At 44.7% G+C, this 72089-nt stretch overlaps 1 protein-coding gene across 1 annotated transcript; it reads left to right on the forward strand.

The window, feature by feature from the left end:
* The first annotated feature begins 25053 nt into the window (after positions 1 to 25053).
* On the forward strand, positions 25054 to 46337 carry FIBIN (fin bud initiation factor homolog). The gene is made up of 2 exons (XM_032948819.2): positions 25054 to 25865; positions 40780 to 46337. The coding sequence occupies exons 1-2, from the start codon at positions 25554 to 25556 to the stop codon at positions 41119 to 41121; spliced, it is 654 nt and encodes a 217-aa protein (XP_032804710.1). The 5' UTR covers positions 25054 to 25553; the 3' UTR covers positions 41122 to 46337.
* The last annotated feature ends 25752 nt before the right edge of the window (positions 46338 to 72089 follow it).

Genomic DNA, 72089 nt, shown 5'->3' on the forward strand with positions numbered 1-72089 from the left:
GCCAGCGGCAAAGTGTCAAAAATGAAAAAAAAAGCCCCACAGCGGGCTGAAAAACGACGCGCGTTTATGATGTGTCAGTACGCGGCGCGTTGGTATGTGCGCCTGTGGTATCTCAGGACGAGAGAGGAGGTTTTTTTTTTGTTTTGCGAGGAGACTGCTGGGAAATGTAATAATAATAATAATGTAAGAGCGATGTAACGTGAACATAAGTGATGTGACTCAGCGATGCCTGCATTGGAGTGTAGATCTCTGAGCCTTGGGGATGGAGAAGACGTGGCCTTCACCTACGCCACAGCCCCAGCTCCAACACCGACCCTACCCATAAACGTAAACAGACGCCCAAGGCCAACTCCGGCTTTAGCTCCTCTCAAAAGAGTCTACATTCAAAGTATCATCCTGCTCATTGCAAAAGTGGGGGTGGTGCTCATCTTCTTTTAACCCGTGGTATAGTAATTCCACATTACCATGGCAGAAGGCCGATTCTCTATAGGAGTTCCAATTTTGATTTGAAGCTTTTGTGACGGCAGGAATCCATACTCAATCGTCCTCGCGCTCGTGTGGTGATCGAAACGTCGCGATCTATTATTATTATTTTTCAACGTGACTTTACCGAAGGAACCAAAGAGTAAGGAATTCCAATGTTGACTTCCCACAGAGTGGTAGTTGTTTTAAACTCTCTGGATGGATGAGTATCGACGTCGACCCCTGACCAGGATTTTAATTCAAAGTCTTCGAAGTGGAAGTTGAGCATTAATGCCACATTGGCATCACACCAACTAACTGAAACCTTAGCCATAACGGTAACTCCAGTGCTAGCTGTTACCCCTGTCAGAAATGTAGACATAGCCAAAACCCTACCCAGTAGGGAAGGAATCGATGGATATCTCTGATTAAGCTAACGATGTGAGTATCGAATGTCATTTTAATAATGAATTATTGTTTTATCCATATATGTTGAAGGCACTGGATTCAAATGCAATGGATTCTTGAATAGAATCGTCACCCTGAATCATGACAATGCATCACATTCGCTGGGGGTGGTGAACCGCTCCATCTAAAATTCGCTCTAACGATGACTAATGTGAACCCTGACACTGAGTGTAACCAACAATGGGCATGGCCACCAGCAGGAAACCCGGCGAGGAAGCAGCAGCTGCACCGTGGTTTGAGCACTCAACTCACAATTGATTGATGATTCAATTGAATTCAGCATATCCCACACTTCGGCGGTTGATAAAGTGAGGACCTCTCCATGCCACTGCATTGGGAGTTATCCTTTCGAGAGAAAGGACACTACCATGGGAATGTGGAATTTCCCCCACTATTGTGGTTTAGTGGCCACCAATGCAGACGTGCACTGACACGCTGTCTTTTTTTTAAACATCTAAGCAAACAGAAAACAATCGTTACAATTTTTTTTTCCAAATACAATTGTTCCGAGTAATATACTGAGCGTAGGCGGCACTTTGACTTGACTTCATTTTTCAACCCGAACGCAAATGTGAAGTGTCCACGAGCCAATGGAAAGTGATAAGTGCCCGACTTGCATTGGAGGGCATTTTGACCGCCGTTCCATTAAAAAAAACACACTGTCACTCTCAGTGCCACGTGCCAGGGCTGTGAGCGCTGTGGGGTTCGGCTGGGATGTGGCTACCGAAATGAGCCCTTTCGCAAACGGAGGCTTCCAACTCGCAGCACGGCCACAGACATTAATTACCAATGTGTGCGTCGTCCGTCGAAACTTTGGGGCGCATGGACCTGGGAAGAGAAGACGGCAAACCGTAAATCTGCTCTCGAAAATAAAGATAAATGCACCGAGAATCCGAAATTCTCTATTTGATGTTTGCCACTGCTCGTCCTTAGGTTGCGCATGAGTTGCGGTGTTTTCATTCATTTATTTGCACTTCGGAGTGTTATTGTGAAGAGTGAAACTAAGAAAAAAAAACTCACTTGTAGTTAATACGAGAAAATATTAATGTATGAACGCGTTTGTTTGGAAACCAGCTAAATGCACATCGGGGTGGTGCAGTGAATGCAGTGCTGAGTGGACTGAGAAATCAAACTGGTGAACTAAGTTTGATTCCCAGCCATGGCTAACTACTAGTGGTGAATGATTCACGAACTGGTCTTGACACTCCCCGCCCCGCCTCCAGCCCCAACATTATAAATTACTAACACGAACTACTATTTTTATTTTACCAGGTAAGGCCCACTGAGCCTTTCGGGAGCGACCTGGCTATCACAAATGACAGCTCAACGAAGTGGCTTATTACGTGGAAGTTTTGCGCAGCCAAATACTCTAAATGTTTATTAATATACAACAGGCGTAAGGGTTGGGATCATACCCACGACCTCCTGCATACCAGGCGAGGGACATGACATCTCGCCACTACTGCGCTTCGAATATTCCCCACCCTCCGCCCACCCACTCTCCCCACTTCACCAACACACACTGAGCATTGTGTGTGATGTACATCATGCGCTCTGAAATGTGCAAGAGCACATTGACAGTAATTTTATTATTTGATTCCCCATTCAAATGAGGAATTGATGTGTTTATACATATACAAGGTGGCCCACAAAACCAGGACACATTGTTATTTCTGTTATTTTACCACGGACATTAACTAATTTTAATCGTTTATTTTCAAGCTATCATTTGTTTTAATGTACATTTGTCTTTTTGCTGCGGGACCACCTCGAATCCATATTGACCAAGGTCAACCAAGAGCCCCGAATCAATTAAGACAAAGCATCGTAGTCCAATCAGTGTACCTGTAATCTTAGCAAAAATACATACATTCACTTCAAAAGATAATTAATACAGACATTCATATTATTGCAAGCCAGCGTGAATGTGTTAATATAATTGAAACAACCCTGTGATTTGTTAAAAGCAATATGATAACCCGATGTATCCTGACCTGTGGGTTGCCGTGTATACAAAACATTACTGGTCGTGAGCAAATTAACCTTATGGCGGGACTCCGGGGTCACGAATAAACGCAAGTGAAAATCGTAATAATTTTATTTTTTATTCTTGGCGACTCCGTCCCACCGCGCACATGAACGCCGCGACCCGCCTGGCGCGGATCGTTCCGTTGTCGCGTCGTGTCCAAGCGCAGCGGCGAGAGCGAATGCGCAGAAGAAACAAAACTTTGAAACTTTGATTAGCGCATCGTGCAGAGCTCGTCGAGAGGAACAGATCCACAACGCAGTTTATGCGAGGGCCGGGGGGGTGGGGAGGGGTGGGGAGGGGTGGGGGCTTATGGGACCCCGCGGTCCCGCCATAAGGTTCGAACGGTGAACATTCTATACATCACGATTGGGGTCCGGTCTCTCCGCAACACAACCGGGGGGTTGTGAACGTTCTCAGGGTGCTGCCTGCTCCAGCCGCCTGAGCCACCTTGGCCAGACAAACGGGGCTGCACGCCTGCAGGGCCAACATGGAAGTGAGCCGGTGGCCACTGCACGCGGATTCGAACCCGAGAGACTCGAACAAAGACGCCCGCGGCATCGCTGTGGCCGTCTGGAGGCGCTCTCCCTCACGATATTAGGAAACCGCTGGAGCTGTGTGCACTTTTAAATCTCGATTAAAAAAAAAAAAAACTCATTCCTTTACAACTGCTTTTCTTGCGCGTCGAGTTCATTGCCCTTCACCCCGCGCCTCCGACGAGCACGGTTTGTCTACGTGCGGTGTGGAAGGAGTTAACCGTGCGTGCGCACCGGCCCCCGCGCTGGGGGATCGGCTGAGTGAAGGAGCTAACGGACGAGGTTTTGGCGAGAAGACGTGGACATCGGCTCCCTCGCGGGACTGCGGGCGGAGTGACGGCAACGGCGCTCGCGGTGACCCCGGCGAAACCGCGGTGCGGCCGTTGCTGTCAGCGCGGTGATTCCGACCGTAACCCCCCTCCCCCCCGGCCCCCCCCCCCCCAGTCTCTCTCTCCCCTCTCCTGCACGCAACGCGGCCGCTGGTGTCAGCGTCAGATTGGCTACGTCGGGTTACGGTACAGCCCGGGGGGGTCACGGCACATCCGTTCGGCTCGTGGAAAAGGAATAAGGAACGGGCACGCCCTGTAATTATTTTCACGGATGAACATCCATTCTTTCGCTCGTGCTGCACGGATCGAATCCCAGCTGCAGTACCAATGTCGGCTACAGGCATTTTACGATTCGTGCCGATGATGCACTCACGTTATCATTTTGGCTGTGAGTGAACAAAAAATTGGGGTAGAGGTGCAGCCCTGAAATTGCTTGCTCACGCCACTGCTGTCGGATGGACCTGCACTTAGGGAGCGTTCAAGGGGAGCCCCGATTAGAGCAGCGTTATTTCACGAATGTTCAGAGGGGGGCACTTTCGCCGACAAGACATCTCAGTGTGAGAGTCGCCACACATTTGAAACCATTGTGAGTGTGCCAGCACGATGTGGTCACTCGTTGTGTATCGTCGGGGGCCGCGGGTCAAAGGCCACCAGGGGCGGCCAGTGGCCCGCGGGCCTTGCAATGACGAACACTTCTATGGAGGGTATTAGAGCCAGTCCGTCATGTTGGCCAAGGTGTGTATTGGAGTGCGGGAGAAGCCACACGTTACCCCACAAACCCGCGAGAGGACGGGCAGATTGACTGACGGCTTCGTATCCAAAACACACTGCTGGATGGACAGAGGCGGGCGAGCAGAGGGGTTTTTTAAAAAAATAAAACGCAACTCGCGTGTCAAAGTTTTAACCGCCGCGCTCGAGGATCGAATCGAACCGGCTTGCAAGTCTGGTGCACCGACGATTACACCTACACCACGGCTGCAAACCATGCAGACGAACAGGAAACTATGCAGGAAACGAGGAATGAAAACAAGACCAAGAATAATTATTCTTATTCTTGGTCTTGTTTTCATCCAATTCAAGCATAATCGATGCTGGAATTGTCTCATGGCAATTCATGGGATTGCTGGGAGGGTGACTCGTTGCACGATATGAACAGAAAAAGACAAGAGTCATTTTCTTTCCACATTAAATAAATGTATATTTAACTCCATCAGCCTGTGATCTTTCTGGACAAGTGGTTTCCATCAGCATGTGTTTAGCGATACTCTGGATTGCCTTTAACATCTTTGAAGTGAACAGCACCTCCCTCCTGTAACGCATAAGGGAGCATGTTCTGTTATACACCGATTAATTTATTTATATGCACAATTACTACCAACAAAGCTTTTACCCGGATGGAAATTTGGTGGTAAATCTATTTCTGTCATTCCAACAAAAGTCTGCCCAAAGGAGGGGCTATGCTCACATCGGACGTGAGTTATGAACCAGTGGTGTAAATTCCACATTTTTATGGCATAGGCCGGTCCTCCCATAAGACAAGAAACATTAACGACTTGATTTCTATATTTTATAGTCAGTGACAACACTCGACGAACAATCAGAGCAGTGAGTTCTAATCCCGGTTCGGGGGTGGATTCATCCTATAATCCTCCGGTGCTGATAAATGATGTACCATTTTGTAGGATGGTACATGTTACCCTCTGGACAGCCTGGCCACTGTGACATCAATATCATTGTTTTACTTCTAGCTCTGGGTCGCCAACTGAAATGAGGCCAGCCAAACCCAGACTGCAGCACGTTTTTTTTTTTCAATTGATTGGTCTTAAACTGGTTAAGTATCTGCCAATCACTCACTGGTATGATAGCAAATGGTTCTGTTTTTCATTTGATTCGCTCAAATGAGGTGCACAGAGGGAGAGAGCAGTCTCAGGCACAGTTTAGAGTTTCACATTTGTCCATGTTCATTTGTTGTGCATATTGTCTCAACTGTACTCATTGGAAAGATTTGATAAACCATTTCAGGTCTTAATTGATTGTTCAAGCTTACAGTGGCTTTCAGACAGCATACATTAATTTTTCGTCTCCCCCCTCCTCTTTTCAGAACATAGATGGACTAGTCCTTCTAAATAAACTGCCAAATCACTGCACGTGGCGCTGACGTTTTTTAAAAATAAATACACCGTTTAAAAATAAATAAATTTATGCAAACCAACACACCTGATGACGACCGTTTGTGTTATGGTCGAAACGTCGTGACAATTTTTATTGTTTTATATATATATTATTATTTTATTGTTTCCCTTCAACGTGACTTTACCGAAAGAGCTAAGAATATGTACTCTATTGTAATTGTGCACTGCATTTGGTCGGCAATGCCTTCTTTGCTGAGTAATTATCTCAAATACATCTTTGCTATGGCGCCTCCAGATGGGGTGCATTGGCCACGCCATGTAATAAATAATGATGATGACAAGAGAAATTATTACACGTGAGATTTCACAATTGTCATATAAAGCAGGGACGCACCAAGACCAACGCGTTTAATCTCACTCACAAAATGTGTTTGGTCTTCTCTCTCTCTCTCTCTTTTGCCCATGGGTTCCCAGAGAGAAGGAAGATTATTACCAAACAAAACTCAGCCAATGCTGCTTGTGGCTCCAATTAGCCGGCTAAACCTAACCCAGGGTGCTAATTCTCACTAACACTCTAAGCTGGCTTAGGCTCCCTAACCCAACTCAGATGGGAGACGGAACTAGCTAATGCTGGCTCGGTCAATCCAGCCAGGGCCCATCCATCGCTCTCCACCCCAGGAGGGGAGAGCTTGAGACAGATAAACCTTCGAGGTTTACATTCCCGATAAGCTCCCCCCGCTTAAGGCGTCACTGCCGATCGGCCACTCACGATGATTTCACGACACCCCCTGCTGTACCGCTGCTTCGATTCCACCCCCCCCCACCCCCCCCCACCCCCCCCCTCCGTTCCGTCCTTTTTTTTTGTTTTGCCTTGGCTTCGGTTTTCGCTCCCAGTGGCCGAGCAACACAGCTGGAGAGTCAGACCCCCGCGGAGGAGATGCGGTCTAAATTGGGAATGATGTCGAGGCGCCCTCGGTTCCGACCTCCTCCTCCTCCTCCTCCTCAATAATTTCGGGAGGAGTCCTGCACGTGTTTTCCAGTTGCAAAGCAGATAACTGTGTGTACTTAGCGCCCTTCGCTTAAGCGACCGCTTCCAATTGCTCGTGACCACGTGAGGGTGCGACGCGTGTCAGGCTGCCACGCGTGCTGTCGATTGTGTCCGAGTCTGTGAGAGTTGCGGAATTTGCGTTAAAAAAGTCGCAACACACCTTGGGGATTCATATTGCGTCTCATGCGACCACTTCTAAAGAAAGCCGTACAGGATCCGTGGGGGATTTGTATTTTCTAGAGGGAGAGAGAGAGAGAGAAAAAAAAGGCAGCCGCAATCATAGACAGAGCTCAAATAGTAGGGTCTTGATGCCACACTTGAACAGGGGAAGAGTCAACAGCACAGGAGGCTGGGGGTAAGGACGTTCTAGACTGTGGGGACAGCAGAGGAGAATGAATGTCCTCCCACTGGGAGTGAATTTGTTTGTTAATCCATCGGGTTCACAATGTACGATGAGCCATTGAAAAGTCTGTGCTCTGACACAGGAGTGGTTCTACAATACATGCCGGGAGTTCTGATCACAAACCATTATTTTAAATAGGTATCAAATTTGGTTTCCCATAGATTAACCACAAAATGTGTCTATGTTGTTGGAAATCATCTTGTTTGTTTACTGAAATATTGAGAGAACTGAATAATCCAAAATAAGTCATTGGTAGTGAAAATGACATATAACCCATAGACATGTGGACAAAAGCAACACAGTGCTCATTAAACATTATTTTTCCAGTGACTGCGCATTTTATACACTGAAAAATAATAGTTTGTGGGGAACACTTTTTTTCGAGTGATAATGAAAGATTTTTGCCAGCGAATACAACCACGTCTAATCTGGTGGGCGCCACCAACCACGCCTGGTCTACAGAAGGTCGTGGGTTCAATCCCGACCTTGACGCCTGCTGTACATTTAGAGTTTGCGTGTCTCTCTCCCTGTGGTCGCGTGGACTTTTCTCCGGGTCTTCCGATTTTCCCCTCCACATTTAGAAACGTGCGCTTAGATTAATTTGGCTTGCTGTACATTTCTACCTGATGAGCCGCCACGTTGCGCTATCATTTGTGGCCAGGTCGCTTCTGAAAAAGAGCTTTACAGCTGGGTTGACCTTACCTGGTAAAATAAACAAAAAATAGTTAATAGTTTTTTTATATATATAGTTTGCAATGTCGCAGTGCCACTGCTATCGCATTTTGTGATGGACAGTGCAACAACACTTGAGGAGCGTGGGCTGGAAGCGCCCAGGTGCTGGGGCTACGAAGGGGTTGTGTGTAAGTTAAACGGGGAGGCCGCGTTTCATGCCAGTTCATTGTCCATCTGCTGATGGATGAAAGCCTCCCCACGTGTCGCCACCCCTCACCGACCTGTGGTACCACACTCCATCTAACTCCTGCACAGGAAGTGACCTCATCGCTCCATCTCCACGGTGGTCGTCCTGTCGGGAACTCCCTCTCATTTGGCCGCCGTTCTACCACTACACTTTTGTCCAAATGACTCGTAATTGATTCGTTGAGTCAGAGCGCGTGAGTGCAATGTGTGTTGTAAACCCTCCACCACCTGGCACAGCCGATTAATACAGTTGTCAGGTGAACGCGCGTTGAACAATTTGAAAAATGTTGTGGATTGCCCTCCAACACACCACTCTTAGGTAAAGGTGCACACTTGCAATGGATTACTTAGTCCACTGCTGGTGGAAGGACCTCCACTTGGAGGCAGCTCTGGAGAGCTACTCCACAGACAATCACCGGTCACTCCTCACAAATCACTACTCCACAATTAAACTAAACAATTTTTTTTCTGTTTTACCAGTTAAGACAACTGAACTATCTCTTTTTCAGAAGCAACCTGGCCACAAATGACAGCTCAACGAACTGCCTTATAAAGTGGCAATGTAAGGCAAATGCTCAAAACCCGTTGATTCTAAATGTACGTAGCCAACCGTGCTAATCGGAGGTGCGCGGGGGGGGGGGAGGAGACAACCAACTAAACTAAACTAAACGCTATTCTAAAGAAATGAGTTTTCAATCTAGATTTAAAAGTGCATAGCTCCAGTGGCTTCCTAATATCGCACGAGCAGCGGTGTGCATGGCGAACGTGCGCCGTGTGAAGAATGCCCTAATGGAGTTTGGTGACACCGCAGAGGATAAATGACTTCTCACAGATGCCAGGATTTTCAGCTACGAACGGCGGCGCTGGGTGCAGATTAATAACGTGGAGACAGCTCTTTATTTACTCTCCTCCCTCTTGCAGGTGTTCAATAATAAATCAAACTTTTTTAAAACATTTACATTTTTTTGTTATACATTTATTACGGGATCTACGATTCCCACATTTGCGCAGAAGCCATCTACTCATCTGCAGCTATGATATTGCTTACATGGAACATGGTGAAATAAGGTAAAGGAGCAGCCCTATAATTGCTTGCTCACTCCACTGCTGAAGAAAGGGTCTCTACTAGAGGCATCTCCGATTCGCACGGTTGGCTACGTACGGTGCGAAAGAAGTTCAACATACATACATACATAAATACATTATCTGGTGCTATTGCTGCAGCAGCAGCTGCGTTGGTTGTGGTGCACAATGGCAAACAACTAAAAACTCAAAAACATGTGTCCGTAACTGTTTAAATATATATGTACCTGCTGACGTTTTGGGCATTGGCCCTTCTTCATAGCACTTAAATAGAGTGGCTAAGTGGATTATACAAATTAGAGACTGCCATTACACCATGGAGCTTCATGAGAATAAATAAAGCCAATGCTTTCTGATGTCGTATAAATAGTTACCTAATAGTGGCTGCATAGTTACGTAGGAGGCAACATTCAATATCGATGCCGGCACGCGTTTTTATTTTGCCATAGCCAAGTGGTGAGAGTACAAAACGTGGCATTGGCCACACACAGAAAAACACAGCTGCCTACGCAGGGAAACAGCACCATCAACTGGGCAGGTAAAGCAGAGGGAAGCGGACGACGATGCGCGTGTGTCGTGGTCTGCGTTCACATGCACATGTAAGGCCCATTTGTGAATTCCACTCCTGGATGAGGGCTTTGCTATGCCAGAGTGGCGAGATGTTACCTACCTCGCCTGGTATACAGGCGGCCGTGGGTTCGATTCCGACCCTGACACCTGTATTTTTAGAGTTTGCTTGTTCTCCCCATGGCCATATTTATTTTTCTTCGAGTCTTGTTTTTCCTTCCACATTAAGGAAAATGCGTTTTGAGTATGCATGTAGAACTTTCGCACCGTATATAGCGAACCATGCTAATCGGAGGTGGCTGCTTTAAATATCCACGTAATAAGCCACTTCTGCTATCATTCGTGGCCAGGGCACTTCTGAAAAAAGCTATATAGCTCAGTGAGCATTACCTGGTAAAAAACAAATCGTCAACAAAAATTGTTTACTCTGCAGTTTTTGTCATGGGGATTTTACCACACTTCACCATGCTGCACCATACTTCACCATACTTCACCATGCTGCACCATACTTCGCCATACTTCACCTTGCTGATCAATGGGGGTGGGTTGTAGAAAGGAGGACCCAGGACCGGTTGGGATATGTTAGTCCTGGTCGGTAATTGTTACTCGGGTTGTTAGATTCACAAACGCAGCATGCTAACAACTGCGCCACTGTTCAGGCTGAGTAATTTCCCATAAGAAAATGCTGTCTTGAGTATCAAACAAGCCCTTGACACTGCCAGTGAATTTCCATTAGTTTAATTTTGGCAAAAAATGTGGTTATAAAACTACCAACACGTCAATGTATTTATTGGCACGAAACAAAGTAAAACCCACGCAGGTTAGAGATGCATGAACACAGAGGTATTGACTTTCACAGTCCCTGTTTGAAGGTCCAAGCCCTCAAGTTGCATGAGCCAATCAAGCCCAAAGCAGACCCAATGAATCCAAACTTCTGCTGGCTAACGTAATGCCCAGTGTTCTTGGTTCTTTCGGTAAAGTCACCACGTAGAAGGGAAACAATAAATAATAAAAAATATAAAACAATCAAATTCTCACGACGTTTAGACTGCAACACAAACAACCATCATCAGGTTATGATTGCTTGTGTTGCAGTCGAAACGTCGTGATAATTTTATTGTTTTATATTTTTATTTATTTTATTGTTTCCCTTCTACGTGGTGACTTTACCGAAAGAACCAAGAATATGAATCCCTGCGGTCACGAAAGCTTTAAATCAAAAATGTAATGGCCAGTGTTCAAAAAACAACCCTAAGTGCGTGGGCGTGCTTCCGCAGCATAATGATTAGCACACTGGACTCATTCGCGACATAAATCTACATGAGATGTGATGAGAAAGTAGCTGGCTTGATCTTCCAGCGCATTGGCAGTTGAATCGGTGGACAAGTTTACAAAATGATCACGCCTCATTCTGCCTAGCAGTATAAGTGGGTGCGACGGTAATTAAATCGACAAGTCCCTTGTTGGTGGAGTAAAGTGTGGGTACTCCCATCTTTTACTAAGATCAGGTGAGCACGTAGGCTTTCGCAACTAATTGTGGCCATAATAAAGGTATTTTTGGGGTGAGATCGCGTAAATATAAAAGTTGTCTGATCAGCTTGGAAGAGTAGGCCAAATGCCCTCTTAACGGGGACTCAGGAGCCCGGTCTAATGGAGGCCCTTCTGCCAGCAGTGGTGAGAGCAAGAAATTGCAGGGCTGCACCTTGAGTGTACACGGTGTTGATTTTGCCCCCACACTCACACGCATGCCACGGACTTTAGAATGCGTTCCTGTAGAAGTCTTTTCATTCTCAAGGTGACATGGATCGGGGTATTATTATTATATCCATTTGCCCACGTTGTGTTTTTCTGACCCACTTTCCATGCGCCGATGACCTAAGTCCTCGTGGTATTTGAATTACATGGGCCACTTCAACACATATTCTTTATAGCGCAGATGGTCGAGTCCGAATAGTACTTAAGTATAGTAAAATGTTAGGAAAGCAGTAAAACACTAAATACAGCTCGTAAATGTAAAATGATACGCAACACAGCATGTAAATGGCAAGATCATTGGGACCGCAATGGCGTTCTGTTTTGAATGTTCCATTCTCTAGTTGTGTACATGTCGGTCAACATTTTAAGAACAATGACTACAACATGTACCATCGGACTGGTATTTGAAAGCATTTCTCTGAGTGTGCCATAAATTAGGCACTGTGAAGGAAAATTATTTAAATAAAGCTAACGTTTAGACATTTAACAAGTGTGCGCACGACTCACTGGGGATGGTGTATCGCTTTTGTCGATATTGCGAGAACATTGGGTGTTAAGTCGGAGTCGACAGATTTTCACTCTGTCATTTAGGCGCTTGGAACATGCCATTGCGCTCATTATAACGCGAGCAAATCTCTTCGGGGCTTCAACGGGGAAACACGAGACGTCGTTTTTTGTCCTGACCGCTCTCGTGCATGCGATGGACATGTCATTAACGGCTTCGTGGGGAATCGTGCACGTGAAGTCTGCGTGTGGGACAGGCGGCAGAACAACAATGGCGTTGCTTCACGCCCCTGAAGGTGGAAGAACGCCCCACTATATTCCTTACCTGTAAACGGCATTATCGGGCTTTGCCAACTTTTACGTCGGTTTTAGTGGCACATTCTTACAAAAAGGTACCCGCGAAATAAAAATGTAGCTACTGGAAAGTACGACATCACAGTTGCTCTCAGCACTTTCAAAAAAATCGTCTGAAGGTCAACCTTAAAAAACCAAAGTAGTAAATAACTGAACATAAAATGGGCCTTCAACGTTTGTGCGGTGTGAGGAGGGAGGTGTGGACGGTGCGGCAAATTTGAAAATCAGGCTCTTTTTTTAAAATCACGTTTTGATTCAATCGCCTTACAAACCTCCAGATGCAACCTTCTGTCGGGCTAGGTCACGAAAATGTGCAATCAATGTTTAGGGGCCAAATAATCGGGGAATTGTTCGTCAAACTTCAATACCCGATGTCATCTTGGTTCAGTACCTTTGCAACCTCCACCGGCATATGTTCACAAAGCACCGACAAACCGGGGTTGTGCGTAAATATTCTCTCTGCAGATTTTCCCTTACCATCGAAAAAATACGGTGGTCACCACATCACGCGCTTTCAGATGCGCTTCTGCGGCCGTCTGGAACGCTCTTCCTTCCGATATCAGGAAGCCACTGGAACTATGCAAGTTTTAAATCTAGATTGAAAACTGATTAATTTAGAACTGCTTTTTGTGTTTAGTTTGTTGTCCTTCTCCCGCACCTCCAATTAGCACGGTTGGCTACGTGGCTACGTACGGTGTGAAATAAAGTCAATATACATATAACAAACGCACCAACATCCGCTCGCGTAACACAGCTGATGCATCGACACCGAGTGGAACTTTTGCAAGTGCACAAGTTGCGATATCTTGTCCTCGCAAGCATGGCCCATGGTCCATCTCACGCGTGTAATAAAAATATCAGCGCGTCTCCTTGCTCGAGTCTCTTGACCTTGGGGGGTGGTGATCATCTCACTTTCTGGCACAGACATTTGGCATTCCCATGTAAGGAGATAGTCTTTGCATCAGAATTTTTTTTTTAAGTTGACTTCACGCAGTATGGTGCTCATTTTCTAAACTCTGGTGGGATGATGGGAAAAGTATAAACGCACAACATTCCGATTCGAACACCACATGGCTGGATTGACATTGCAGTGCAGTGCCTCTCATCTGAACAGCTGTTTGTTATGCGCCTCCTATCACAGTACCTATACCCCCAAATAGTGCTCTTGGCAATAGCATCTGATAAGCCAGCAGCATGTCTAACAAATCGGATTCGACTGACCGGTACCAAGATGCACGAAACTGGTGCAGGATTTACTTGCGTAAAACCAATGCAGCGTGTTCATATTGGTCCAGAAAGCCAAGAGGACACTGGGCGAAACGTGCTCCTGTTTATATGTACGTACAGTATGTTGAACTTCTTCTTTCGTGCATAGCCAACCTTGCTAATCGGAGGCGTGTAGCCAACCGTGCTAATATGTGTAAACAAAGCGACGTACTCCTCACATTTGGTTTTTGCCCACAAAACCTTATTATCTGTGCCTCAATTCTTCCCATTGCCCACGTTTAACCGCGGATAGGTCATCTGACAAATAAAAGGACGGTCCACTTTTAGCAATCACACTAAAATTAGAGGAATAAATTAGATAAATCTCTCTCACATTTCAAATCCTCTATGTCGATCTACATGTCGCGCTACACATATGCCACACGAGGACCAGTCGGTGTTACCGAGATTGCGTGAGGAATGGTCCACTCAATACATTAGGAACCACTTGCTCATCGCCGACCCCACTGTTCATATACCGGGCTAGGTCCTGCCGCACCAGCCACGGGCCCTGCTCAAGAGGTTCCATACCGGCCTGCAGGGACCGTGTGCAGCCAACCTCCATGCCCAGGGCACGCGTGACCACAGCCCACTGTGGATGTGGTCAAGCCTGGACTGGCCATAGGGCAGACCGGGCAAATTCACCAGTGGGCCGGTCCATTCCGAGGGCTGGTGGGCCGGTCTGTGTAAGTAAAAAAAAGTATCTTATTAGTATTAAAATATTTTACTACCTCTTAAGTGCACGCTTCATTGCTTATTTACGCTCTCAGTTGGCATTACGTCCCATATTCGGCAATCCCAAAGATTCTACCTGACCGGCCCATTTGTTTTTCTGGACTCGACCGAATTGGCCAATGAGATCGCAAGACAATTCGGGCCGGTTTGTTTACAAATGCCTGAGCCGATTTTTAGTTACCGGTCCGTCCACTAGATGTGGTCAGCGACAGGCCGTGTCACACATTGTCAACGAGTGGCCCCTGATTGGGCATGATGGTGGACCCCTCAGGTGGACCCCTCAGGTGGACTCCTCAGGTGGACTCCTCAGGTGGACGACTCAGTTGTTGTTTCCTCCGCACTGCTGATGAAGCGCCGTGTCATCTGGCTCCGAAAGCCACGCTTAAATATTCAAATTCTCTCCTCCCTCTGCAAGATATGGAGCCATCGATGTATTTATAACTGCATTCAATTGTCTGTTGTGGAGAGGGAAATCAGAAATCAGTGGGGAAATATAACCAAATAAGCACGTTGAGATATCTTGTTTTTCAAAAAGCCCAACATACAGTACTAAACATAGGCTCACTAAAACATCAACGAGTCGCGAATACTTTGAAGCGTTTTCCCGGGTACATTGGTGACAAAGAATGTTTAATAAAGTATTAAAGCTTTCGTGACTGCATAAAATGACTCATTGGTTTTTTCGGTAAAGTCACGTATGTAGAATTATCGCTTGGGTTGTGATCGAAACGTCGTGATTTTTTTGATTTAATATAATTTCATTGTAGTTCTACATACGTGACTTTACCGAAAAAAACAATGAGTAAAGAATGTTTAGTGTCATTCGCTTATCAATGCGTTTGATGGATAATGCTCACTGTCGACAATTTTACTACCCTTGCTAGTTCAATTTAGGATAACCCCCCCCCCCCCCCCATTGCAACAGAAGGCATGCAGGCTGACACTTATTTGCACACTGCAGAACAAAGTCCGTAATATTTGTTACCGAAATGCCACGGCGTGAGTGGAGTGCCCCCCTTTGGCCACAATTACGCTCCACCGAACCGCACGTGGAGAAGCCACTGTGCGCGCATTAATCTTGTGGACGGTTGGGACCCATGAGGCCATGACCATGGGTGGGCAACCAAACTAACAAGTAGAGAAAAAAAAATCGAATTCGGTACGAACAAAAAAAAGCAGCGTGCTTCAAAAAAGTGTTAACGCTTCAGGGAAGAATTTGCAACAATGCCCACGTGAAATGTGTTGCTGCCTCCGGGCTCTGGAGAGCACCTGTAGATGATCCCAGGCACGCGTTGACAATGATGGCGAACAAGTGGGAGACTATAGTAATAGGTTTTTACCCTTTTAACTGGCACAAAAACTGACACCTTTATTCAAGGCATCATGTTTGCAATAACCACAACACAAGCAGTCAAAATGCAAACAAAAGAGACAACTCTGATAATAATATGCACTGTCCTTGAATTTGATTGGTCCACACCCGAGACGGCTTTTCTTAGAGCCTAGTCTCCACTGGTGTTGGACCAGATAACGCCAAAAGGCGTACAACTCAAAAACACATAGTGGAGACTAGGCTCTAAGAAAAGCCTTCTCGGGTGTGGACCAATCAAATTCAAGGACAGTGCATATTATTATCAGAGTTGTCTCTTTTGTTTGCATTTTGACTGCTTGTGTTGTGGTTATTGCAAACATGATGCCTTGAATAAAGGTGTCAGTTTTTGTGCCAGTTAAAAGGGTAAAACCTATTACTATATCTTGTTACTGGCAAAGGAGGTCTCATAAGTGGGAGACTCTTTGACTTTTTAAAGCTATTAACATTACATTTGTTATCATGTTACAGTGTATTATCCGTTCTTTTTGCATTAAAAACGATAGTCCCATGTAAGTGTCAACATTTTTTGAAGCACCCTGTATATGTTTCAAAAGGCACCAATCAGCCTGAATACGAAACGGTGTTCCTTAATAAATAACGGAACGACGTGGTCCTTAAGGAGCCGGATGCAGACGCCCGATGCCGCAGGTTGCGTGAGTCCATTGCAATCAGTGAGGGCCCACGATTCGGGATTTTTATTCAACATGTCATGATTTTGCCCCACTGCGATTCGATGAGTCTGTTACGAATCTGGGTCCCAATTCGATTGAAAAAAAATCATGCTTGTTAACAGAAAGTCGCATTCGTCAAGAACGCTGTAACCAACAAATAAATATATGTATATATTTACTTGGTGACGTTTCAGGCACTAGCCCTTGTTCACGGCATATAAAATCAAATGCTTGTGTATATTGCGGTGAACATAGCGCCTCCAGTGGCTGCAGCGATCACGCGACCCAATGTACACGCAAATCAAACACATTTGGACCATTGATTCTCACGTAATCCAGTGAACGTACAGTATCATGAATATTAGACTTTTTTACGTATTAATCTCTGCATGTCTGATTACGTGTCCACAGTTAAAGTAATGAAAGCAAACCTCAACAGCACCGCCAGCGTACGTTCGTCAATATTTACCCCACAAACGCCTCGGAATTCAACGCATTCAAAGACTATAAAGAGGAGAAGAAAATGGAGACACGGGTAATCGTAATTTTTAAAGTGCACCTCTTTCTTTCATGTTAACAAAGCGCACATGTGCCGTGATAGACAACGCTGATGAATAATGCCACCTCACTCACCGGCACCACTGTGGTTAATAATGCACGGCCCTTGTAACATTCCACCTGTTTTCAAGTATTCTTTAATATCGCATTTTTTTAAATATATATATAATATCCAGACCATCCCCCGTGGTGATGAATTGTAAGCATGTGTGGCTCGCACAGTCTAGGTCCATGTGAATTTCATGATAAATGTAAGACTTGAGTATTCAGACTTTTAAAGTTTTAGCAACATTAAAAAAAAATCCCATTTTCCCTTACATCTTGTTTTAAATCTTTAGATTCTTATTTTAATTCCGCGATTAGCATCACGTCATGAGATCGAATATCGATCTGGGACTCTCGCATTGACTCGATTTGGTGAACGACCCGCAGGACGAGAGATTACTGAATAACTTTCGAAACCTCTTCCAGTGACCTCTAGTGCACACTAGGGGTGATGCACTTACCCACGTCTTACTACGGATATTGTTTGGTGAGGACATTCACACACACACATTGATGACTGTACTGCACTGATGAGTCTTCATGAGGATGAAACCGGTCCGGTTGTATTTCTCTGTCTCACTGCTGCCTGTGTTGATGGCGTTTGCACAATGCACGAATGCCGCCTGTTTTCGTACACGCTTTTGATTTGTTTGAAACGTGTACAGATTTTTGTAGTTAAATTGTTTTTTATTTCTCTATTCTCAGCCACCTCTCACGATTCTGTGACGTAATAAAATACCTGCACATAACCTGGTGGTGGCGTGGCATCTCCTCGGTGCATGTCCCCTCGGGAGCCTTCAAATACTTTGGTTGCCACCAACCATCATTCCGTCGAACTAGCCACGTTTTCTGTCCATGCTGTGAAATATACACACACACACTGCTTCGTCAATCCTCTCTTGGCTCAAAGCCTGCCCGTGAAGTGTCAGTCGTGCAGCTTGCTTGTGCATACTTCACCACGATGACCATCCATTATTTTCGTCTCCCCCTCCTCTTTTCCGAACATAGATGGACTCGCCCATCTGAAAAACTGCCAAATCACTCTCCGTGGTGCTAATGTAAAAAAAAGCCGCCACTTTTTTCACATTTTCTTGCTGTGGTTTTCACACCTGATGATGATTGCTTGTGTTGCAGTCGAAACGTCGTGAGAATATTATTGTTTTATATTTTTATTATTTTATTGTTTCCCTTCTACGTGACTTTAACGAAAGAATCAAGAATATGACTTTACACTGTTCGTTTTCCAAGATCAACACCATCAACTGCATGGAACCCATTTACAATGTCGTGTCTGCTGACAGTTATTACTTTACTTGGCAGCTTAGTCGTGGCCTCATGAAATAATTTACGGTTTGGTGGCCCTGCGGTTGTGGCATTTGGCTCACGGCTGGTGGCATGCAAGTTCATTCCCGGGTTAGAATTGAACTTGTTTCATCCCTCAAAACTCATCTCTTCTACCTAGCCCATCCGACTGTCCCCTCACCCAGCTAGGACCAGGCCTACCCCTATCACTACCTCTAACCCTGCACCCTTCCCTAACTCTACCCCGATCTAGTCTCAAACGGTGTTAGACCAGAGGACGCCAAAAGGAGACTAGGCTCGAAAGAAAGCTGTCTCTGGTGTGGACCAATCAGTTTCAAAGACAATGCCACATATATTATCAGAGGATGTTTTTTGTTTGCATTCTGACTACAAGCATCGTGGTTAATGCAGACATGATTCCTTGTAAAAGGTTTCAGTTTGGTGTTTAAACATCTTAACATCTGTTTTGTTGCCAGAAAAAAGGGGAAAACCCTATTCGCATATAATAATTCACTTTGCCATTTGTTGGGGCTCGTCTCTCACCATGGAAAGACCACTACCTATATACAATGACGTGGTAGCAGTTTTATTGAACCCGAGGAAGGATGATATGATGAGTCAACATCCAAGCAATATTTACTTTTCTCATTGTGAGGCGAACGATGTGGAGACATATTTCACCATTAACGTTTTTGATTTGTCGCAATTCAAATTGCCATTCCTTCCATGGACACTTGGCGGCACTGGTAGCTATCACAGCAGAATGACTTGCATACGACTAATGTCCGACACTGTGATGGCAGAATAGCTCATGGGAAATAATTATCACGTCAGAACAATGGGCAGACACCACTGAGAGAATTTGGTTACCATAACCTAGGGTTAAAACAGGGTTCACGAGGGCAGCGAGGTGATAGTTTCGGCCCAGTAGAAATAAAATCAACGACAATTTGCTTTTCAGTCAATCGTCCATTTCCCAGCATTGAATTTTAAATAAGCATATGTAATTATAGTGCGCAAAATTCCTTTGCAATGCGTTTCAGGGTGCAGTTAATGATATTTAAGGGAATAAAGAGATTAAAGACATGATGGCGTTTCTGGTTATGATAAAAAAAGGCAATGATGATTATTATGAAAATGAAGGCAATATTGATGCATGTGTGTTGAATGTATATTTGGGGAATTGGGTGTTCGTTTTCATACGTTGAGTAGATATTACGCACTTGCACCCACGACTGTTGGCTCATTTCAGTACGTATATAACAGAGTAAAATATCCCCCGTATAGCATTTAATAGACTATTGGGGTAAGTCCTGTTAGCGAGCACCTATGAAGGCCGGAACTGCACACGAAGGGGTGGGTGGCCAGCACCACGCGATGTTTAAACTTCGCACCAGGTACTCATTTGAGGATGAGTCACACATCGGGAAGGCCCATGACCTGCTCTGATAAGCGTCACTGGTGTTGTCGCATTCGGAAATCGAACCAGGGTTGCCGGGTTCATAGCCCTGCACGCTAACCACAACACCACCGCTCCACCACGGCATATATATACACATACCTACGAATTAAAATGAGAATCACAGAAGGTGTAAATACGCTTGGATATATTTCGCCACAGGGTGGCAGAGTGTACGTACTGATAGCGGCAAGACAGGTCCCATGCTGTACGGAGTGCGTACGCAGCCTGCACCACCACGCGCTCTCTGCTGCCGCCGCTGGGTGCTCGAACCCCAACGACACTCCATCACGCAGGCCGCGGCGTGGCACGATGTGGTGTGCCGCGAGTGGACGCCGCAGCTTCGTGAAACGCAAACGGTGGAATCCGGATTTACCCCGTGAACTTCCTGGAATTAGCCAAACATTTGAATGAAGTTTTTTTTTCAAATATCACAGGTCAAATAATATTTTCTATATAAATCACGTCAAATTAGGTGTCATGTTTACACGTTTACCAAATAATTAATATATTACTCGGAATAATGTTTTCCCACGAAATAACCAATGGCTTACATAAACCTCAAACTCGAGCACCTTTTTGGCCCACACCAATCAAAAATTACCAGCTCATCCCAAAACCTTTAGACATCTGCCCGAAGAGCATCATCTCCAGATGACGACAGCGCACAGAGAGCACCCCCGACCCCGTAAGCTGCTTTGATTTCAGTCGATTCGATATCTGTCGTGCCTTTCAGAACGCATCCCCCGATGTATTCACTCCGTCTGTCTTCTCGTCATATTGCTGTCTGCATCAACACAAAAATATATATTTTCTTGGTTCTTTCGATAAAGTCACGTAGATTCAATTTTTTTTAAGTTTAAATAAAAATTATAAATTGAAAATAATAAAAGCTTTTATTATTTTCTATTTATTATTTCAAATGTTAATTTTATAATATTTTATAATTTATTTATGTATTTCATATCTACGTGACTTTACCGAAAGAACCATGAATATGAACCCCTGCAGTCACGAAAGTTTTAAGACGAAAATATATACAAGCTTCGAAATTCACTCCCATTCAAGTGTCAAACATGCACGTCATCATCCCCAATCAGTACGCGTGCTTCACAACGCATGTGTGCCTAATGCGCGCGCGAGTGTTTGCGTGCGGAGCGTTTGTCCTTGCCAAGTCGAAATACCCGGACGAAATGGATCCTTGCTTAAGAGACCGAGTTTGCCAGCTTATTTATAGGTTAATAAAACAAAAGGTTTGCGTGGCAAAGAAAGACTCACGGATGTTAAAAGACGAGTGAACAAATGCTGGAGGGAATTCAAAGGATAATCAAAGCTGCATGGAGCAGGGAGCGGTTGCCACAAGAATGAAAAATGTTGTCATCCCATTACATAAGTAGTATAGTGGTATATAAAAAAAAAACCTTTACTTTTTTTAGCAGTTCCCTGGAATGTTATGTTGCCCCATTCCATTTGAGTGTTTGGCTTGTTGGGTGCTGCAGTGGCGATATGTTAACTACCTTGCCTGATATACAGGAAGTCGTGGGTATACAGGAAATCAATCCCAACCCTGACGCCTGTTATACTTGAAGTTTGCATGTTTTCCCCAAGGGCGCGTGGATTTTCATCCGGTTCCTCAGTTTTTCCCTCCACCTTTAGAAACTTGCGCTTAGTTTTAATAATTTAGTTTAGTACCACAGAAAAATGTTCACATTACAGGATAACACTGACAGTTCTGCAGAGATAGATTTAATCAATTTATGCCCGTTCATGCTATCCTACTCCACATCTACAGTACATGGTAGACATGTAATGATGCATCTATTCAGAATGAAAAACAATAATTGTCTGCAGGATGTATTCGTCCATCGTTAAAATTAACACTCCGGTAAAACTTCGTATTCGCACCTATATGAAGGGAATATCGACCCTGCATCCATCACATGTCCCTTCCTTAGCACAATAAAAACCGCATGTAGTTTTGGAAATTGGATGCTTATTTCGGTAATGTCTTCATTATACACACATGTTGCCCACCACGACCTTATGATTGCATTCACACTTGCCATGTGTGTGTGCGTTTCGATCAGCGCATATTGATTTTGGTGTTTGTAAGGTGAACAAAACCACTGCTGACGTCTCTCAAAATGTTGCTGCTTTTATTGTCATAACGGACGAATTTTCAGCATTCTAATCGCATCTAAAAGATCAAGCCTCCCGCAATTCACGTGACAATGTAGCGATCCCCCCCCCTCTCCTTCCCCATGAAAACAAGCTCCTTGCAGCTCACGTCTGCTTGCTCATCCTCTCTCCCTCTCATCACCCTCTCATCCCCGACTTCTTGGCCGAGTCATTCCTTCACCACCTCCGCCCCTTCCTGCACGGCGCTCCTCATGTATTCCCGCAGCCCGTCTTGTGAGCCGTGCCCTCGGAATCTTGTCTTGAACTTTCGTCTTCAGTCCCTTGAGTTTTCCGCTTCTCTTGCCCGGTCCACCCATTCATTCGTTTCCATAATTTATATATCCTTCACTTCCCGTGGTGTGCCTTGGGTAAGCGTTTCACATCTTCGCTAATTTTAAAAGTAACAAAATGTGAACGCAATGACACGCCATTTGTCCTCGTAATATGAAGAGGACCTCAATCTTCACACCCCTGCATGACACCATTGTGCTTATGGAGCTGGTATCTCGTACCTCGTATGCCTAATCATGCGCGTATTCACAGCAATATTATCAAGTCATATTGCACGCCTTAGATTCTCACTTCCTATATATTTTTTCCTGACAATAAAAAAATGTCCTCTCCATGTCTAAAGCCATAACGGTTTTCCCAAAATCACACTTCTGCCTGCGTGTCTATCTCATTCATCAAATCTCTGGCAAGATTAGGTCAAATAATCCCCGTATAATTGTGTTTATTACTTGGTTACCTCTGACCAAACCACTCTGAATATGCCGAATCATGTCAGATCTTGAAAACTCAGCTGCATTAAGCCTCAGCAGTGCCTGATTGGGTGACTGTTGGAAGAATTAAATGAAATAAAATACAAAATGTAGCCTGTTTTTACTGCCTCGATCACAGTATATTCCTATTTGTACGCGCGTTTAGCCTACATTGTGTTGGCATATCATTTTAATGTAATTGTAAGTAATTTACAGAAAACAACGTAATCATAACAATGTTGTCAAATTACATTCACACTTCAACATAGTGATTTTAATAGTCAGACTAAATTCGGACAAAGATTGCATAATGGAGATCTTAAGAGATGAAAATAGGTTATTCCATAACTTTGGAACTACATTAAATGCTTTTGATCCAAATTGTGCTAAATTTGGAACTATTGATAGATAATCGGACGCGCATCGCAGATATTTAGGATTGACAAAACATGCCCAGTGAAAATGTCTTCTCTCGCCCAAGAACAATTGTCCGGCCATGGAAAAGAAGTCACAGCGATGTGTCTTATTTGGAGCATCTATTGCTTTTGCAAAACCAGACAATTGTTAGTGTAAAATCAATGTATAATGCAGTGTAGCTGAAATGTATAATACAGTGTAGAATGTTGACTTGAGCCAGGATAGTCGTGCGACCTCTTGTGGCAATTATTCCGGAACTGCGTGGTAACAACCCTAAAAAAACCTCAGAATTTATGTGAATACTGTATTTGAGCTTTTTAATGTACGTCTCGAAATAGTTTTTTTTAATATACATGGCTGGAGCTATTTTATGATTATGAATAAATCTAGTTATGATCGAGTTATGGTGCATTTGAAGAACAAGACACATTTTGGAGCAAGGGGAGGATTTGAGCGGAGAGAAATTCATTCATTCATTAATGGTGACTTTGAAGGCCGTCGTGGGGACTTGATTGAGCCTGGAACAGCATGCCCCTTGGTAGTGATGGTTCTAGCGATACTGGTGGCAGTGGTGTGTTGTTTTCTTAATTTTTTTTAAATCGATGGTCACTTCACATGGCCTCAACAAAAAGTTTATCTAGCCCAGGGGTCGGCAATCCTGCGGCTGTGTGGCTTCCCTCTTGGCGAGCTTCGGCTGGCCCCCTTGCGGGCAGCCGTTTAAAAAGGAACGTAAATCTTCAATGTAGTTTTACGTCAAGATAATTTATTAAAAATCGTAGAGAATGTGTCACCAGTATGGGTTGTCTTGGTGACAACACAATGTACAAACTGTAGTGTTAAAGAATATCTACGGGGGGGGGGGGTTGGGGACGACGACGACTAAATAGACGCAGTTTATCCCATCACCGATTTTGTTTAAGTCAGAATTTGTCATCTGCTGCTGAGTTTGTGTACAAGTAGCTATGCGTGATGATGCTGCTCTGGAACTATTTTGGTCAAAATAAATGATTTATCTTCTTCTTTGAAAGGTTCCCGATCCCTGGTACAGCCTGTGTCCAGGCCTGTTGCCAGGCTCGATGCACTTATCCAACCGCAACGCCGAGGTCAAAAGGAACACACAGCCCATAGAGCGGTCTGCCAAGCAGGGCCTGCGTGAGAATGGTTCTGGGGTGGGCCTCAAATCACTGACGCAGCTGCCCTTACTGGGCATGAAGGTCCATTGTGAAGAAGGGCCATTGACTGAAACGTCGTCTTCCTATATATTTGTTTTCCTTTTGAGGCCACAGTGACATTGACGTTTATGTTGAGTTTGTGGGACCTCAAATCACTGACGCAACTGCCCTTACTGGGCATGAAGGTCAATTATGAAGAAGGGCCATTGACTGAAACGTCGTCTTCCTATATATTTGTTTTCCTTTTGAGGCCACAGTGACATTGACGTTTATGTTGAGTTTGTGGGACCTCAAATCACTGACGCAACTGCCCTTACTGGGCATGAAGGTCCATTGTGAAGAAGGGCCATTGACTGAAACGTCGTCTTCCTATATATTTGTTTTCCTTTTGCGGCCACAGTGATATTGACGTTTATGTTGAGTTTGTTTTAATAAATGTAATTCACCGATTTTAAATATAAAAAAGCAAACATGTAATAGCGCGTAATTACCACGTGGTGGCACACTAAGCTGCTAAATGAACGTTTGCAAAAGCGTGGAGGCCACACGCGAGGAGGGCAATAATAAAAAAATAAATGTAGAAATTACAGCAACAGATGGATGATTTACGGATGCGAGTGTGTGGGGAGTGGGCGTTTACACATCCCAATGGTCCCACAATAAAAAAAGGACCAGAGCACTGACCACCCCAGTAACGCGCCCGACAACACGCAGACAAAAAAACGCTTCGCAAACGACGCCTCGCCCGTGGGCTTCAGATTGGAAAAGCAAATAGCACGGCGAACGTAACCGGCAGCCGATGCCCTCCCTACATTACCATACACACCATCAGGAGGTTCAAGGGCAGCAAGGGAGTCCCACACACTTGGAACCAAGGTGATAAACATTAGGGGCGCGCGCGGTCGCATCTGGCGCCGGGTGGGACACCCGTCACAGCACAGAGGAAATCAGCGATCGTTCGTCTCCGCGACAGGAGCTGATATCGGCAGGCGGCAGGCAGGCGGCGGCAGTAGACGCCGACAGACGCCGACAATGAGCGTGTACACGGTGACTGGGGCGCTTCTTTTCCTGTGCACCCTCGGGTCCTCTCCGGCCGCGGTGGATGCCGGCGTCTTCAACAACATCTACCCGGAGGTGATCAACAACACGCTGCACTACTACTTCGTGCCGGACGGCGTCTACGACGACGAGGACGGCCTCGACAAGTGCCTCGTCGAGTTCGACCTCAGCGGCCGCAGGCTGGACCTCGACGATCGGCGGAAAAATTCGTGGAGTGGCTCCGACTTGGACGGCTTCAGGCGTGAGACGAAGGACGACTCGCGCGTCCTTGAGAGCCTGCTCAAGGCAAGAGGGGGGATGACGACCTGGTGGTGGTGGGGGGAGATGTTAACTACCTCGCCCGGTTCGATTACCTGAGCCCTGACGCTTGTTGTGTATTTGTTCATAGAGTTGACACTTATTCACGTTTTTTTTTGGATAATCGCCCGATGAAGCTGGCTGTGGTCGCCAGCGGAACGTCGTACTCGAATTGTTAAGTTGTTGTGTGTTTACTCTCCAACACGCGCGCGTGCTGAAGTGGTAACTAATCGGCACGTTTTGCTTCCGTGACAAAGTTTACTAAATGGCTGTGTCGGGCGGTTGCGGGTTTAACAACACATTTATTTTACCGCGGTCTAACAAAACAAAAATCTTATTATGTATTTATATTAATTTGCATCTCTCTCTCTCTCTCTTTCTCCGTGTCCTCCGGTTTAGAATCAACATCACGCGTTTCGTGCTTGGCTGCTATACATCTCCGCATGATAAGCGACTTCGCTGAGCAATCATTTGTGGCCAGGTCGCTTCTGAAAAAAATAACTATACAGTTCAGTTGGTCCTACCTGCTAAAATATAGCAGATTTAGTTTAGTTTCATTTAGAGCACAGCATTGAGCAAGGCTAGAGGCCACCATGAGGATATCATTCAGGGGTCGGAAATAAGGACTGTCTCGTTATTCCCATAAGGACTGTCTCGTTATTCCCATGCAGCATTGTGGATCATGAAATATTGTTTTTTTTTACAGATTTCGAAATAAAATCTCTTCTTTTGGTAGCCGAACCCTGGTGTCTATACAGCACTGTGTATCTTCAGTTTATTTAGAGTACAGTATATCTCAAGGCAAGCGAATGAGCAGTAACATTGACCAATCTTCTTGTGTGTAGACTGTTTTGCAGGGTGGCTCAACCCTGCTTAGCTTCCGAGATCTCAGAAGATCGTGATCGCACGCCATGTCCTTACATCACCTCTTCTGAGACGTCTGGCGAAGGTGGAAGAGTAGGCCAAATGCCCTCTAGACAGGCTCCCTAGAGCTCCCCCTACCGGAGGCCCTTCCGACAGCAGTGGCGTGAGGAGGGAATTGCAGGGCTGCCCCTTGTTAACATTTCTATACAGAATTCACCCACACGCATACATCATCACGCAAACTCCGGTCATCCTCGCAGCGGCTTTTGGCTAAGCATCGAACAAAGACGGTCACGGCATCGCGTGCTTTCAGATGCGCTTCTGCGGCCGTCTGGAACGCTCTTCCTTCCGATATTAGAAAACCACTGGAGCTATGCATTTTTAATAATCTCGATTGACAAAGTAGAACTCCTTTTTTTGTGTTTAGTTTGCTGTCCTTCCCCACACCTCCGATTAGCACGGTTGGCTTCGTACGGTGCAAAATAAGTTCAACATTCATACACGTGATATAGCGATGTGTGTCGCAAGGCTAGGGGCCACACTAGTGGGATGGACGCCTCGGGTGCACTTTGTACATCTGAACCGGTGTTTTAGTCGGTTTCTGATGACCATGTGAATTGCCCTTTAACGTCCACGGTTTTATGTCAACGAGACTCTGTCGAGATATCGATTCATGATTGCGACACGCGTTCCATCCGTATGAAAGAAGACGACAGACTAGACGAAGACTAAACATATTTGAATCCTGACTAAATAAACACCAATCTCAAGCCACCAACAACACCACATGGACCTCCGTGTCTCAGAGGTGCATGCGGTTCTGTCCCAGTAAACATGGAACGTTGGGACAACGTTGGCGTTGGTCCAGCTCTAACCACATGCCAATGTTGGCCCCACGTTGCATGCGAATTGGGTTTGTCCTTGTGGTTCTGTATAAGACAAGGGGCCATCAATGAGGTGGACATCTTTGCTGTGTTGTCTAAAGTATGATTGATGGCACCAACGAATTCTTATATATATAAAAAAACTATTGTCACGGCACTTTGTCATTCCACTGCTGTATGAAGCCCGCTTTCCATGCCGTGCCATTTCTTGGGGACGGGTTTCTTGCCAGAATTGGTTCACATATCACCTGTGCCACTGATGTGAGCCGTGGCCGGGAATCCACATCAGGTGGCCGAGCTTGTATTTCGTCATAGTCCAGCGCACTCACTGTTGTATGTGTAGTGGTTGAACTTTACACGAACAACTTTCGTCTTTCTTCAACCACTTATTTATTTTCATCGTTTAACCACGTCCTCCACACTCCGCCGTGTCCTGGATACCGCGGCTCGCTCGCCGTGCTTGGCCCATCTCGCCTACCACCTTGGTTCCCAGTATCACATCGCTTTGCTCCGCACACACACACCACACACACACACACGTACGTCTTCAACTCTATTCCTACGCTCTCTCCACTGCTGGCTATCCTCCTCGGCTCCTCCGCTATACAGCGTCGTCGCACACACAGCGAAACCCAATCTCACTTCTCTGTCTCCGCACGCCTCGTCTCCAGCTCCTCTATCACTACGCTCTCTCCACTGCTAACTGCTCCGTCTTGCTTCAGCTTCGCTATCACTATGCTCACTCCACTGCTAACTGCTTCGTCTTGCTTCGGCTTCGCTATCACTTTGCTCCAACTCTCTTCTAAACTCTGTTTCCGAACTCCACGTCTTCACCGCACAGCTCCCAACTCCAATCTCCCCCTCTCTCTCTGTCTCCCCCCAATTTATCTCCATTCTCATTATCGCTAATTAATTGGTCCGCGTGCCTCCGCACGCCTTGCGTCTTCAACCACCTGCCTTTTTCCAGACACCTCGACGCCTCCTCGGCCCCAGCAACAGCACCAACCAATCACAGCCCTTCTGGCTTAATTAGCCCGACCGTTACCTCATCACCCCAGCCTCTTCACCTGGCTTTCCTAACACGACCCCACTGTTTTCGCCGTCTCCTCAGGCTGACCCCAGATAAACCCCGCACTGTCCGTGTGATCAATACAATCGCGCAGTTTCCCCAGCACACCTTCCTACTCCACTACATCACCCCCCCCCCGTGATAAAAAAAATCTAGCCATCCCAGCTACGACGATATTTTGAACCTGGAGTAGTGGAGTACCGCCGACATAACAATGAACAACACAACAACTTTGTACAAGAACCGCAACATGCAAACCAACACAACAACTTTGTACAAGAACCGCGACACGCAAAGTCAATGGAAGGTCCGTCCTCGGGAGCGAGTTCCAGCTGCCGGCCCATTTCCCCTACAAGGGATACCATGGGGCAAGGGCGGGCCTCGTTCCTCCGTTAAGTGAGGGCCGCTCCTGGTCCCCGACACACACCCGTCCCTGTCCCAGCGACCATCCGCTGGCGGGACTGTCCGTCGTCCATGCTCGGGCCGGACAGCATTTCGAAGTTGCGGCCGCTCAACCGGCGTTCGGCCTGCAAACCTGCCCGAACCCCCTCGTCGAATCAATAGGGATGGTCCCGGAATCCTCGGTCCTGGGGAAATCTCCGGTCGTAGCTGGTCGGCGCCCTTGGAGGGCCGCCCCTGCGCCGCCAGCAGTCGCGGGCGAGATGTCCTCTCCGTCCGCACTCGTAGCACGTTCGCGGCGTGCCACCTCCATACACCTCGGGACGACGCAGCACGCCCGCGGATGGCACCCCGGCCGCCGCTGCAATCGGCGGCGCCTCGTTCACCGCCACCGCGCTCTCGACCGCGGCAGCGCTCATCAGCAGCGGCTGCACACCAACCACCGCTGGCTCGTCTCGGAGGTCGAGGTTGACTTGGATGTTCCTGGCGATCTGCAGAGACGACATGTCGTCGTCGTCGTTGCTGTCCGGGAGCGAAAGGACAATCCTTAGCTCCTTCGACAACTGCAAAAGTTTCTCTTGCAGTAAGGAATCCAGGGCCTCTTGGTCCATCGCCGGGTATGCCACTTGAGCGAGGGCCAACAAGGCGCTTCGGAACGCAAGAGGGGATTCCGTGGCCTCCCGCTTCCTTTGCTGAAATCTACGTTTGGCGACCGACCGCGGCTCGTAGACCTTTCTCATTGCCGCAAGTGCCCCGTCCAGTGTTGACCTGACGGCGGCAGGGAGCCCATTAAATGTCCCCAAAGAGTCATCATCGAGGGCCGTCGGCAGTGCCCGCAGCGCGGCACTCTCAGTCCACTCCAGAGATTCATAAGCTGCACAGAAATGTCGTGTAAACGCTGTCCAATCCCCAACTTTGGCCTCGAACCGCTGCACATGAAGTCGCCGTGCCGTTCCCGACGGCTTTGCTTCCTCGTCGTCGGATTCCTCCAATCGCTCCGATGCCGCGGCAACCTCTGCTGGTCGACTTGACACCATTGGTTGTATGCGGTTCGATGTCATAAAGTGGGGGAACTCCTCCGTCAGCATCGCCATCCTGGCCTCCCACTGGGCCATGAGGACTCTCCAATCCCCCGATGGTCCCGGGCCTTCGGCCCCGCTCGAACCGCCGTCTCGTTCTGTTGTTTCCCGGTCGACCAGACCTGCTGGGAGAGTATCGGCCACTTGGCCGGACACGGGCAGCACGTCCTCATCGTTGCTGTCGTCGCACGAGTCCACCGGCACGTTCTTCCTCTTTGCCGCCTTCTTTGACATCTCGGCGTGGTTCGTAGCTACTCTGACACCAAATGTAGTGGTTGAACTTTACACGAACAACTTTTGTTTTTCTTCAACCACTTCTTTATTTTCATCATTTAACACGTTCTCCACACTCCACCGTATCCTGGCCCGTCTCGCTCACCACCTTGGTTCCCAGTATCACGTCGCTCTACTCCGCACACACGTCTTCAACTCCTCTATTCCTACGCTCTCTCCACTGCTGGCTATCCTCCTCGGCTCCTCCGCTATACAGCGTCGTCGCACACAGCGAAACCCAATCTCACTTCTCTGTCTCCGCACACCTCGTCTTCAGCTCCTCTATCACTACGCTCTCTCCACTGCTAACTGCTCCGTCTTGCTTCAGCTTCGCTATCACTATGCTCACTCCACTGCTAACTGCTCCGTCTTCTTCAGCTTCGCTATCACTATGCTCACCCCACCGCTAACTGCTTCGTCTTGCTTCAGCTTCGCTATCACTATGCTCACTCCACTGCTAACTGCTTCGTCTTGCTTCGGCTTCGCTATCACTATGCTCACTCCACTGCTAACTGCTTTGTCTTGCTTCGGCTTCGCTATCACTATGCTCCAACTCTCTTCTAAACTCTGTTTCCGAACTCCACGTCTTCACCGCACAGCTCCCAACTCCAATCTCCCCCTCTCTCTCTGTCTCCCCCCAATTTATCCCCATTCTCATTACCGCTAATTCATTGGTCCGCGTGTCTCCGCATGCCTCGCGTCTTCAACCACCTGCCTTTTTCCAGACACCTCGACGCCTCGGCCCCTGCAACAGCACCAACCAATCACAGCCCTTCTGGCTTAATTGGCCCGACCGTTACCTCATCACCCCAGCCTCTTCACCTGGCTGTCCTAAAACGACCCCACTGTTTCCACCGTCTCCTCAGGCTGACCCCAGATAAACCCTGCACTGTCCGTGTGATCAATACACTCACGCAGTTTCCCCAGCACACCTTCCTACTCCACTACATATGTATGAATGTATGTTGAACTTCTTTCACACCGTACATGGCCGACCGTGCTAATCGGAGGTGTGGGGAAGGACACCAAACTAAACACAAAAAGCAGTTTAAAAAAAAAAAATCAGTTTTAAATTAATATTTAAAAGTGAATAGCTCCAGTGGCTTCCTAATATTGGAAGAGCATTCCAGACGGCCGCAGAAGAGCATCCGAAAGCGCGCGATGTGCGGTGACCGTTTTTGTTCAATGGCCAGCCAAAAGGCGCTGCTGCGAGGATGACCGGAGTTCGCTTAATGGTTTATGCTCCTGGACGAGATCAGCAAAGTATTGTGCTGCATTTGTGGCGAGCACCTTGTGTATAATGAGTGCGACGGCTCCACTTTCATCGTTGTGCATAGTGAAGTATGGTCAAACACCTCGTGCACCAACACAGCGTGCGGAGCTGTTCATCCAGCAGTGGATGATTGACATCGTGGTTACCTTATATGCAGTTGTGATTGCGATCTCCATCGTCGTCGTCATCATCTCTGTAGCAAAGTCCAGTAACACTATCTCTAGAAGCTGGGCGTATTGCTGCAGTACAGAGTTACATCTCAATGTAAGGTAGCACCATTAACAACAATACATTTCTAACTTTTTATAAATGTACTATAGTATACTATATCAGTATAGACCACCAGACGCAATATTTGTCTCTCCGCCTCTAAAATCAGGGAGAAAGCAGCAACATTAATCTCTGCCTCTACGTGTGTAAATACAGCGTATAGTTTGTATAGTATATAGTTCATACGTTGTATGCAGAGGCGGAGCCAGGATTTTGACTTTGAGGGGGCTGACTTCAATATTCTGAGATAGCCAGTGTAATGTTTTCCAATGGGCGCCACAAATGTATAAAACAAATTTTATTGGATTTGAACACGGAGTTTGTTAATAGGTCGGAGCCGCTGATGTGGCTAATGAGTTCGATTAGTTCTAGAGGCTGCCGCTCAAGCAGCCTGCAGGGCAGCACAAGGTGGCAGCACAAGGTGGCAGCCTGCAGAGCAGCACACAAGGTGGCAGCCTGCAGGGCAGCACACAAGGTGGCAGCCTGCAGGGCAGCACACAAGGTGGCAGCCTGCAGGGCAGCACACAAGGTGGTAGCCTGCAGGGCAGCACGAGGTGGCAGCCTGAGGTGGCAGCCTGCAGGGCAGCACACAAGGTGGCAGCCTGCAGGGCAGCACACAAGGTGGCAGCCTGCAGGGCAGCACAAGGTGGCAGCCTGCAGGGCAGCACACAAGGTGGCAGCCTGCAGGGCAGCACACAAGGTGGCAGCCTGCAGGGCAGCACGAGGTGGCAGCCTGCAGGGCAGCACGAGGTGGCAGCCTGCAGGGCAGCACGAGGTGGCAGCCTGCCGCATTTTGCAGCAGCCAGATATCCGGTTATCTCGATGACCGACTTTCCCAAAATTTCAGGGGGGGCTATGCCCCCCCCCCAGCACCCCCTTTGACTCCGCCCCTGGTTACATGTGAAGGCAACGGGGACCATCATTGAGACTGATCAGGTGAACTCTGTCTACGTAGTACAACGAGACTGTCTGGAGGACAGCGCTGTCCTCTAGACAGTCTCGTCCCTTCACCTGATGAAGGCCGCTTGTGTTGTGGCCGAAACGTCGTGATTTTTTGTTATTTTATTTTCACCTACGTGACTTTACCCAATAGAACCAAAGAGTATGGATCCTAGCAGTCACGAAAGCTTTAAATCTAGAAATTTTGATGTATTTATACTAAAGTAATACAAAACGACTAGAAAAGATTTAGACACCAAAGTGCACTACCACAGGCGGGACTGGCCACAGCGGACCGAGTTCTCTGTGGGAAGGAACGACGTCAAGTGGGAGCCACTGGTGGACGCCCGGAAGGTGCTGATGCCACCACTGCACATCAAATTGGGCCTTATGAAACAATTTGTCAGAGCTGTAGATAAGGAGTCGGCAGCCTTCAAGTACCTTCAAGACTTCTTCCCTAAGCTGTCTGAGGCAAAGGTCAAAGCCGGTGTCTTCGTCGGACCACAGATAAAGAAGATCCTGTAGTGCAATTAATTCCCCAAGAAGCTCACTAGTAAGGAGAAAGCGGCTGGGAACAGCTTTGTCGCAGTAGTTCGTGGCTTCCTGGGCAATCACAAGGTCGAAAACTATGTGGAGCTGAATTTCGATTTAAAGCTTTCGTGACTGCAAGGATTCATCTTCTTTGGTTCTTTCGGTAAAGTCACGTAGAATGAGAATAAAATAATAAAATAAAATAAGACAATAAAATTCTCACGACGTTTCGGCCACAACACAAGTAGCCTTCTTCAGGTGAAAGAAGAGAACAGAACTGTCGGGACGACAGCGCTTCAAATAGTCCCGACAGTTATGTTCTTTTACCTGATGAAGGCTACTTGTGTTGTGGCCGAAACGTCATGAGAATTTTATTGTCTTATTTTATTTTATTATTTTATTCTCATTCTACGTGACTTTACCGAAAGAACCAAAGAACAAGTAGCCTTCTTCAGGTGATAGAACAGAACTGTCGGGACGACAGAGCTTGAATGAACGCTGTTAAGATTTGTAGCGTCTTTTAACCTCGGTGAGAGGCGTGGAGAGCCTTGGCAAAGGAGTTTACCTATCAAAGCAGGAGAATTTAGCATTGAAATAGCTGAGGGATTAGCTTGTGACAGAAATAGTTGTTTTAAAGTTTACATATCAACAGAGGCATTTAGTATATGGACGCTAAAGGCCTCCAACTACCAACTATCATAAAGTAAACCGATGTGAAAAAACTAAATCTATATTACATCAATATACTAAATGTACTTAATATATTCAATAAGCTGAGCTATTAATCACAAAGTAACTGGGTATACACTACACTATATAATGAATACCATATAGTAAACCAATAATATGTGGAGCTGGTTGAGACTCTGGTGAAGAACTACTGCACAATGGGCTGAAGGATGTCCCTCAAAGTCCATATCCTTGACGCTCATCTTGATAAATTTAAGGAGCACATGGGAGCGTACTCGGAGGAGCAAGGCGAGTGCTTCCACCAGGATATACTGGACTTTGAACGCCGCTACCAAGGACAGTATAAGGAGAACATGATGGGAGACTACATTTGGGGGCTGATTCGTGAAAGTGATTTACAGTATAATCGTAAATCTCGAAAAACTACTCACTTCTAAATATTTTGTAGTATTTTTTGTATTACTTTAGTATAAATACATGTTAATTTTGATTCATATGTTGTTTTTTCTGGCTTTATGTGAACGAAAAGACACAAATTCGCCCGTTTTCTCATTGAAAATAGGTAAATTTCAAAATATCACTGTTCTGGTCACAAAAGCAAAGTTTGTGGGGAATAATAGCCATTTTCTATACTTTTTAGGCACAAGCAATTACAAAATAACACTTACTACACAGGAACAAAATTGAGTGACAGTGTAATCCGCAGGCAGCCGTAATTTTATTCCCAAATTCCACTTGAAAAAATCACGGATATTCGCGGATTTTAGGGATTCAAACCCCCACTCCACTGCAGTTTTTTGTTGTTGCCGGAAACCATAAAAGGTGCTGCAATTTTTAGGATTCATTGGTCTTTCGAGAATGATTGTGGTTCGTACAATGAGTCACAAGTGAGATTAACCTCGCTCTCCATATAACCTGCCACAGACCCCTATTTAAAACAAGATTAAAGGTAAATGAGCTTATGAAATTATTTTAAAACGTTGCTTCAAAGGCACGACTCTAGAGAGTAAATATTAATGAGTCGGGCTAGGAAGGAAAGGGGACGCTGATCTGGTTCCAGTGAAATGTTTATACACCCGGCAGGAATGTTCTCATTTACAACAGGCAATGATTTACAAGCCTTTCTCATTTCAGTGCTAGGTGAAGGCCTCCCCCATGCCATGTAGGCCACAGGAGGTGTTTGACCAGGCTTCGCCACTCTTGTTTGTGGGCTGGTGAAAATGAGCCCAGGATTCGGTTGAGTGATGTTCGCCATGGCCAGGAATCAAACTCAAGTTGCCAGAGTTCATAACTTTGTGTGTCAACCATTGTGTTACCACTCCCCGAGGAATCTAAGTGGCAAGAGCTTCATTTAAACCATCTATTCACCACCTCGTGCAGAGCAGTGGTATTAATGAGACTGTTCATACCATAGCAAGACATACGTTTTAAAAATATATCGTCATTGTAACCTTCCTAATTGTTGCACTATACTCTTGGAATGTGGTAATTTTCGTAAATTGCTTTGAGATTCGAATTAGCACAATTATAAAATCCAAAAAGTACATTCGAAGTATAATCAAGGCCTTCTGCAGACATGCACTGCCGTGTACTCTCAGTCATTCACCCCATTGTCTATGCCTCTATTCTTAGCAATTTTCCGATGGAAGTTAGGCGGTGGTCAAAGTTTTATACCTGCTCTCCTGGTCAGTTAACATCTCAAAACACAGAGTTGCATTTTCTAATTATTCACGAGTTAGAGGAAGAATTCAAAACATAATTTAGTATATCAATAGCAGCGGTGATTATGCTGATTTGTTTAAGTAGAAAATACTTTTGATTTTAATTTTGATTTAAAGCTTTCGTGACTGCAGGGATTCATATTCTTTGTTTACATACTGGCACATCAAAATGTGTTAATTGTAGCAAAAAAAGTACGTAACACATGCATCAACAACGCTGCCTTCTTAAACATAAAATGTGTATAATAGGTGACGTTGTGTGCACTGGTCTTTTCTTCACCGCACACAGAGATGCCAGTGTGTTTGAATGGATAAGAGTTGGTGGAGACGTCACTTGATACACAATAGGGCCTGGTGAGAGTTAAACTTAAAAAAAAACGGTTTCCTGGTTAACAGTGTTTTACACAATCCACTTAGTGGTGCATTCCTAGGTTCTGTTCTCATTTCAATAGAATTATAACAAGCATATTGCACTCGGTGATGGATTGTCTGGGTTCAGATCATTTGTTCAATTATAGCAAATGAATGTACCATCCGTCTGGCATCAGTAGCATGTATAACACATTGTGGGAGGTTGACATTTGTCATCCGAGTTAGAGGCTGGATCCTAGCATGGGAATACAGGGGCTCCTCTAATTACGAACATTCGACATACAAACTTTCATAGATACGAACAAACCTGTCCGTATGTCCAGTTGACTGTTCGGACCAAGAGTCGCATGTTCAACTGCCGCGCAATAGGTGGTGGCACCTACATCTGCAGAACATGAAGAACCAGTGGCATCTACATCTACAGGAGATTATACGTTTAAAGGCATTCCCCGTGTTTAGTGTACATGCCATACGACATGTTTGGAATCGACAGGAGTAAAGTTGGACGTACAAACAAATCGACTTACGAACAGACCTCTGGAACCTAGTTCGTTCGTAAGTAGGGGAGCCCAGTATGGAATGTCCTCCCATGGCTCAGGGCCACGAACGTGAATTCGCATCGAAACAATTTGATTATAATGCGGTGATATTTAAAGTATTCCTTGTCCGTAATTGGTTATTCCCTTCAAAGGAATACAAATACGTGAATCCCATTAGCGATGCCTTGTGGAGCAGGCCATCCAAGGCACTGCAATGCTGATACTCTTCCAATCGCAAACGTTGAGAGTTGTGCAGGCCATGTAGTTGGAGCAATGTGAGCTCTGTAGCAACTCTCACGGGGTGATTCCCCTGGTAGTTACAGGGATACAGCCTTATAAGCAAACAAATGATGTGGTGCTTACTGCTTTGGCATTGGCGCAGGAGCACAAGTAATAAAAAAGGACATTCATGAATACATAGTGGTCCAAAGTCAGGGCACATGGGGTTTTTACATTTATTTTAACATTGAGATAAAAAGAAACATCTTAATTGTTTGAATGAATTACTATTTTATCGATTATCATTGTTAATATTAAATTTAGCTTATTACTGTGGGGTCACCTCAAATCCGTTGTTTACAAAACTCGACCAAGACTCCTGAATGAATTGAGACAAAAGGCTTGTAATCTTAAACACACAGTCCTCAATTTATCTCAAAATGGAATTCATTCATGCATGGATAAAAATGTGAATTCAGTTTGAACATTCGTCAAGACAAATTAAATAACCCTATGTGATTTGTTTTTAATAAATATAATACAATAACCACGTTTGTCCTGACTTTTTGGCCACCCTGTACAATAGGCAACGCCCCTTCTTCATAGAACAAAGAAAAAACGATGTGCTCAGACATTTTGCACCCCCCCCCGCCCCCCCCCCCTGGGTGATTCAACGACTTGTTGTAAATCAGGGATGTGATTATTCATATATTTATTATTTTTTATCTGGCCTTGAGCGGCTCGAGGGTCTTGTGAAACCATTCCAAGCAAATAAAAAAACCACATTCTTACACACTCGATACAATGCACGTATTGCGAGCAAACAGATTTGCATGAATCGATGTATTGATGCATCGTAACATTCCTTTTGGATGTTGATCGTACAATTCTGATGTTTGTCATGCAAATCTAATATGTACAATATTTAAAGCATGTACTACACTGTATAATTTGTATGAAAAGGTTATTTTTTTATTTTTCTAACAGCTCTCGACATTGAAATATGGAAACATAACTTTCTAGAGTTATATATATACACACAGTACCTGGCATTTAGGCACATAACCAAATGCTTGGTGTGAAAAGTAGAATTATGCCCTTGATTCAATGGTGTATTACGGCACATGGAGACAGAGGGCCCTTTAACCCAATCACCCTTTGCTTCACGTCTTCTGGCTGTGACCACATGTGGAGCTTTTTCCAAGAGAAAACGTTCGAGTTATGGAAATTTCAACAGACATAATTCACGCAAACATTCATTCCGAGCTTTACATGGAACCTTGAATTTCAAAAATGATGAAATACTGTGCTTCCATATCGAAACTCATGAATGCCCTTCTGGTGTACATACAGTTTATGACAACGCTTTAAGCTATTTAAACGTTGTTTTAGATATACGGTATCTGACGAAGTATGTGTTTAAATGTGTAACTGACATCGTGCTAATTCTTGTATTTTATTGGGACGGCAGACAATTGGGCTATTGTAAAGGACTTGCACTGATGTCCACATATTCAGGATGAATATTCTTTTCCACGCATGAATCCTCACTGAGTCTCGAGGCTCTTTTTCAGGAGGGTCCTGTCACGTTTTCACCGTAGCCGGCGATGTTACTGCTGTGTGTGTAATCCCGAATGAGTAATTTTAAGGTATTTTTTTCACCATTGGGATGTGTGGCCAATAGCACTGACATAGCATGTGTTGTTTTAGCGATGGGAGGAAACCGGAAACCCTGGAGGAGATCCATGCAGAACAGGGGAAGAACATACGAATTCCGCACAGAATGTCAGCAATCGAATCCAGGTCCTTCTTCCTGTGAGACTCAAGTGCTACCACTATGCCACATCGCTGCCCAACGATGCCTGACAGAAATAAAACAAAAGGCGAATACATTTTCGGGCAGTCGGGGTTTTAAGGGCACGGAGAGAAAATAATGAATATTGACATTTGGAATAATTTTATACTGCCAAAAAGTTAAAGTGGGATGGTGCTTATCCTCATTAGCTACCCAAAGCCAGTCTCAATTGAACATGCACTTTTGAGTTCCTACAACATCGGGCTCATGTTATTGATCCCAGTTGGATGATGTTCTGAGCCAACCCCTGAGCAGGATTTTAACTCCTTCCGATTGTGAGTTAATCGCTCTACCACAGTCACGCTGCGGTGTTGGGTTCAAATACTTTTTCAAGTAGAGACCTTATTTAAAATGTTTGGCCAATGTCTTCTTAAACAATCAACTCTCTTGCTCAGGAGAAAAAATATTTCCCAAACTTTAGACTGATTTACGTTGCATCCATGATGACAGTTGTAAAGAAAAGATCTCCAAAATCTTGAATAAACACAAGATACAGGTCCGATTCAACACATTACATAACATCCGTGATCTGGTTCCATCTGTAAAAGATGTGATTCCGGACATGCAGTACCCTGGCGTCTACAAACTAAGTTGCCTCTGTGGGAGTAGTTACATTGGAGACACCAAACGACATGTCTCGGACCGCATCCGTGAACACAAAGCAGACCTAAAACACGGTAGGACCAACACCTCGGCCGTGGCAGATCACTGTTATAATTCAGTAGGCTCACATGACATTGACTTCTCCAAGACAGAGGTTATTTGCAAGCCATCTGGCTACCATGAGAGATTCGTTCATGAGGCTATCCACATATACAAACACAGAGACAATTTCAACCGAGAAGATGGATTCTGATTGTTCACGCTTATGGTGGTTTTCAGACCGCATCCACTATTTTCGTCTCCCCCCTCCTCTTGTCCGAACATAGATGGACTCGTCCACCTGAATAACTGCCAAATCGCTCTCCGTGGTGCTAATGTAAAAAAACCCGCCACTTTTTTCAAATTTTCTTGCTGTGGTTTTCACACCTGATGATGATTGCTTGTGTTGCAGTCGAAACGTCGTGAGAATTGTATTGTTTTATATTTGTATTATTTTATTGTTTCCCTTATACGTGACTTTTACCGAAAGAACCAATAATATGAATCCCTGCAGTCACGAAAGCTTTAAATCAAAAAAGTTGTAAAGAAGTTATGAAAATGTGGGCTTCAAGACGCAACGCGGCATTGATGGGAAATAAATAATAATTTTAATGAAGCTATCTGGCTGGGTGGTTTGAAAGTACTCGTCTTCCCACCGGAAGGTCCCGAGATTAATTCCCAGTGGCGAGGGGCTGGGGTGTGCTCGGCTCTTTATCCTTCTGGGGGTCCACAAAATCAGTACCGCTTTGTGAGTAGTTAACATTGGGTCATTGGTTGCCTCATGGTCTTTGCCATGGAAACTCTTGGTCACGAGTGCCAATAAAGCTGTGCACAGCCCGCACTGCTCATTCGAGCAGGGCTTGGGTGGGTTGTTCGTACCCCACATTCTATCTTGAGATGCTGCTGTAGTGTGATGGTTATCACGCCGGATTTCTAATCCAAAGGTTGTCGGTAAGATCTCCCGGCGCGGCAGTCGAAAAAACGGTGCACGTTTCTTAAATACCCACCAACTCTGTCCACCCGGCAGCATACATTCATTAGCAGATTCGAAGGTCGCGTGTGGTGGAGTAAAGTGTGGCCTGCATGGAAGAGTAGGCCAAGCGCCCTCTGGATGGAGTCTTGTTAACAAAAACACTGACGCATAAAATTAAACGAAATGCCTCACGATTGGGGGGGGGAATGCCCCCTACCAAAAAGGTATGTGCGTTGAACTTCTTTCGCACCGTACGTGGCCAACCGTGCTCATCGGAGGTGCGGCTGCTGTTGCCCCGTCTCTCCCCCAGGTCATACAGCACGACACGGACGGCGCGGAGAGCTACGGCAGGTTCCTGCGCAGCGAGCTGAGCACACTGGGCCAGGCGTTCGGCGACGCGGCCACGTCCCTGCAGGAGCTCGAGTCCAAGCTGCAGGCCCAGAAGGAGGCACTGAGCCACGTGGTGGTGGTGGAGGAGCTCCTGCGCCTGGGCGCCGACTCGACGGATCTGCTCGGCGAGGTGCTGGGCGCGTCGGCGAGCTCGCACGAATCGAGCAGATACGTAGAGTCCTTGGTGCATCTCAACGACGCGCGGCTCACCACCATCTTCCACAAGTACATCGAGGCGTGGCAGGTCCACTACGCCGTCTGACGGGGCGGCCGCGACGCGCTTCGTGGCGACGGGTCGCGCCAGCGCGGTGTCCTTCTCCGAGAGGGATGCGTTTGCCGAGTTTTAGGATGGATCTGGAGAGAGAGAGAGAATTTTTTTTTTTACAAACGAAAATCGGGCCTTGGGTGTGAACATTTTTTTGGGATGGTTCAGATGTTTTTTTGTTGTTGTTGTTGCGGATTGATCCGAAGGTGCGAAGATGTCGCAGGGAGTGGCGGCGTCAATTGCGCGCTTAGCCCCACGAAAGTAGTGCTTACATTTAAATTATTTCTTCATTGACGGGACTACGTTAAAATTGCGCATTCAATTGTTAATGTTCACAACGATTAAAATGGGTAAAATTTAGTGGTAATTATGAAACTTTTAGAGCCAATTACAGTGATACTGAGTGGAATCGGAATATGGGCCAAAGAAATCTGAAAATGTCTTAAGAAAAATGAAATCTGAAACTCATCTCGAGTGTCTATCATGAGCGAACCCTGGCAACGACTCCAAAAAAAAACGCCAACAGATAACATCTTACGGAAAAATATTCAACACGCAAAAATGCCCTTCAGTAATTTTCGAAAAAGACAACTCACGATTGTTTGCGTCGACCTTTGACGACCGTTACTGAAATAACAACTCGTGCTCACCAGACCAACATCGGTGACGAAGCCACTTTCAGGGCGACTTGTGACCATGTGGCTGCAGTTAGTGATTACATAATCATTATCATAAATAACACAGGGTATTAATGTGTAAAAAAAAACTAAATGTGTTATTTTTTGTTACTAGTTCACGTCTGCTATAGAATTGCAAACATTTTGTCATAATTCACATTGCACTTTTAAAAGTGTTTTTTTGTAGGTAAAATGTACCTTTTTGTTAAGCCAGCAGGCGTTTTGGATAAAATATAATGTGTGTGGAAAGTGGATTTTCTTTGGGCGAGATTTTTGGTCTATTGCTCATTTTTGTATACATTTTATTTCTCGAGTTATAAGCAGATTGATGGATATAGTACAGAAGAAACCCTCTTATCCTCGACCCTATTAGCTGCAACTCATTATCTGCGGTGGTTGCAGGCTCCGCAAAAATCCTATTATCAATGCCCCTATTTCTTCCTCTTATCCGTGGTTATCCACAATTTTGCCTGCCCTGCGAAGCAAAGTGACTTCCTATTTCTCGCGATTTTTCACGGATAAGAGTCGAGCAGCTAATCATTCCCGATTATCCGCAGGGGTTTTCCTAAATTCGTTTTCTTTAAGAGGAGCAAAATTTAGTAATACGTTTTTACCCTTTTATCTGGCACAAAAAAACAACAACCTATTACTATATCTTGTTACTGGCAAATGTGGTCTCATAATGTAGGAGCAAAATTGCGGATAATCCCGTGAATAATAGGATCCGCCGATATTGGCCCTCCATATCACCGTGAATCAGACGAGCTCTCCCGTATGATAATCATTCTCAAAAGTAGACGTGTGTGTGTGTGTGTGTGACTCCGAGTGCTGACCACCACACATGTTGCCTCCAGCCCATTGCCTTTGCCCGTGTATGTGCAACGATGTTTGTTATATTTGGCCGAATTGTTACGACGCTGGTGACATCAATACTTAAACGGAGGCTCCATGTTCCCCAGTGTAAATATATTCTTAACGAGAAGCAGAGCTTTGGGCAGTCTGTGAAGCACACAGCACCAAACGCTACACTAATTTACTTAAGCTCATTTGAAGAAAAAAAATGAGGATTTGTTTTTTTTTATAAGAATGAATCGTATGTGCAGTTAAGTTTACTTGACTGAGAGCTAAGCTGTCCTGGCATTATTTACCCAACGCAAGCAGCTGTTTAAAATTATATATTTAAATGTATTTAATGTTTGTTTAAATGTTGAACGATAGTTCCAATTATTGCGTAGTTCCATTTGCAATAGTTTTCACTTACAGGCTTTCGCTCAAATTGACAGTTTTAAATTTAAAAAAAAAATTTGAAGGGGCCAGTTGCCAGTTGTATAAGTTGTGTTTTTTTCAAGCACAGAGACATTCATTTTCTTTGGACACAATTATTAGCTAAGTCAGAGAGCGAGTCTTAGACTGCCGTCACAGATGTCATAACAAGTTGCTGTCTCAGCTGCGATGCTCTGAGGGTTGCGAAACAATTTAACTCAATGCAGTGTCATTTTTAAACTGCGGTAAATTCTTGTACATAGAGAGTTGCAATAAATGTATTATTTTAAGTGCTTCAATATATTGGGGTATTTCTAAAACAAATATTTAATGATTGTACACGAGTGCAATTCGTATTAATTTCAATGCAATATGTAATCGCTCAAAAATCTTGGCAATACTGTTGCTGAAATAACCTCTTCATCAACATGTTGTCTGTTTGCAATAACACTCTGTATTATTATATGTACATTTTAATTTACGTTGCAATGCTTTGTCAGTGTTAGTTTTTGAGACGTGTTTTGTTTATATTTTCCGTTGAAATTGTTCAACTTCATTATATACAGAAGGAAATAAAACCCCCAAAACAGATCTGAATGAAATCTACAAATTGATTTAAGTATCGTTTAACAATGAAGTGAGCACACCCTTAAAGAATACAGGGCTGCATTGGTGTATTGGTTAGCATGCTGGACGTTATGCGACCCATGCAGCCACTGGTGGTGATACATTCACCACAATGGAAATGCAAATAAAGAATTGAATCGGATCTTGTCCACAAATCATGATAATCAATTACATTCGTGGTGTTTTTCGGGGGAGCTGTCGTTACACGTTTAATATATGTTTTTATATTTAGGAATGTAGCTATGGGGTCCCGTTTAGAAGAGTCACATGGACCCATGAATGACGGCATGGCAAATGGATTGCCCTCCTGTACATAGGTTGAGGTGGTGGGTAGCTCCCCACATAGATCTCATTTTCACATTCATGTTTACATTCATCCTCTACAAAACGCATTCTTCACAATACACATTGTGTTCTGCAATGTACGAAAACACTCCTTGAAGTCAAAATACATTTGAAACGTTTTCATGATTCGTTCCGAGTTATTCCTATACTGGACCGGAACTAATATGACCTTTTTGACTCGTATATTATTTGTTTGTATTTCTATTTTAAGGTAGGACATTGCATTAATGTTGACTGCATTTCGAAATGTTGATTTTTGTTGTCAATTTCGGCAATATTAAAAGCTACATTTACTTAAGCTTTGTCAGATCCAGTGCTGGATGATGGTCTCTTTGTGCCACGATGGGATACAGAAATCGTTTCACCATACTTCACCACGCTGTTGTTTACCCGTTTGAAAGTCATTTTATAGTGGTTTGAGTTGGGGGGGGGGGTCACAGCGGTTTAGATATCATTCCCTACTGATTTTATAAAACCTATACATATAATGAATGGGTAACATTCAAAACGATGTTAAGCTGGTACGGATTCAATTACTTGACATTTGCAAGCTTCGAATCAAGATTCAAATCAAGATTTGCATTGCATTTATTATTATTTTTTTACAAGAGCCGTGCTTCCATCATCCATGGTCCGTTGCAGATGTAAACACATGGCATGTGTTGTTATTGTAGATGCTATATGAGATTGCCAATCCGATGTATGCAGTGAATGCTCTGAATGTCAAGATTGTAATATTCCAACCCGAAAAAACGACATGATGGTATCATCCCACATTGCATGATGGTATCATCACACAACGTAGTGTGGGTTTTGGGTCCCGTGTTACCCTGTATTGCTTAAAAACGTCCAATTAAATCTTGCTCGAGTAGATTTTAAAGGTTGACAAGGACGAACTTCACACATGGTAGAGTCACGCTGACGTCTGTGAGTTTGGCTGGTTCAGGTTCGCTCTGTTGTCAGTTGAAGGCCATGGATTACCGATGGGGAAGGCTATGATTTTGTCATGGTCATTTTTTGTAAAATAAATAATTTCACAGCAAGGTCATGGGATATGGCGGCACAGTGCCCCACCTATAACTCTGTTTGAACTTTTTCTTCTTCATAAACATAGTTATGTCTTGAGGACATTGCATTAATGTCAACTACATTTAGCGATGTTGAATTTCGTTGTCAAGCCAATGAACTGAAGATACAGTATATATTAAAAAATACCTTTACAAACAATAGCTTTTGCACGAAATAATGTGTGATGGAGTACAACGAAAAGTTTACGTACAATTGTTTTGCAACAAACCAATGCGTGGGAGGTATAACAATTCACCCACCCAAAAGTGGAATGAATCGCAGCGATATAACCATTACATCGATGAAAATAAATGCTTACTTTTACCATACATGCAATTAATTATCGATTTATGAAGGGATCATGTACAATATAATGTTGATCATCTTCTTTGGTTCTTTCGGTAAAGTCACGTAGAATGAGAATAAAATAATAAATTGATAAAATAAAATAACACAATAATATTCTCACGACGTTTCGGCCACAACACAAGCGGCCTTCATCAGGTGAAGGGACGAGACTGTCTTATTTTATTTGATCAATTTATTATTTTATTCTCATTCTACGTGACTTTACCGAAAGAACCAAAGAAGATGAATCCTTGCAGTCACGAAAGCTTTAAATCGAAATATAATGTGTTATAAGTAATCTGTTTCATGCACGTATTATAACTGTATAAACCTTTTTTTTAATTCATGAATTGTAAAAAAAAAATTATAATTCGCACCGATGGATGAAGGCCCCCCCACCCCGCGCCGCATTGGCGTGTTCATAAATGTTTTTTTTTAATCCATATATCACCCACGCTGGTCAGTGCAGAATGGTGAAGGGGTGGTTAAGCGCCGATTCAGATATCAATCGCTGCTAGTGTTAGCCGTGGCCGTCGGGTTGCTGGCTTCACAGTGAGACGCGCTGACCACGGGACGGATTCTTCTTGCATCGATTAAAAAACAAACGCACGTGGATATCTTGGTGGCCTGTGGCCTTGCCTCCTTGTTCAAGTATAACAACCAATAGGGCTTCGTATTGTTTCACCTACAGAGAGTCGTTTGGGAAGAAAAAAAAATATTACACAGTGTGTGTTGTATTTTGTGAACAGTTGATCTGTTGAATATTCATACGACCGATTGAAGCTGGTCTCTAAGTACGACGTCTTAAATGAAAACTTTCGTTTGTTTCATGCATTGAGCTTCTTATACGCCGATTAATATGAATAAACAAATGTATAGAAGTGGTTAGAATTGTTTTGTTTTGTTTATTACGCGCGATAGATATATTTTGTATTGCTAAGTATAGCCAAATTCATCCACCACGGCATGCAGCGGGGACATTGGTTCATGTTCAGGTGCTGGGTGGATTGTTAGATAGCAGGACCCTGGGGGGGGGGGGGGGGGGGGGGTGACGACCAGCTGTGGTTATTGCAGCATTTGAACCTCATGGCAGGACACCGGGGTCCCGAATAAACGGAAGTCAAAATCGTAATTAGTACATTTATTTTTGGCGACTCCGTCCCACCGCGACGGTGGGACTCCGCGACTCACCTGGCGCGGATCATTCTGTTAAAACATGTAAATGCCTACAGGTGGCACTAGCAGAGCTGCTGACTCACAATCGGAACGCTACTGGTTCAAGTTCTGGTCAGAGGTCAATTCATCCCATCATCATTCCAGGGTCAAAAAAACAAGTACCCTATTGTGGGTTCATGAAAGTTGTCAACATATGGCTAGTTTGACCAGGAATGTGGAATTTCCAAAGCATGTACCCTCTTCGAATATGTACATATTTATGACAACTGAGATGGTAATTTAGTGGGAATTTACGAAGCTAAATAATGGACATGAATTTCGAAATATCAATAGAAATCCTCATATATGTGTTAATGTGGGGGTTGATATATTATCCATGCATATACATGCATTCCATGCTTATGACATCGTGCAGATAATTGGAAGAGTATATGGATGGAAATGGGTATGGACAATATAAATACTGTACTACATAATTAGAAGGCAGATATTACGAATATCACTGTATATGTTTAATTATATGCTTGCGTATGGCAACATGTTCAGGAGCTGAATGCCATTGTGGAGGTCTGCTAGCCACAAGCAGGCTTCAGGAGAGAGTTTGTATTCCACCATTGGGACCTCCTTTGTCAGTCGCAAAATATAATTGTTTTTTTACCCTTTTATCTGGTCCAACACCATGTGAGACTAGGCTCTAAGGCAGGGGTGGGCAATTTTTTTGACTCGCGGGCCACAATGGGTTCTAAAATTTGACAGAGGGGCCGGGCCAGGAACAGATGGATGGAGTGTTTGTGTGAACTAATATAAATTACGTGTAAAAATCATTACATGGAAGGATTTGGCTTTTAACAGGTAGCAAAGCATTAATTTGCAAGGCAATTTAGCAAATTGCACGAACATGAACAATACAAAAACATGTCGTCACGTGACTGATCAAACATCATGAAAACATGTGAGGCCTACGCCCAAACCAATGACCTCACTTGAACGTCTTTATTATCTACATTAACAGGTCAGAGCAGCCACGCAGGCTGTGTGTCGGAGATTTGGCTCCAACCTCGCTGCAGCAACACATCATCACTTTCAGTTTCAGTGGGAAGAAGTGTTGCTGATCTCCCATTTTTGCCAGTGCATTCAGGTCTGGAGTTATTTTGGTTGTGGCAATTATCAGGATAGATTTGAGGCGCTGGTCCGTTAACTTTGATCTGTGACGGGCTTTGTTGGCGTTCATGACGCTGAATGTCTGCTCACACACATAAGTCGGGCCAAACAAAGTCAGCATCTTCTGTGCAGTCCTCCGGAAGTTTGGAAACGTGGCTCTGTTAAGTGAAGCATAAAAGTCTTTCAGTTTTACAGAGCTGAACTTCTCCTTTAGGACGGAGTCAGACTGAAGATCTATCAGTTCCAACTGCAGCTCCTGTGGTGCTGTTTCAGAGTCTTGTGACAGGGGACAGGACACCAGCTGAAGTGACTGTTCAATGTTTTCGAAATCAGAGAACCTACGGCAGAATTCTCCGTGCAGGTCCTCAAGTGATTTGCTGTATTTTTTTGCGTTTTGCGGTGCCTCTTCCTGCATGGCAAGTGTGGGGAAATGAGCGAAAGATTTGTTCGCAATTTGTCTGGAGAACAAAGTGAGCTTGGATTTGAAGGCTTTCACATGTTTGTACATGTCGTGAACAAACTGATCTTTCCCCTGCAGTTTCACATTCAGCTCATTCATGTGTGAAAATATGTCCACAGCAAACGCAAAGTTACTAAGCCAGTTCTTGTCGCTTAGCTCAGGGAATTCGTCAGATTTCTCCATCAACTTCAAAAATGCGATGATGTCCTCTTTCAGCTCCCACAGTCGTTGTAACACTTTCTCCAAACTTAACTAGCGGACACGAGAGTGGTACAGCAAGTCCTGATGATCCGCATCAGTTTCCTCCAGGGACATAATAAACTGACGGTGCTGAAGTCCCCTTGCTCATGTAAAGTTTGTTTTATTTTATCTACGTGACTTTACCGAATAAAACCAAAGAGTATGAATCTTTGCAGTCACGAAAGCTTCAAATCTAGAATTAATAACCTCTACGGGGAGGATTTCCACCTTTCTGTTAGAACTTTAAACAGACAACGAGATAAGAAGTCACAGCTCATCGAGACGCTGACCTTCCTCAAAAGATGCCGCAACAACAAAGTAATACCCATCGCTTTCACACACATCTGCTGCTGTATCTTCACCGACCTCTAAACAGATCCTGCTTAAGGCTAGTCTAGCTTTAATCTCAGAGAGGATAAGGTTACTCCGATTTGAACTCGATAATTTAGACAGGACTCTCCTACAATCTCATTTCATGTTAACACAAAAAATGTCACCTTCTGATTGGAACCACGTTGACAACATGACTGCTGCCTCTGCTGATTCACTGTCAGTCAAATGCAAAGCTAACCTCATCTCTAAATTCAACCACCTTTCAAAGAATAACCCAGGACCACATATCACAAAACTAGACGTTAACAAAATCGTTATTAATCAGAGTAGCACCCTGATTTCGGACAATCTGAAAACAGTACTGACTAAATTTCGCTGTCACCCCAAAACATATACCAGTAGAGGATATCATCTCTCAGGTCGATGTAGCCCTCAAAGGCTTAGGACACATCCAAGCGGACGGTGCGAGAGCTGAAATAGCCACTATTCTTAAGAATGCTAAGAAACCCATTAGCAACATTAGCAAAAATGAACGCTCTGAACTCGCGAGTTTAAAAAAGAGAGATGATATAGTCATCCTCTCGGCTGACAAAGGCAATGCTACTGTAATTACGGATAAAAACTCATACAAAAACAAAATCCACGACCTACTCAATGATGGGAGTTATTTAAAAATTAAAAATGACCCTACTAACAGCCTAACGATAAAAACTAACCAGATCATCACAAGTTCAACTTCCCTAATTGAACCAACCAAACGTCCCCCTCTAAAACCCTCCACTGCAAGACCTCCCAAATTCTATGGTCTTCCCAAGATCCATAAAGAAGGTACCGCACTACGACCCATCGTGTCCACTATCAACTCACCTACATACAAGCTAGCACGTTTTCTGCCAGATACTCTGCTTCCCTTCACTGGCAAGACCAGCTCAGCAGTACTCAACTCAACCCAATTGGTCTCTATGGTTAAGGACATTGTACTGTCTCCTGACGATATACTCGTCAGCTTTGATGTGGTCTCTCTGTTCACCAAGGTCCCAGTACCTGATACCATCACAATAATCGAAGATTTAGTCCAACATGGACTTAACCCTGATGTACCGGCTTTGGTTAAGCACTGCCTCACCAACACCTACTTTACTTGGAATGGTACCTTCTACAAACAAAATGAGGGTACCCCCATGGGTTCCCAATGTTTTAATGGAGAAATTTGAATCAGACGCCATCCAGACATCCACCCTCAGCCCTTCCCTGTGGAAGAGATATGTGGATGACACTTTCGTCATTTGGCCACATGGCCTCCCAGCTTTGAACCTTTTCCTAGACCACATCAATTCCAGACACCCTTCCATTAAATTCACCATGGAAGTGGAGAAAGATGGCAAGCTACCATTCTTGGATGTCCTGTTTGAAAGAAGGCCTGATGGCTCTTTGGGACATTCTGTTTACAGGAAGCCCACCCACACAGATTCCTACTTGAAACCTGATTTCCACCACCACCCGACTCAGAAGAATTATCTCATCAAAACGTTAATCCATAGGTCTCATTGTATTTCTGACCAACACCACCTGGCCAGTGAATTAAAACATGTACATCTGGCCCTCAAGATGAACGGCTACTCTGACCGTACCATCCGCCAAGCTGTTTCTCCCACCACACAGAAACAACTACTTGATACTCCGATCAAAATCATCACGTTACCATACATTGCAGGCGTTACTAAAAAGATTTCCAAAATTCTAAACAAACACAAGATCTAGGTCCAGTTCAACACAGTGCACAAAATCCGCGATCTGATCCCGTCAGTAAAGGATGTGATTCCTGACCTACAGTACCCCGGTGTTTACAAATTGAGTTGTACCTGCGGGGACTGTTATATCGGGGAGACGAAATGACATATCTCTGACCGAATCCGCGAGCACATATCAGATTTGAAACACGGCAGAACGAATTCTTCTGCCGTAGCTGATCATTGTTACAACGTTGTCGGTAATCATGATATTGTCTTCTCGGACACCAAGGTGCTCTGCAAACCTACAGGCTATTATCAGAGATTTGTCTACGAGGCTATCCAGATTTACAAACATAGACACAACTTCAACCGAGAGGATGGTTTCAAATTGAGTAATCACTGGAAAGATGTTTTAAATCAAGTCAAACGTTAGCTGCCTTTCAATTTTTTGTACAGCCATTCCTTAGTGGTTGTATATCATAGTGCCCTTTGATCGCGTTCACAGACAGCTCGCATCGGGGAGCCCTTGATGTGAGCTCACATCGAGGGGCCCTTTGATGTTAGCCCTTTGATGTGAGCTCGCACCGGGGGACCCTTTGGTGTGGTCTCACATTGGGTGGCCCTTTTATGTGAGCTTTGAGAAGTGGGTGTTACCCGCAGCATTCTATCAAAGGGCGGCTTAGCCCAGCCTTCCCTCCCACCCACGCCCCCTTACTGACCCCTCCCCCCTTCCTTAACCTGTATATAATCCAAGGTCGTCTCTGAACTGTGCTCCTGACACAAATATTCTGCATTGACTTTTCCACCTGAAGACGGAAGCTTGTGTTGCCTCCGAAAAGTCGTGATTTAATTGTTTTATTTTATCTACGTGACTTTACCGAATAAAACCAAAGAGTATGAATCCTTGTAGTCACAAAAGCTTCAAATCTAGAATTAAAGTTAACACGTTTTATGGCTGGATTCACGACATGATTAAGCTGCAATACAGACTTACACAGGGATTCCTGATGGATGATGCAGTGAAGGAAAATACGATCCTGGTCAGGGTTTTCCTCTTTCACTTTATTCTGGATTCTTTTCAGCAGCCCAACATTTTTTCCATTTAAATTTGGCGATCCATCCGTTGTGACATTGACAAGTTTACTCCAAGGTAGCTTCATTCTTTCGATGACAGCAGACACCTGGTTATACAAGTCATCTCCCCACGTTGTTCCTTTCAGGGACTCCATGGTCAAAAACTCCTCTGTTATTGCAAAACTGTCGTCAATGCCTCGGATAAAAATGAGGAGCTGAGCAATGTCTTTTATGTCCGTACTTTCATCCAGTGCTAGTGAATATAACTCAAAGGAATCAGGCATTTTGTTTCATTGGCTGGCTATATTTTCATCAATCAGTTCCACACAGCGAGTCACAGTCCTGCGTGATAAACTGACTTTTTCAAATTTGCTTTTGCTCTCCGGACACAAGATGTCTGCTGTCTGTACCACACATTCTTTTACAAACTCGCCTTCGGAGAAAGGATTGCTAGCCTTTGCTATTTCGAATGCCACCCAAAAACTTGCCTTGGTAGTTGACTCTTGAATCGCAGTTTATCGGTGAAAAAAATGTTGCTGGGTCTGTAAATTAGCCACCAAACTCTGAGCCGTAGCCGCCCGTTCTTGCGTTGACTGCTTGCTAGCATAGTTAGCATGCTTCATAGCAAAGTGACGGCTGATGTTGTACTCCTTGAAAACTGCGACAGTTTCTCGGAATATCAGGCATACAGCCTTCGATTGGACTTCAGTGAAAAAGTATTTTGTTGTCCACTCCGTGTTAAACACTCGGCACTCATTGTCCACTTGTCGTTTCCTTGATCCGCTCATTTTACAGAAGGGCTCACAGGGCAAAGCGAAAAAGTGAAGGGAGCACCGTATCTAACTCAGCAATGTAAACAAACCCTGAAAATGGCGCTGACGGCCCACAATGCATTGCGAGATCATGTGCCCTTTCGAGCCCTATACACCACATTCCCGGTCAAAGTGCGCCATCTAATGGGGAAATGGGGACATTACAGGAGAAAGGTAAAATTTAATTTAATAATAATATTTGGACAAGTTCGGCTGGCCGGATTAAAAAGCCCAACGGGCCGTATACAGCCCGGGGGCCGTACTTTGCCTATGTCTGCTCTAAGGAAAGCTGTCTCGGGTGTGGACCAATCAATTTCAAGGACAGTGCATACATTATCAGAGTTATGTTTTTTGTTTGCATTCCAACCGCAGGTATTGTGATCAATGCAAACATGACTCCTTGTAAATAAAAAGGTATCAGTTTTGTTGCCAGAAAAAAGGTAAAAAAACTATTATCAGAGTTTGTATTGTTTTACTCCTCCATTGAAAGAGCGCAGACCACAGTGGTTGACTATGCCGATCGATAGTTTGGGTTGCATGGCCACAGTCACACTGTGGCTTGTCTTTAAATTTCCATTTTATATTGAACACACGTGCAGTAGAGCACACACGTGCAGTACAGCTCTATCACTGCGCAGAGGATTTGAACATCTGGTAGCTAGACACCCATGGGTCACTAACCTCTAAATTTTCAATTATCCGGACCCTTTGTCAAGGGAGTCTTGAATATGTCGTCATACAATTTGTGATTTGTTTCATGGCTGAAGCACTGGTATCCAGCATCTCTTATTTGCACATGTAAGTACATTGCTCTCCTACACCGCTAAATGTTAGCATCGCTACTCTTTACCATCTATATACTTCACACCTCCGATTGGCACTGTTTGCTACGTGCGGTGTGAAATGAGTTCAACGTACATACATGAGACATACTTTGAAGGTTTGAAATGAAAATCATGGCCCGAATTTTACTGAAACTATCATCCTGCGAAGGTCTATAAAACTCGTACCACTTTGTGGGAGGATGATGGTTGGCTGATGCATAAACTGGTCCCCACCATGCAAATGTGGAATATCCCCCATTAGCTCAGAGTAGCAAAAGAGTTGTGCGCACTGGGCAACTGTTGCTTGAACCTGAAGACACTTTAAAGCTAACAGCATATGCCGTTATTGTTAATCGAACTGCATCCACTGCTAAACACATTTTGCCTTCAACAATAATCCTTATTTGATGTTACATGAATGTAGATTTTCTTCAGAATTTGACATCTTTTCTAAATATCCTTTGTCACCTCCTGAAATTGACCAATTAAACAACATCTTTGACTGCATATTCTTGGTTCTTTCGGTAAAGTCACGTAGAAGGGAAACAATAAAATAATAAAAATATAAAACAATAAAATTATCACGACGTTTCGACTGCAACACAAGCAATCATCATCAGGTGTGAAAACCACAGAAAGAAAATTTCAAAATTTCAATTTTGACTTTACCGAAAGAACCAAGAATATGAATCCCTGCAGTCATTATAGCTTTAAATCATCTTTGACTGCGTTTTGACCTGAAGATTAAGTCAAGTCAAGTAGATTTTAGTTTTGCTTTTCTGCCAAACTGAAGCGCAACATAACATTGGAAAGCTTCTGTACCGTTAGAAAAATATATTTGTAAACTATCGACAGTTGAAGCAATTGGCGGGACCCCGGGGTCCCATCACTGCCCCGGGGGTGGGAAAAACCGCGTAGCGACACGAGCCTTGTTGCCTTACCGACAACATCAAAACTAGTGGTCAATCGATTGGCCTCGTCGAGAGCTACTCGGGGCACTAAGTTTCGTAAAAAGTTGAAAAATTACATAAACACGTTAGATTCACTGCCTGGGGGGCGGGGCTCGCCTTGGCAAAGAAGCTGAGGATGGACGTCTGACCGGAGGGCGTCGTCGCCGCACGCGACTGCGGCGGACGCCCCCCGGGGCTCGCGTTTGGCCGGTGGGGTGGCGCCCATCGTGTTGATCGCCGCCTGCTGGCACTCCTTGGCCCCAGCAGGCGGTGTCCTTGCGGGATCACGAGTGGGCGGACTGAACAACAACAATAATTATTATTGACCTGATTTTTGCGGGACCCCGGGGTCCCGCCAAATGATTCAGTTGTTTAAAATATAAAATAATAATAATAGCAAGTTGTAGTAGTGAATTGGCTCTTGTGTGCAAGTGCAAAGATGTGTTGTTGAGTTGTGACTTGAATGCAGTAATGGATTCGATTGTGTGGATTGCTTCGGGAGGATGTGGTGCTACAACTGGGAAAGACCTCTCGCCCCACGGTTTTATGCTCGGTTTAAGATTAAGCTTACGGACTATTTGTTATTGAGCAGTCTGCTGAATGTTTGAAGTTCAGCAGTTTCGACGCATCGCAGAATAAACTGCCACGCTAGCGGTGGAAAATGTTGCATGAAAACTGTTTATAAGCACGCTGGCAAAGGTAGATTTCACCACTTGAATAATTAAAGTGCATGTGTACTTTTCTCCCCCAATGGCCAGACACGGTTATGTTTCTTGTAACATGCGATTCAAGAAGAACACTGCTCTCCTGCGAAGAAATTCAGGCAGCGGTTCAACATTCTTCTTTTCAGACCCCATTTCAGTCACGTGTAATGCTCTGTCGAATGGTGCATGCATGCACACTGCAATAACTGTGTGCGCATTCACACGAAAGAGACATTCCCGATTTAACGCTGGAGAACGATGCCTCGAATCATCGATTAGCGCCGATTATTAAGCTCGTGATACAAGCATCGACTCGGATAAGTAAGAAATAATATTTTCCCGATTCGTTCTGTGCCCATATATGCATGTGTTGAACTTCTTTCGCACCGTACGTAGCCAACCATAAGCTAACGCCAGCCTTGCAGCCACTAGAGGAATTCCCATTCACCAAAGTCAAGAGAATCAAGAGAATCATTGCATTTCGCCACTTCATCAATCGTGGGGGGGGACACGGGTTGAATCGTTCTACCCCAACACCACGTGGGTGGAACACGTGGCTCGCATTACAACATGCCACCTCACCAGCGCTGATGTTTACACATAGCATTCGGTACTCACACAAGGCAACATCTACCCAGGGGGACTCCAGGACAGGTTCGAATACAACTTGCCTCTGATGGGCACCGTGGATTACCGAACCTACACTGCTGGAATCATAGTAACAAACACAGGAGACATTCCAACTAAAGTCTATGAATTCACCACCTTTATTTTCGTTTAATCACAGTCCTATTGTCATCCGAAGCTTGATGTTAAATGGTATCAAGGAATCAGGCATCAACTCATGGTGTTTTCCACACAAAAACATGACTTGAAACTCGATACCACGTTGCAGGCTAGACAAACTTCGAATGAGGAATGCAGACATTTTATTAGAGCATTATTGTTTACCCCATTTGGGAATACGGCTACTCTCGAGTATGTTTATATAGAATGTGCAAAAGGTTATAACGCATATATATTTAAAAAAAGATCCCCGCAAAGCCTAAACAGATTGTAGGAGCAAGTGCTGTTAGCGAACACCTATGAATGCCAGTAAGGCACACGAGGGAGTGGGTGGTCAACACCACGCCCGACCGCCTTTGTCTCCCTGTAGCGATGTTTACACACCGCACCAGATACTCAATTAAGGCTGAGTCGACCTAGAGAATAGCCAGCACCGGTTCAGATAATTGTCACTGGTGTTTGCCGTGAGCAGGAATTGAACTCGGGTGGCCAGGTTCGTAGTGAAGCATGCTAACCGCTACACTACCACCCTCCTCCCCCACATATGTAATACATATGTAGCTACATATCTAGATACATACACACGCACATTTGCACAGGTATGTATGTTGAACTACTGTTGCACAGCACGCAGCCAACCGTGATAATTAATCGGAGGTGCGGTACTGGCTGTCACATTGCATCCTGCTTCGCCTTCCATTGCCAGGGTGAGGGCCCATCAGTTGGCACGTATTAAAGAGACCCTGAAACACAAACAGATGGGATGGGCAGCATCACGCCTAGGCGCATCTGTCTCCTCCCCTGCAATGATGTTGACAAAACCGCACTCGGCATGCATTGTAAACGGAGTCAACCGGGAGGAGGCGTTGGCCACTTTCAAATAATAGTGGCCAACTTTAAAAAGTGGCCAACAACAAAAAAAAAGTGGGCCAACTTTCAAAAGCGGCCAACAACTGCGGCTCGTGTTCTGACCACGGGGCTGGCGACTGTGCTGCGCGAACAGAAAAAAAAAAGAACCGACGACGACTTCTTTTCGAGACGTTTTCCATTGGCCACGACCGTGATTGTTAACGCGTTCGCCGCGGAGCTCTCGAAAGCAGTAAAGTGCGATCGCGTCGCGTGAGAGTAAGAAACCCACATGCTGCTCGCTGCGATCTCATCCCCATCTCGGGCACGCTGCCCGTTCACCGTTGGCAGAGGCGAGGCAAGGCTGGTACATGCCGTTACTCCCAACTCTCTCGGCTTGCGTGCCGGGAGGTGACGCGGTCGAGCAGTTCCACGTGTCCTTGTTGTTGCAGAGGGCGGGCGTGTTAACCACAAAATAAGTAATATTTCAAAACAACTTTTTTGTTTGTTTAACAAGCTTTATTGAAATGTACCGTACTAGTAATGCAAGAACTCCACGACTCTAGGAAGTGGCCCCGAAGCTTGCCATAACGTAATGGGACCGTGGCCAATTACAGCCAACGTCAAGTTGAGCGTGGACAATTAGACCCAAGCCATAACATAACATATAAAAAATAATGTTTTAAAATATATACTTTTCAAAAAATGTATGATAAAATATAGTATTGTCATCAGTATGACATAAGTATACCAAATTTGCAGTCGATACAACATTGGGAAGTGGGTAAAAATTGAGTTACAAGATTTGAGGATACAACGACAACAACAACAGACAGTGAGTTAAATAAAAGCGTGTAAAAAACGACGCGCCGTCCGATTCGCGGAGGACATTAGAGATCCCCGTGACGTTATCTGAATAAGAGTGGGCCATGCGTCGGCCGAAGTCACAGTCAAACTTTGACACATTTGAAAAATTACTTGCAACTGGATTAATTTGAATAACCAAGACCAACATCCCCCCCCCCCCCCCCCGACAGCCCCTAGGATTAATAAAAAAAAAACTCCATTTGCACATTGGAATGACTGAGATGAGATGTGACGTGAGGCGCTTTGAGATGCTGGACTATTTATGATGCCAAGAAACGCAAATCCTTATCCCTGCAGCTCTGCTCAAGATCAACAGGGTTTAGCGCAACCCAAATCATTGATGCCACCATGCCTTACCGTATGTGTCAGATCCCACAACATGTGGACAGGTGACACCCAATCTCTTACAGCAGGCCGCAGACCGAACACGGCCCACGACTCCTGTTCACACGGTCAGTGGCCACACGAGACCTACCATTTGAAGCGGCCCGCAAACGATATTGGAGGCATCTTAGCCGTACTAATTGGGCACGAGAGGGGAATGTTTTCAATCTGACCGCACTTTCTGATTTGACCGTTCCCAATCCCTTCTGTCACCGCAAGGGCTGGGGGCTGGGGTACCGCATGCGGCTCTGAAAGTAATTGCTTTTCGTGACGTTATTTATTAAGGACCGTCTCGTAATCACACGCATCGCGGCGAATTAAAATGTTGAGTTTTTTTAGTTTAACCGAATTCGAAAAAAATCGCTCTTTTTGATATTTTGGTAGCTGACTAATGGGCTGGAGCATTCACTACGATGAGGGTGCGACGTATATCTACGTATTTTTTATGAATGTGGTTTTGAAATAGAATACAATTCATACATTATCTGGACGAAATTATCCGTATGTTTTATATAAATATGCATTTGAATGTGTTGTGTCTATATTATTTGTAAAGAAAAAAATATATCACGCGAACACTTGGTTTCACCAAAAAGTATTCCTCGGCAGACCTTTGAGAGGGTTTTGTGCAATGGGCAGGAGCAAATAGAGTAGGAGAGAGTGAGAAAGGATGGGTGGTACGGTATGTGTGAGCAGGAGAATATTAAACAAAATATTTTTTCCATCCGTCAATACCAACCATAACTCACGTTGGGCCTCACTTTTGTTTTCAACGCAAACCTCCCTTGAAAGAGAGACATTTGGGTATCAATGGACACTTCGCTGGATGTAAACAAAATTAATCAAAATCCTTCGGTGATGCTGCGTCGGCAGTGGTGGTGTACAAGCACAAATGGATAAAAAAAAAACTCAACACATTCGTCATCAAAAGTGTGGCCGTAAAAAGTAAAAAAAATGCAATGGGTGACTTTTCGGTGAATGGTCTTTCTTCACTAGCCCTTCATAGCACATAAAGAAGGGCCATTGCTCAAACCGTCGACTATGATATATTTTCGCTTTGAAGGCCACAGTGGTATTGATGAATGTGTTGAGTTTTCAGGTTATAAACAAAGGACTCCTACCAATGCAGATAATAATTACTTCTACGGTATGTCAATCAAAAGACTGCACATAGAATACATTCGACCAGATGGCACTGTGGCAGTTTACTTGACCCACAGTGGGAAGGCTACCAGTTCATAACCTGGGTAGAAGCTTAATCAACCCACCATCCCCAATTGGGGTTGCAAAAAAACAGGTACTTCTTTTCCAGATCAACGGTGATCGTCCAATGGGAACACTGACCTGGGCTATAGCCACGTGGAATCTCCACTACCGGAGCAGGACTTAGCACCACCCCACTCTCATCATACATGGAGACGCGTTGACGTTTGTTGATTTGACGCACGGGACGATTGGTATTTGCTTATATGCCGTTTAGGCTGCCACCCCCGCGCTTTGTGTGCTATTTGCGTCACCGCTGATAGGATAGCCCGAGCAACTGTGCACAATTGTGCGCATTCCACCGTTGATTCGCACAGGAAGGCAGGAAGGTGGCCGTTTGTTTTGGTGTCTGGCGAAGAGGGCTCCCCTCCTTTCACTCAAATTTGCCATTTAATGGGTTACAGTTGCTGTCGGCCGCAGACTTTGCGTCATTAGCCACCCGTGCGCAGTTGGCGAATGCCCGCGTTGGTGCTCCGATAGTCAAAGACGAAGTGTCCCCGTGCGTCAACGGCGGCGTGGGGTGGTGCTCACCCTCTGCTGGTGGCCGTGAGTCAGCGGTGAAAATTCTACGAACATGGCACGAACGGGGCCAGTCCCGGCCCACCGCCCCCCTACAGCACAGCACAGCCACTTTCAAATTGCCACACGTTGTGTGCCCATTCTTATCGGCCCTGAAAGGACGATATATCGAGTTGACCCTCATCCAGGATTTAAAGCTACAGACTTCCCATGCTTTTTGTTTAATTGGGAAAACAAATAGCGACGTCACCTCCGATTGTGAATCTACTGCGCTCTACTCGCCTGCGAAACAGCGCCAATGTGATTGCCCTGCGCTTTAAGAATGGGGCGAATGCCAAATGTACGACTGATGATGGTTACTCAAACGCTCACTGAAGCCAACTATATCTAAATAGGAGATTGGTATTTGTTTTTTTAACTATCTATTTATTGACCTCTTGCTGGTCGTCAGTTCAGCGAGGTTTATTTCGCTAGGCCACGTGTTGCACGTACAATTGAACAACCGGCAATTTAGAGGCTAACCAACTATGGAAAAAAAACTGGTGTTAGAAACGTTTTTTTCTTCCTACCATTGCCATCAGATTTTCTATTAGAGAAATAATGAATAAATACCATTATGATTAACCTTTTGTAGACGATGAAACGACTGTTTATTCCGTGGAAACGGATGCTGGCATCCAGCCTCTCACAAAGCAAGAACGCAAGAAAAATGAATAGTTAATAATTAAAACCATTTACAAAAGCTGGAACTGCTACACTGAGTTTACATACAATAACATAATACAGCTCAGAAGAGGATATTCAAACCAACACTGGAAGGGTTTTTTTTCTTCCAACAATTGTATTGGAGAAATATAAACACATACAGAAAAATGGTTAAAAAGTCTGCGCACCATTCACGCTGCACTAACGACACGGTCATCATAACAATCAGTGGTAATGGCCTACAGGAAATTATTGAATAATTTACCAGAGAGGACTTCAAGGGGGGCTAAAGATACACTTGAACAAAACAAGGCAGGTACTCCACCAGAACACCCTTACACAAATACACAGATCCCCCATATAGCCTTATCGACTGTTGGGGCAAGTACTGTTCATGAGAACCGATTGAAGCCAACATAGTACAACTCAATCTGGTGGCGCCGCCAGCACTATGCCCAGCTAAGCCTTGGTCTACTCAATTGATGCTGATATTTACAACCATCACCAGGATGAAGTGACCTGGGGAAGGCCCATTATAAGTTAAACTGCCACTTGCCACTGCTGCTATCCATGCGAGGCAATCGAAACCAGGTGGCTGGGTCAATACGTGCGCTATGCACGATGCAATCGCATATTTACGTAAATGCATACACACACACACGACTGTTTTGTTTTACTAAGGAAGGCCCAATGAGCTGTAAGGCTCTCTTTCAGAAGCGACCTGGTTATCGCAAATGATAGCTCAAAGAAGTGGCTTATCACGTGGACATTTATCGCAGCCAAATACTCATGTGAACGCCTGTTTCTACATGTGGAGGGGAAAAACGGAGGACGCGGGGAAAGAGACGTGCAAACTCCAAATATACAGCAGCAGGCATCAGGGTCGGGATCGAACTCACGACCTCCTGCATACATGGCGAGGTAGTTAACATCTCGCCACCGTGGCGGCCCCACTAAGTCTGCTTTTTCCACATCACTGGAAAATATCGGGGCAGGTGCTTTGAGACCCTAGCACGAGCCCATTGAAAATTCCATAGAAAATGTGGTCGATTGCAAGTTCCCAGCGGAATAAAGAAACGAATGCGAACGTAACTCGATCATTATTCCTGTTTCACACTCTGGGCCAAACTTAGAGAAACCAGAAAAGTACTGACTTCGGTTATTTACACAAACTGCATTCTCGCATTCTTTTTTTAAAAATTCGCTCATTGAACACTGCGTGTGCGTCACAGCGGAGGAGCCATGGAATCACGATCGTTGCCAAATTAGAACACCTTGCCGGAGGCTCCACCCAGCTCACCGCATTGTCCCCGGGATCGATCGAATGAGCGCCACGTTGCCACGAGTGGTTGTCTCACTCGTACAGGTTAGCCACCTGTGTTTTGTTTTCTCTCTCTCTCACACAATTTTGCGGAATTTTTGGCTCGCTGCGCACTTTGGGTCATTATACAATTGCGGCATGAGCAGAGCGGTGGAATGAGTGCCCTTTTGTGTGTAATCGGCCAAAATTTATTTGCGGACAAAACATCAACTCTAATTGGGCCCTTGGCTTCAAGTTTTTGACAAAGCTCATTGCATTTTTCTCTTTGTATATTCAGATACCCATAGCCACTGATGTGTGCGGTCAGCTATCACATGGTGGCAACTGTCCCCTCTGAAAATGAATATTATATTGACATTGACCACAGAAAATACACAATATCTTTACAAAAAAATTGTATAATGGTCAGAATTTTGGGAGCAACTCCCATGGGATAATAGTGGAGCGAGCTACCCATGTGACCATTGCACTTTAGCAGAAAAGCCCAAAACAGACAAAGATTCTCTGTGTAAGCCTTCAAAAATCGTTGGGGCAAGTGCTGTTCTTGAGCACTTACGAAGGCCAAGCAGGACTCAACTATGAGGGGGTGGTGTGGTCAGTACCACATCGGGCTGCATTTGTCTCCTCGGCGCTGATGTTAGTTAATACATCACGACAGGTACTCATTTAAGGCAGAATCGACTTCGGGGAAGCCCAGCACTGGTTGAGATGTTCATCACTGATGTTGGCCGTTAGTGGAAATCCAACTCGAGTCACAGGGTCCCTAGCGCAGCACACTAACCGCTGTACTACCACGCACAGGCACACATGCACCTAATTGCTCCTTGGGAAGCATATTGAGCCTTAGCAACCACTCCTCGGTTTGTGAATTTGAACAGTGAAACATAAATGCTCCCTGCAGTGTTTCATTCTGATTGATGGGTAGCTTTTTTATTTTCCAAAACCGATTCCAAAACCGAGCAGCATTTCTTTTCAACGAAGTGCTTCTTATTATTGTTATTGGAACAGGAAATAAGCTGAATATAGAACTGTTTTGAATGCACTTACATTGACACACATACACCTACTACTTATCCACACATAGACACGCACATGTTTACGGATGTAAACAAACTGAACGTGCTTTATTTAATCAAGCAGGCGACCATTAACATGTATTGGCTCTTTTTTGCAAGATGATAAAAGAGTCTAGGTACAGGGGAAAGTGTTGGAATTTGTTCAATTTGTAACGTACTCTATTGAAATATATATTTTTCACTTCATCATTTAAACTGGGACCACAATGGGTAATGGCCTCGTCACGACAATGCAGAAATGGCGAGATGAACGTTGGAATGAAACCATCAAGTCTATGCAAACTGGCTCAATGACAACCCCCACCAATGACTAAGGAAACCCACACAATATATCAAGGTAATAAAAGGTACAATCGCAAGACATTTTCCAGAATATATTCTGCTATCCAGTAATTATTTAATTATATCTAATATGCCCTATAGTACGCCTCCTTGTGGCGTCTTATGAATTAAAGAGTCTTTCTGCTCAAGTAAACACTGGGTGACGCTCGCATCCATTGGAATCCCTCAGCCAGTGGTGGAAATTCCACGTTACCATGGAGGGAACCAGTCGATCCCCTGTAATGGTTCTCGTTTGAGCAAGCCTGAAAGGGATGGCTCTACTTCTCCGGCATACCACTCCGGCCTCTCTATGTGTCCTGAAGAAGGGCCATTGCCCAAAACGTCGCGCTATTATATTCTGGTACGTATTTTTTTGCAACCCCGCTCGAGACGACGTGTTGTTTAAACCTCTACCCATGATTTCAACGGGAAACCTTTTCCGTTGTGAATCAAGCACTCTTCCGCGGGTGCCGCCTGGCCGAATGCTACGCGCGGTATTTTATGGCTAGCGTACCATGCAAGTAGCAGTTCTTTGCTTATGAGCAACAATTTTTGCTTCAAAACACGACCGACAAAAGGACAATAGAATAGGCGATGTGCCAGGCAATGGGCCTTCATCGTGTGCTATGAGGTCAGTGTTGTCGGCGACCGTGTTGAGTTTTTTATGTTGACTGCGCTCGTGCACAGCTGACAATGATGAAGCAGCGTCACCCAAATAACTCGTTCGATAAATCCTGGTCACTGCACGCCGACCAAAGTCGCACAAAAATCCAACAATAACCGTAGCGGGAGACGCGTCCAAAGCCATTCGGCAGGGTTCCTTTGTTTTCGTGGCCGCTGTTAATGCGTTTAACCTTGTTCTGTAAAGAGCCTTGGAATGCACTTATATGCAGGTGCTTTCTAAATTGAAATTAATATTATTAGTGTCAAACCAAGATTATAGCTTATGGTTGTTCCTCGTTATTGTGAGGTTGGCCAACGATGTGAAAGCTTCGAGCCAAATATGTCCATGTTTGCAAGTGCTAAACGCTGCTGTAAAGAGTGTAATGAGTAACAATGAAGGACCGTTGATGCACGCTTCTCTCTCCTGGTTAGGAGGTTGGCCGCTCGCTCAGCACCCAGGTCGACACAAACATAAGAAAATATCACAGCAATCACCACGGTTTCGGAGTGTATGTTGATACTATGAATTTGCCAAAGCAAATACACGTTCTTTAAAGGCACGTTCTTTTTCAGCAACTCAATTTTCAGTTGTCAAAGTTTGGACTTTAGCCACTGAAGTTGAAAAAAAAAATTCTTCCCCTTTTTTGGGGGTTTTGCAGCTTTGCACGATGAAAATATTTGTGAACACAACTCGACGTTTCTTTATTTAGGCACATTATAGCACTTTAGCAGACATGGTCACTTGGATTTGTACTGCAATGGTAAGTCGTCATTTTAGATGTGTATATATGTATGGAGTATCCTGATTTGAAGCTTTCGTGACTGCAGGAATCCATACTCTTTGGTTCTTTCGGTAAAGTCACGTCGGTATAAAATAAAATAAATCACGACGTTTCAGGCGCAACACAAGCGTCCGTCATCAGGTGGGAAAGCATGGTCTGCTGCTGAGGCAGACTGTTTTAAAAGGTTTGAAATAGGTGTAGCCCAAAGGTCATAAAGAAGTGGGGCTAGTGATGTTAATGTGAGAAATGAGCATGTTAATGTAAGAACGGAGTGTGGCCTTCTCGACGAGGGCACGGAAGTGGCTATGTTAATGTGAGAGATTAGTATGTCAATGGGAGATCGAAGAGTGGTGCAATAAAACGGCATGAGAGTGCAATCCAAAGGACATGTGAGCATGAGAGTGCAATCCAAAGGACATGTGAGCATGAGAGTGCAATCCAAAGGACATGTGAGCATGAGAGTGCAATCTAAAGGCATGAGAGTGCAATCTAAAGGACATGTGAGCATGAGAGTGCAATCCAAAGGACATGTGAGCATGAGAGTGCAATCCAAAGGACATGTGAGCATGAGAGTGCAATCTAAAGGCATGAGAGTGCAATCTAAAGGACATGTGAGCATGAGAGTGCAATCCAAAGGACATGTGAGCATGAGAGTGCAATCCAAAGGACATGTGAGCATGAGAGTGCAATCTAAAGGCATGAGAGTGCAATCCAATGGACATGTGAGCATGAGAGTGCAATCCAAAGGACATGTGAGCATGAGAGTGCAATCTAAAGGCATGAGAGTGCAATCCAAAGGACATGTGAGCATGAGAGTGCAATCTAAAGGCATGAGAGTGCAATCCAAAACGACATGTGAGCATGAGAGTGCAATCTAAAGGCATGAGAGTGCAATCCAAAGGACATGTGAGCATGAGAGTGCAATCTAAAGGCATGAGAGTGCAATCCAAAGGACATGTGAGCATGAGAGTGCAATCTAAAGGCATGAGAGTGCAATCCAAAACGACATGTGAGCATGAGAGTGCAATCTAAAGGCATGAGAGTGCAATCCAAAGGACATGTGAGCATGAGAGTGCAATCTAAAGGCATGAGAGTGCAATCCAAAGGACATGTGAGCATGAGAGTGCAATCCAAAGGACATGTGAGCATGAGAGTGCAATCCAAAGGACATGTGAGCATGAGAGTGCAATCCAAAGGACATGTGAGCATGAGAGTGCAATCTAAAGGCATGAGAGTGCAATCCAAAGGACATGTGAGCATGAGAGTGCAATCTAAAGGCATGAGAGTGCAATCCAAAGGACATGTGAGCATGAGAGTGCAATCTAAAGGCATGAGAGTGCAATCCAAAGGACATGTGAGCATGAGAGTGCAATCTAAAGGCATGAGAGTGCAATCCAAAGGACATGTGAGCATGAGAGTGCAATCCAAAGGACATGTGAGCATGAGAGTGCAATCTAAAGGCATGAGAGTGCAATCCAAAGGACATGTGAGCATGAGAGTGCAATCTAAAGGCATGAGAGTGCAATCCAAAGGACATGTGAGCATGAGAGTGCAATCTAAAGGCATGAGAGTGCAATCCAAAGGACATGTGAGCATGAGAGTGCAATCCAAAGGCATGAGAGTGCAATGCAAAGGACATGTGAGCATGAGAGATCTAAGAGAGAGGCATAGAGAGAGACTCACAGAGAGTCGGAAATAACAGCTGACATAGGCAGGTAGGACGGAAACATCACAGCAGGTTAAGACTTTACCTGGTTAATAACGTCCTTCCAATGATTGCTCAGTTTGTACCCATCTTCTCGGTTGAAGTTGTGTCTGTGTTTATATATATGGATGACTTCATGAACACATCTCTGAAGGTAGCCAGTCGGTTGGCAGAGTACCTTGATCTTGGAAAAATAAATTTCGTGTGAGCCCACAGCGTTAAAACAATGATCAGCAACGGCAGAGGTATTGGTCTTACCGAGAGAACCAAAGAGTATAGAGTATCCTGTACGAGAGGCCCGATTGGGTAAATCAAGTCGAAGTGTCTACATGCTCAAACGAGGCAACCAGGGTGGCACTTATCTCCATTGGTGGTCCACAGACAGGAATGTAAAATTCCACGTTTTTTTATCGCAGGGTCAGCCCTGCCATAGTGTAACCACTGTGAACCTGCCACAAGGAAGGTGGCGCATGCGAGGCATATCCTAAGGAGGGGTCAGCTTCTTCTTCTTCTTCTTTCGTACGGCTGATGTAGATGCAGAGCATCAGCTACAATTCCCACATTCAGGTGGTCGAGCCAGATAACCGCATCAGGAGCAGCGGAGTAGTGTGTGTCTCTGTGATGTCTCCTTCCTAAGTGTAGATTGGTCATTGCGTCGTTCTATGTTGTATAGTCTGTTCTGGATGACCACAGTCGCATACTGGAGAATTCTTCTTCTTTTCATTTGTGCATCAGGTATACGCATCTGTCATGGTTTATGCGGATGCTTTGTAGGGTGGACCATGAGCTTCGTGGAAGATCCCTGAATATCCCGAAAGATGGAAAGCATCTGTCACAGATGTCAGCCCTCCGATCTATAAATAGGACCCAAAATAGACTGTATCAGCCCCATAACGCTACAAAGTAGTATTTATGTGTATCAGCCCGAGAAGGATGAACAAGAGCTGGGATTTTAACTCACAAGCTTCTAATTGCGTATGGATCTCCCTTGCCACAATTTCATGCTTCCGGGTTGTATAATTGCGCTTGATAAATATGTTGGTATAAACGTGAACAAAAAATACATATTAGGAGTGCCAATTTTTTGGGGAAAATTGTTTTCACGTGCTGGAAGGAAACAACCTAGCATTTGTCTGTGAAGGAGCTGTTTATTTAATCTGAATACCATATATACATTCAGAACCAGTTACACGGCCTATGATTTATATGAGACAAAGTAACGAGCTAATGAAACTTGGAGACAGCCAGAGTGCATTGGAGTACATTCCTTACAAGAACACGTGTCGTTTCTGCATGAAAGAGCCAGGCGAGGGAGGACGGATGGTACTCAGTCTTCTCTCATGCCCTTAATGTCCAATATGTAATTCGTCTTGAAATCACATATGTGGCATTCTCTTTTGAATACATGCCGAATGTTTAAAAAAAATGTTTTCATATTGCGAACAACAAACTTGAGCTTTTCACATATTATTTCATTAAATTTTAATAGCTGTATATAAATTCACCAAATGGTTACATGTTATTTATGTATTATATGTTATTTATGTAGTTTATTGTAAAAATTCGGTCACAGTCCCGATGATCACTGTTACGTTGCAATTATGGCTTTATTTTTTGGTGATTTCGAAAAGTTTTTTGGTCTGGAAATGTTTGTTTTGTTGTAGTACGGAGTTAGACTGATGGCCTTAATATAAGTGGTCTTGTGGTTGTTGTTGTTGTTTGACTTGCATTCCACTGGGATTTTTTGCACACAGCGTTGGTGTACGGTGCTTTTTTCCGGAAAATTTTTGCTGTTTTTTTCCATGGATTTTCTGTTTGTGACAGTCACACATAGTCACTTTAAGATGTTTTCTTGTTCGTATTTTTGTTTTTTTTGTTTGTTGTGGTTGCACCCGATTCAAGAGCCGAATGGCTCACAGGGCTATACCAAAATAAATAAACTGAAACTGAAAATCAATCACCAAATCTGTCATGAAAGCCAAATTCTTATGTCAAACATCTGCTGATGGCTGGGTAACTCATATCACTTCATGCCCATTTACCAGCAATTGAGGACAGGTTCACCAAACAATTTACATCTTTTAAGTGAAAAAAACTGTATGGGGGGGGGGTGGCGGGCGGAAGTAAGTTCACCTAGACTAGTTGCTAAAGGTAGGCCCGGATAAAATTATGAAGTAAATACGCATATGAGAGTAGGTTGCAGTTTTTTCGAAGTGCTTGCCTTGATTATGAAAAAATAACAATAAATCAATGTGCCTTTATAAGAACGGCTTTACTTGGCATATACCATCAACCGTGAAACGATGCAGAATATGAGAGACGATATTTGGTGATGATGCTGAGTTGGCAGTGGTGCATGAGCAGAATTGACACAACAAAACCTCACAATCGTCAATAATACTGCGGCCTTAAAATGCAAAATATGTAATAGGCGACGTTTCAGGCACTGGTCCTTCATATGCTAAAAATAAGGACCATTGGCCGTAATATCGCTTAGTAGATGTTATGTCACGGCAGTGTTTTTGAGGAATGTCTTGAGTTTTTTGTATTCATGGTTATCACCAAAAAAAAAAATACAGAACAATCGCCAAAAAGTGTGCAAAGAGGCACGGCGTGATGCACGATTGGAATTACATGAAGAGGCAGAAAGAGGAATGCCTGGATCAGAGAACATCTGAAGGTCAGTGACATAATTCAAAACTTTCATGACAAGGGACGTCGCAAGATGGGACAATAGCCATTGGTCAAGAATAATAATAATAATGATGCCGCTGCGGCCAAGGAATGGGTCATATCCAAGAATACGTCCACCACGGAAAATGGAGTGATGAAACCAGTTTGTGTGCAGGTGGACTATTATATAATATGATCGTTAGTGGCGGTGGGGGCTTGTGGAGGTGTTCATCCAGCTGCGGGTTGACCGTGGCTGATTATGATAATTGTATAATGATATTGTTGGCCTAATTGCATAAATACATAAGGTGATTGGCACGCAATAAGGACCACCGACTAATGTGGGGTAAGAGAAGCCTATTGACGTGAAAGCAGAGTTATTTCTTGTCGCATTAAATACTTGTGCATTTCGCTCAAAGGCTGATTGTTAACATCTTGCAGTGGGAAGGTTTTTTTGGACACAGGGCCCAAGCACTGCTCCGATTTCAAAAGCCAAAAAAGCATTAAATTATGCACAACAACACGGGGATTTGCAACGCAGAGAGTTGCACCAAAGGAGACAAATGATTGCAGAGTCGTGGAAAAGCTTCTGGCAGACCACTGAAATCTCTGAGGTCATTAAGAATTGAACAACAAGGGAGAAACTGACCTTCCACGCATTTGACAAGAAACTCAAGGCTTTAAGCAGTGTCTGGAAGTTGCTGTGGAGTTCAGCTTAGTCAGGGACACAGACGGCCTGCCTCAAGGTTAGATTTCCAAACATGTCAAGAATTACACATTTGTATAAATGAACAGCAGACCCACTTGCATCGCAAACTGGGTCCTCGTACGAAACGTCTGACATTACTGTCTTAGAGATTTTTTTTAAAATGTATATTTTTATTCTGAGGTCAATCCTTTATTGTAAATCCACTACCGTACTTCGGAATTCGCTGCGGTGTGTAATAAATAGGCTTGTATTTCAAAATATCATTTGTAGTACAGATTTAGCTTTCATATATTTATATTTTTCATGTGTATGGATTTTAATTTCTCCCAGTGTTTATTCAATTGCTATATCTATATTTATCATTTTAGACAGATGCAATGATTATAATAGATGGCCAGCGAGTAGAATTGTCATTTTTTGTTGTTTCTTCTCAATTAAATAAAATCAGAGTTAAATATTTTTACAAAGTTAATTGTTTTTCAGTCTATTGACAAATCAAAATAAACTATTAAGTATTGGCTGAGGTAGAAGCCACATACTTGAGCTGAATTGAGGCCCCAAGATTAACTGTCGCTTAAATAAAACAAAGTAATCATTCAGCCATGTGGCCACTACTGTATTGGCAAAGCATTCAACTCCCAGTCGGACGAGTGCAAGTTCAAATCCAAGTCAGGTCGCCTCCACCCACCGTCATCTCAACCGGACTTCGATTTTAAAAAAAGAATCAGAACCACTTTTGCGGAGAGGTCAGCGGCGGTCATCATATGGGAACGCAGAATGCCAAACGGCTGGCCCAGCGCTGCTCCACAAGGGGATGGCCGACTCGCGGAAAAGCCCCCCCCCATCCCCCTTCTGGGGGGTGCGCTCACTCTCAGACACTCCTCCTTGGCTCGCCGCTGAAGGCCACGTGGGCTCGCCCCAGTGTTTGTTGTTGTTGTTGCTGCTGCTGCTTGAGGGTGTCAAGTGGCTTGCCCGTGGCTGCTGCGGTTTCTGTTGTTTTCCACTTGCCTCCTTGTACTCGCGACTCTCACCCCCCCCCCCCCCCCCCCGTCTCGTAGACACGATAAATAACAAAGACCTCCACAATCCTTCTCATTCAGCGCTCTGCACCTGCGTCGCAATCAAGAAGCCAACAATGGGGGCGCCAACTCTAGCACGCGGTCAGCAGCGTTTGGACGAACGTTCGCCCAACGTTCCATGTTTCACCCGGAGATGCAACAATGTATCTACCAATGAGACTTCGCGGGGGGGGGGGTATCATGGGACCTCCCTTGCCAGTACCAAAGTATAAGAATAGTCCTGATAGTGGCATTGTCTTTGTGCTGTTCGCCTTTTGGCGTCTTCTGGTCTAACACTGCTTGAGACGCGGCTCTAAAGAAAGCCGTCTCTGGTGTGGACCAATCAGTTTCAAAGACAATGCACATACTGTCAGAGCGTGTTTGTTTGTTTGTTTGCATGTTCACCACAAGTATGTGTGCTTAATGCAGACATTATTTTTTGCAAAAGGTTTTAGTTTTGGTGTTTTAACATCTTAAGCTATTTTTATACTTTTTTATGTTTGCTGCCTGAGGATTGGAGGTTGCCTCTGCGTCTCCCGTGCTCCCAACGAGCAGAGGGGAGCCACTTGCCACAGCTGTCGGCTCAGGGCAGCGATGGAAACTCCACTGAGGAACAATCTCTGCGTGACAACCGCGCTTTGGTCTCCCAAGCAGTGGCACTTATATCATCGACCTCCAGGGAGATGATGGGATGTCTCTACCCTGGACCAGAACTCGCACCCTTAGAACTCTACGTCGAGTTCTATGATAATAATAATAATAGCAGCAAACCAGCCAGATCGCCTTCACTAACCTGTCGACTTTTAACTCATATAAGACCCCCTAGTCATGTTTATGTGCATTTAGATATGTCAATGGGTTATTACTGACCCACACAAAAATAATTATTCATATCAATCGCAATTTACAGGCCTTTGACAATTCACTGCTGAATGAAGTCCTCCCCATGCGTTCAGGTCACGGGGGTTGTTTGACCATACTTCACACTGTCAGTGCAGCTTGATGAAGCATGGACATATGATTAATTTAGATATCACTCACCGTTGATGTTAGCTATCCCTGGCCAGGAATCAAACTCAGGTTGATTCCTGCCAATGCGTTTGATTCCTGGCCACTGTAGCACACTGCGCCAACCATTCTGCCATCACTCTGTCGTACAAGTGAACCCAATGGTCTCTTGCAGTGCATAACAAATTACAAGACTCACTGCATGATGCAAGATGTTTTATTCCTTGGTCAATCATAGCATCAGGCATTCTCTCAAGATGACTCGGTTGTTTTGCACTTTTCAAAAACAATTGATGTAAACTTTACAAAGTGCCAAAATTGTGCGTTTTGGCACAATTTCACGGAACTATTTGGCAGAGCTGACGAACTCAACTCTAAAAATATATATATATGGGACACGGAAAAAATATTCTGTTCGCATGAGTTGCTGCGATGTCTACACACTGCACTGTCTGGCATTCTACTTGACACAATGGCTGCACAC

Source organism: Petromyzon marinus, chromosome 7 (genome assembly GCF_048934315.1).
Source record: "Petromyzon marinus isolate PM22_M1 ecotype Great Lakes invasive population chromosome 7, UKy_Petmar_22M1.pri1.0, whole genome shotgun sequence".
Lineage (NCBI taxonomy): Eukaryota > Metazoa > Chordata > Hyperoartia > Petromyzontiformes > Petromyzontidae > Petromyzon > Petromyzon marinus.

Bases quoted from the DNA above. Each gene is read 5' to 3' on its own strand.
- FIBIN (XM_032948819.2), top strand. From the start codon at position 25,554: ATGAGCGTGTACACGGTGACTGGGGCGCTTCTTTTCCTGTGCACCCTC. The intron at 25,866-40,779 runs GCAAGAGGGGGG...TCTCTCCCCCAG, and splicing joins TCCTTGAGAGCCTGCTCAAG to GTCATACAGCACGACACGGA.